Below are 55,897 nucleotides of genomic sequence, written 5' to 3'. Positions count from 1 at the left end.
AGGAAACTCTGTACTGGGACAGATTTTTGAAGACTTTTAGGGACCTACCAACGTATTTTAGCATCTGACGGGTTCAGCAGTGCCCCTGTTGCTAGCTTCTAACAGCTTTTATTAATCTCTTTAAAAATCTAGCCCTGAGCAACCTCCAAGAAAGTTAGTTGACTTTATAATTGCTGCTTGTTGTGGTCCTGATTCTGTACCTCTTCTTTGCACCAAGCAGCACCTCACTCCCTACCTGTAAAGAAGCCATCAGGAGGCTGACCTTTGTGCTCTGCGAGGGAGACAGGCAGAATCAGGCCATGTTTAGTGATACTTGAATGTTTATAGCTCATTTTTAGTTAGACAGTGCTTATTCTTGCCTGCTCATGCCAGCTATAGGTCTTGCAGAGGAACTCCACAACAAATGCCTTTGTGAAACTGTCTATCCAAATTTGATTTTGAATGTAAATTCAAGTTGCTGGGTTTTTTTTTAATTTTATTTTTTCTGCTTCTGTATTTTGAAGTATATTCAAATGCAGGAAGCTTAACTGTGTTTCACTCCTGCTGTAGCTTAATGGTGTCCTGCACTGATGTCCAGTCAATTAACATGTTGATGTTTCTTGGATGTTTCTCGGATGTTTCTCAGTTATTTCTTGATTCTTTTTTTCCTCAGTGATTTAAGAGCACACATGTGAGGCAGAACTGCAGGACTGAGCCATAATAGAATTTATATCATAACAACAAACACTTACAAAATCCTTCTCAAAATCTTCCATTTGAACTCGCAAAACCAGATACTCTAAGCCCTTCCATCTTCCTGTTTTGTAAGCCTTAAAATTGGGGTCTCCTGTTCTGTGCAAAAAGACTGTCTGTCTATGCAGAACATTTGTTCTCTGTTTACATATAAAATTAAAGCCTTTCACTTAAACATGCAATGTTAAGAAAGAAAATTACTTGGTACTTCCCTTCTTGTGTAGCTAATGCACCTGATGTTTTAGAAACATAGTTATAAATATCTTTTGACTGTAGAAACTAGCCAGCCAAAGTGATTACAATGATAATAAACAATCCAGTTATTTGTATGGACCTCCTGGCACAGTTCTCAGCTGGATGGTGGCCATGAAACAAGAACGAAGCCTCCGAAGGGCCCCAGGACGTCACCACTGCTGGACCAGTGACACAGCCTGACACAGAGATCATGAAGCATCACAGAAAGCTTAAAGCACTGAGTTTACCATGGCCTGCCTGGTGCAGGTAGCCCTGTGCCAGCTGTGCCCTAACACTTGTGATGAAGGACAGCATTTCTGCTGGTCTGAAGCATCGGCAGGAACAGAGTTAAGAAACAAAATGAACAAAAGATCAAGTCACCAGAGCAGGCACGTTCTCCACATATTGCTACAGGCCCTCAAGTATGAAAGATCTGGATTATGAACTCGGGTACCAGTTGGGAACTGTCTTAGAGCTGAAAAGTTTCCAGAGCAATAGGCAGCTCTATCAGTCCCACAACACGAGCTGGGCTGAAACCATTCTAAAAAAAAACAACCCCAAAAAACAATCAGAAAAGTGGCCAAGGGAACAAAAGAGAACATGGAAGAATTTAAACTTTGTTTTTTTCACTAGAGAAAATTGTGCCTTGGGAAGGTTTTTGAAGGACTCAGTGTATAGATAAGAGACTTGGACGAATATAACCTGCTTACATTTCCATAAGATGTTTGAGAAGGTCTTTAGTTAAAGCTTCTTAAGGAAATGAAATCACAATGAGATGAGATGAAGAGTCCATGGAGGTTAATTAACTGGTTAAAAGGCAGTGAAAAGTGGTCAGATTTCATGTTGAAAGTCACTCATGGAGTGCTATAAGTACCCTTGCTCTTCAGTATTTTCTGTAATTGTTGTGAAAAAGGGTGGCCAAGTTGAGGGAGAATCTTAAGTAAATGTAGCATGAAAAAATAAGTGATAAAAAGACAAAATTTAGTACCGATACATTTACAATATTACTTTGTGGAAAAAAAGCAATCCTAGCCTTATGTGCACCATACTGTCTAAACATGTCAGAAATAGGATCTTATTTGTAGTAGTTTAATGGCAACATTATGTCCAGTGTTTTTTAGTGGGTAGAAGGGCAATTCAATACTAGGAATCACTAAGAATTAACACAGCAAACCAGAAAACCACTTAGTACCATTACATAAATGTCTTAGGCACCTGCATCTTGAATGTAGCACAGTTCAAATCCCCAACCACATCCAGACAGCAGCACAAGACCAGCACAGAATGAACAAGAAAGGGAATCAGTGTTGTAGAAGAGTTTCCATATGAGGTATGATTTCCTTGGATTATGGCTTGGAAAAAATAGAAAGGAAAATTGAAAACAGATAGGATGGTGGGTTTGTAAAGGGACAGTTGAGTGGAGAAGGGAGCAGTTTGTCCTTTTTGGCAGAAGCAATGAGCTGGGGGACTGTTGCATGAAAGCACAGAACAGGAGTTAGCTCTTCATGGGGCAGACAGCACCTCCTGTGACTCCTGGGCTGAGAGGGCTGAAGATACTCCAGGTTTTACAGAGGTCCAGAAACCACCAGGAAAAATACAAGGGTGAAAATTAAAGTTATTAATTTTCTGACTGACTCTCCCAAAAAAATGACCTCAGAAGTGGTGATCAAACAGTTTGGGTGGGGGAAAACACCATAGCACATGGTGGTAGGTTAGGGGCTTGGAGCATCTGTCTGACTGGGGTCGGAAAATGTGTGCTGAGACAGCTGGGGCTCATCAACCTGGAGAAAGTGGCCCAGTGGATCTTCACAGTGTGCACAAACAGTCGATGGGAGCATAGCATGGGTGGAGCCAGGTTCTTCTTGGCAGTGCCTTGTGAGAGGACCTGAGCAGATGGGCACAAACTGTGACACAAGAAGTCTCCATCCAAATGCTACACCTGGGTCAAGGCAATCACAGATATGAGTATAGACTGGGAGAAGAGCTCATTGAGTGAGTCTCTAACTGGAAGTTTCTCATGGATAAAAAGCTGGATATGAGCCAGCAGTGTGCACTCACAGCCCAGAAGGTCAACTGCATCCTGAGCTGCATCAAAAGCAGTGTTGCCAGCAGGGCAAGGCAGGTGACACTATTCCTCTACTCTGCTCTCACGAGACACCACCTGGAGTACTGCATCCAGCTCTGGGGTCCCCAACATAAGGACATAGACATATTAGAGCATGTTCAGAGGAGGCCACAAAGATGATCTGAGTGAGGGCTGGAGCACCTCTGCTAGAATACAGAGTGAGAGATTTGGAATTGTTCAGCCCAGAGAAGAGAAGACTCCACAGAGACCTCACTATGGCCCTTCTAGTACCTAAATGGGGTTTATAAAAAGAGAGGGACAACAACATTTTACAAGGATATGCAGTGATAGGACAGAGGGGAATGGCTTTAAACTGAACAAGGACAGGTTTATAAATTAGCTATTAGGAAGAAATTTACTATGAGGGTGGTGAGGCACTAGCACAGGTTCCCCAGAGAAGCTGTGGATGTTCCTCCCTGGAAGTGTTCAAGGCCACGCTGGACCGAGCTCTGGGCAACTTGGTCTAGTGGGAGGTGTCCCTGCCCACGGCAGGGGATTGGAACTAGATGATCTTTAAGGTCCCCTTCCAACCCAAACTATTCTGTTATTCTGTGACCCCTGGGGACCCCCACGGCGCCCGGCATGGCCCAGATCCCCTGCTCGCGAGTTGGGAGGGCTGTACGATCCCAGTTCCCGCCAAGAGGCGCGGCCCAGCCCAGGCACAGCATCCCCAGCCTCGCCATGCCCGGGCGGGACCGGTCCAGGCTGCGGGGGCGCTGCGGAGCCGCGCCGGGCGGAGCCCGGCACAGCACAGCCCAGCCTAGCCCAGCCCAGCCTAGCCCAGCCCAGCCTAGCCTAGGCTAGCACAGCCCAGCGCAGCACAGCCGCGGCGTGCCGGGCCAGGCAGGGCCGTGCTGAGCTGAGCCTGGCCACGCCGTGGCCGCCATGGCCATCGCGCACATCGCCACCGAGTACGTCTTCTCTGGACTTCTGCTGAAGGAGCCGCCGGAGACCGCTACAAGGGGCTGCGGCTGGAGCTGGCGCTGGACAAGTCGTCACCTGCACGCCGTGGGCTGCCGCTGCTCTCATCTCCCTTGCCCTTCGCTCAGGAGGTTCCATCGGTAACCCCCCGGCAGCCCCTCTCCCGGCCCGCGGCAGACAAAGGGCTCGGCGGGCGGGGGGCGGCGGAGCGGAGCTCGGGGCGGGGGGACAGCGCTCCGGGGTTCCCGCCCGGGCAGGGCGAAGGGCGCCTTTGAGCCGCGGGGAGTAGAGCTGCCTTCCCGGGGAGCATCCGTGGCAGCAGGCGGTGCTCCGTGCGGCTCACCCAGGTGTGCTGGGCTTCCCAGCCAGCCCTCCCCGCGCTTCCCGGTGCCCTCCGCCTCCCTGGGGCATTCCCTGGCCGCTGCCGTGCTCCAGCACCTCCCGAGCAGGAGCCCTATCAGCCCAGCCACCGCATCTTCTCCCGTGGGGCGATGGCGAGCGGTGGAGCCGCGCTGCCCTTTGTTTCCGAGCGCAGTTCAGCCTGGAGCGGGAGCGGCGAGCCGGGATGTGCCCCTTGAACTGCCCGTCTACTGCCGTTCTCGGCCCTCGAGGTATTTTGCAGTCAGATCTCGAGGTCGTTCAGCAGCTGTCAGGGACAGGTGGCACGGAGAAGGGCTGTCGGACCTCTGCGTTTGCACTGCGGGGGCACAGCGGTACCGTGAGGCTGGTCACCGGCAGGACGGGCAGTGGGAGAGCTCTCCAAAGCTTTCCCTTGCTCTGCTGCGCTTCTGCAACTGTTCCAGTTCAACTTCTTGTGGGACTCGATAAATGAAGCTGTGCTTTACAGGGAAAGGGCCAAATTCCTAATTATTTTGCTTTTTTTTTTTTTTTCCACCCCTATTCCCAAGTTACAGAAGTACTTGTGCAGCAGCCCTTGGTGTGGGGAGTGGAACTAGATGATCTTTAAGGTCCTTTCCAACCCAAGCCTTTCTGTGATTCTGTAAGAATTACTCTGCATTTAAATAGCACTATATGAATGAAAATTTCAAAAGTGAATAAGCAGTACTGTCCATTTTGATACAGGTGTGAGTCACAGGACTTCCACCCTTTCAGAAATAGTTTGATTTGCTGCATGTATCTGTTGATTGGCATTCAGTGTTGTACAGCTGATCTAAACCGTCTATAGGATTGAGTCAAGTGAATATCAGAAGAATGGAAACTGGAATAGGGCTGCAAATTAGTGGTGAATCTGTGCATAGCATTAATCAGATACCAGACTCTAAAGAGATAAGATGCCTCAGACTGCTGTATTCACATCTAGCTACACACGTGTTGCAGTAGGTGTGGGTTTGACCCAGAGCACTGTGGCCCGCAATATCTGCACAAGGGAATAAAGGACAACCAGGCTGGGAATACTAAGACCAGATCTGAGCCCTCTGGCTCCTCTGGTCGTTCAGAAACTGGATGTATACAGCCGTATTCTGTACTCTAACTGGCTGCTTTTAGTTTTAAATCTGCTACTGATATGTGCACACTTTCTTCCTCTTAAGCAATGAAAAGAGGGTTTACACTTCCGTATACTAGTTTGTATATGGGCCCTTTAGTTCTTCTTTCTGCTTCTACTCTAAAAGTGCTGGATCCAGTTTGAAACAATGCCTGTGTGTCAGAGTTTCTTTTATTTCTTTCATATTCTTTCCTTACATAAAGAGTGAACACACAGTTGAACTGCATAGTTCAGTAAAATGTGCCTTTCTTTCAGATGAATTAAGTTCTCATCTTTCAATTATTTCAATATTCAACTACTTCAAATTGAATCTGTGACTGCAGTAGATTCTTAAAGCAGGAATTAAAATGTGTGCTACATCTTGCTTGTGCTTTATTTTGCTTATAATCCTGAGACCCTGTTAGAAGAAAACATGGGGTTAAAAACTGAACTCTTTTAGTTGAAAAATAAATATGAAAGTAAGTATGAGAAATACATCCAGCCTCTGGAGTGGGTGAAATTGCACCACGTGATTTCCATACAGAAAGTGATAGTATATTGGCCATGCTGCTGTTACGGCTGTTGCCTATTTCCCACACAGTCCTCCCAGCTTAGCAGGCTGGCTGCTTATGAGACATCCCAAAGCTGTTTCCATTAAGGCTTTTGGGGAAACAGAGAGGGTCTTGGGGTCTGGATATGCCCAGTTCTGTGAGTTCTGGTGTTCAGCCAGCGATAAAATAAGAGCAACAATTGGTTTCAAACACTTCCTGATGTAATCATGCTTTGAAAAAGCTCAGGAGTGCTAAACTGAGAGAAAATGTCAGGGTCCATTTTTAGGTCTGAAGAAGAGCGACTCAGAGGTGGATGTGAAAGTGTTTGGTGGAAACACCTGCCTCTGGGTACAAAAACTGAATACCCTTTCCAAAAATGAATGCTCAGCTCCTATTTCTGTTGGGATAATTGTATTCTTCCCACCTCAGATTCTCTTGGCATCTCATCCTGTCACCTTTCCCTCCCTCTCTTGCTTTCCTTTCCATTGCAGTGTGGTATCAGCTACCAGTAATTTTCTTCCCCCACCCAGTTGCTCTTAATTGTGAAAAGTGATTAAAATGTTTACAAAGGCCATGGAGGTTTTCTGAAGCCATGAAGTAACTTTTAGTTTTGATAGAAGTTTCAGGAAATAAATGAGATTCCAACTGAATTGCAGAAGATTTCTCTGCCAGGGGCATGGAAAACCCAGCTGCTACGCCCAGCCAGCGAACACTGAGGAAACTTCTGGGATTAGTGCCCATACCCTGCTTCAGCACCCTTCAGGGGCAGGAAGAGATCTAACCTGAGTTTACTTTTGGCTATATTTTAGAAACCCAGATTTGTGAGCATTGTAAGCTGGTTCTGGTAGTGCTTAGCTGTGATTGAGCCATTCTCTACTTGCCATGGGAATCTTTGCTGCTTGAAATCCTTTACCTGCTATCTCTTTGCAGCTAGGCCTTGTTTTATACAATTTTTTTTAATTTTATATATGCTGGAAATGTGAAAATGGAAATAACAGTAGAATTGTGAGTATTGTGTTGTACATGCTTATATTCCTTAAGTTATGGCTTGATATTATTTCCTTATATTATTTGGCAGTTCTTGGGTCAACATACTACAGATGAGCAGGTATTATTGTAACAGAAACCATCTAAATGAAGCTAAATCATGTTTTTAATAAGAATAGGTCTGAGTCGGGATTGAGATTCCAGTTTTTGAACTCTGTGTGTGTATATTGTGAGATGTGCTTTCTTACTGTAAACAACTTGGTTGAAACATAGATATTATTCCCAAGGCACTGTTTGGAGCAGGATACCATAGCCCTAAGCAGGTAGTCAGACGAGCAGACAAGAAATGGAAACAAGCTGCTTAATTTTGGCAGCTGTTTCTAAGTTAGTTTTGGGAAAAGTATCAGTGTCTGTCTTGGGTTGAAGCTGAAAGAAAAGCAGATGTGAGAGCTGTCCACTCAACATTTGCATCTTTTCCCATAGGAAGGCAATTGGGAATTGCTCATCTGTGCTTATCACCAAATGATGTTGTTTGACCTTTTGTGTACAACAGCTTTCAGGCACTGCTGTGCAGTGGGCAGTGTGTGCTGGCTGCTTTCACTGCAGCTTTGCATGGGAGGTGATGGCTGGGAAGGCATAAGAGGAGGGAGGGAGACAACTGGAGAGGGGAGAGGAAGGGAATTTTGTGGTGGCCACAAACATGTTTGATTTGGGTGTTGGTTGTGCATGGCTCATACATAGCTGGGATGAAGTAATCCTTGTGTTTTAGCATCTCTGTTTGTTTTATCATATAAGAAAACACCTTGGAAACCTTTTCCAGGACACATAAACCATCACATGTTGAGTAAAGACATCTAAGAAACTTGGTTATAGTCATCATGAAGGCTTGGGTAGTGCTACTGGCTTATCAGTTGTGGCAGGATGTTGGGTTAGGAAGTGCCTGGCCATGGACCAACCCACAGCATCTGCATGAATCTGTCAAAATGTCAAAATGAAGATTTGCTGCACTAAAAGCATCTCATATCCCACTGATGGTCTCTGGTGCACCCTATCCTGCTGGAGGGTGCTCAAAGTTGGGAAGGTGTAGCCTTGCCCTACCCTCTACACACCACAGGGTTAACATCCCCATTGACCACTTTGGGCTTTCCCGGTGGTGACAGTCCTTGCTTGCCCTGCTCAATTTCCACCTAATTTCTGGGCATTTTTTCCCACACTTTGTTTTTTTTTAGTTCACATTCCTGCAGTTGGCTGCCTGTGGGATTTGAGGTGCTTTGGCCAGCAGGAAATGGAGGGTGTCAGTGGGGAACTCTGGGCGCCGTATCCCAACAGCTTCTGTGGGTGCTACGATGGCAGCAGTGCCCATCTGCAGTAACCCTTATTGTGTGTCTAGCTGTCTCTCCACACAGGTTAATCATATTTCTCAAACAGTCATAAGAATAAAATGTATAAAAGGAGAAAATTAAGACACTAAATCACAACAAATACACAAGAAAAAACACTCTTAACTCTTAAATTAGGCTCCTTTCCTCTCCTGCTACCCCCTCACTGGCCCTCTCTGCTATGTCCCTTCCCCTTCATGTTCACAAGTTGGGGAGGCTTTTGGGAAATAATCCTATCTTGTGACTTCCGTAAGAGCTGGGGGTTAAGGCTGGGTTCAGTTTTAATTAGGCCAAAGACTATTTCTATGGCAGCTGCTGGTCGAGAGCTTGAAAAACACCTCCCAGTGCTGCGGAAGCAGGCTCTATGCTAATAGTTGATGTTTTCATACCTTGCATTTAATTCAGCAGGATGCTCCGAAACCCAGGGCCTTAATGACAGAACTGAGTCAACAAGTGTGTGAATAGCCTCAGTCTGGAGAAGCCAGACAGGCTGTGAACTTCTGTCATCAGATATGCAGACCCCAGAAGCATGTGCTGCTCTTTGGCATATAAGGGGTGCTCAGGACAGACTAGAAGTTCCAGCATCAGGCACAGGCCTGCCTGGGGAGCCAGGACAAATTTGTGAAAAAGCATTTACTTTAATCAAATTTAAATTGTCATTGGGTGGACATCTTCAACTGTTGGTAAGATTTTTTTCTGTTTAGCTCCTGCAGAGCCAGTTTTATGTTTCCTATGGGAATGATGGTAAGCTGCTTTTGGTGCCAGAGTAAATTTAAAAAGCATCACGGGCCTCTGATGTTGCTTGAGATTTGGGGTATCACCAGTGTTGGCAGTGAAGCTAGATGGTCATCGCCACCATCTTGAGAGGTTTCTCCTTCAGATGAAGGGAAAGTTTTTTCTTTTTCCTGAAGTCTCACTGGAGTGAATTTAATTCACAAGGTTTTTTTCCCCACGAATCAAAAAACCTATCACTTTGAAGGCAATCCTTGATAAACACCCAGATCTTTTATCACTGCATTATTTTGAGACTTCTCTGAAAGAAAACTGGCAGCCCCATGGAGAGGGGAAGATACTTGCTGGCTTCTCCGACCCACTCTGCTTACGCATTGCATCACATGAGCGTTACATTCTGCTACTGCTCCATTGCCAAAGTAAACCTTAGGGAACAAGTTTTTTTCTCCAGTGCACCCATTTGTGTCTCTCCATACTTCTTTCTTCAACGTGGTGTCTATTCTGTTTCACCCAACCTGCCACTTTTGGTCTGTGAGAAGTATCTATAATCTAATAGAATCATTCCTACTGGTTTGCTCTTAATGCGTGTGTGTACTCCCACACATAAATTTCATTCTTCTTTGGCATGCATTGAGATATCTTTTGTCAAATTTTAAAATATTTTTTAATGTTGATGTGGAGGATGTAACTTTGGATGGTGCCTGGCAGTCTGTACATTGTCTATGAGTGCCTTGATTTTCTTGTTTGGATTTTTCTTTAGTGGCTACTCAAGTGCATAATTCTTGCTAGATAAAATCAGATGTTTGGGTATCATGGCTAGTTCATTTTGCCTTTTGGAAAATTACAGCAATAATTAATGGCTAGGTTTTCCTCCAAGCTTATGCAAATCTTTTTTGCAGTGTATTAGGAAACAAATGATTACTTAAGGCTTAGTCCTGTCAACTACAACCATCTGATCCTGGTTCAGGAAAAATAATTCAGCATCTGATTAACATGGATTCTTGGAAGTACTCTATTGCAGAGAGTTAACTCTGTTAATTAGATGTGTAAGTCAGCAGAGAGACGATGAGCCACTGGAGAGGAAACCAGTCTGGCTTGCTGATTTTGCGCTCTCTTTGGTGAAGGATGCAGCCAGAGAATGCTGAGCCCTTGGCTCATCCTGCCTTGCACCCCGGCAAAGCAGTCAAATACTGAACAGGGACTGTCCTTCAGATTTGAGGTTTTTCCTTGGGATTCTAAGAGTTTATTTTTGTAGATAGTTTTCCTTTTTTCAGAAGACACCTAAGGGGCAGTAGAGTGGGAATCACAGATGTGTCTTGTATCCTGCTCATTTAGCATTGATAGCAAAATTTCCACCTCCACTGGGCAAAAGGAGCCAGAGTAGGTCCACTGCTTGCATATCAATTCTGAGAAGTCCTAGCTGGGGCTGCGACATTTTCTTTTAGGCACCTGATGGAGGATCCTTTCCAAATGAACTTGCAAAGTTAGGCAAAGTGGATGCAAAGGTGTTATCCCAGGGCAGAGGATCTCCACTTGTAGTCATGCTGGCTTTTACAGTGCTGTATAGGAGCTGCAGAGGAGCCAGCTGCAGAAGAAGAGGGTTATCCCAGTACAGATATGGAGGAAATAGCTGGAGGTTTGTTGGCAGAGCACCCACGAAGACGTGCCACGGCTGGGTGGGGCGATAGCTCGTCCTCAGTGTGTGCTGGCTGCAGTGACTCAGGCTTGTACTCTGCACTTGGTTGCATGCCTGCAAGTAATCCTTGCTGCCAGCGAGCAGCTCCATGTGGCAATCTTATCACACTTATAAAAGTGACATTTTATTACATTTGGCTGCACACCTGTTGCTGTCTTAGGTTTCTGCAGCTCTTTTGGGTGGTCTCTCTTTAGGATACCATAGTAAGTGGCATTTTTTTAATCCTCATTTGTTTGCAAAAGTATAAATCAGTTGCTCCCTCTCCAAAGCTGATTTAGGACCAGGGATTGCCAAGTATAATGATAAATTGGCCAAAGACTGTTTTGACAACTGCTTAAAAAATGCAGTCATTCGTTATTCCTCATCCTTCTTGCTGCGTATTTTATATCCATGTTGTTATTATGAACTTGTCTGCTGCTTTTCTCTTTCCCCATCTATTACATGTGGGAGCAAAAGATGGGAATGGCTTCATGTCACCAAGCTAGGACATTTTTCCTTTGATAGTAGAGGACTAATAGGCATTCATAAACTAGCTGTGTGCATGACTGTGCACAGTGTGTCTGTGGAAGGCATTTGGCCCTTTGCCTAATTTCTTCTCTAATGAAAACTACAGATTTTCTTTTTAACTTCCTCCAGAATAACCCAACTTTAAGTTAATTATCAGTATAGATCTATTGCTATTATTCCTTTGGAAGGGAGAAGGAAGGAAAAAAAGATGGAAAATTGTGACCATGTTCAGAGACATTTAATGAACTGTGTTGTGTGTATTATGCACAAAAACGTATTCTCTGTTTTAAAGTCTTAACATTACCACTATTACTGCAAAGTTGTAATTTACATTAACAAGTGTTTACAAACAAGACTGCATCTACTTAATTAAAAACCAGTACAACAGCTGGAGTGTCCCCAGCTTCTGCTTGATGTTGAACTCTATCTGCTTGGCTCCCAGGTCAAGTTGCCAAAGGTTTCCAACCTCCACGCTGAAACACCAGAGTTTAGAAGAGTGATGTTAACTGCTCCGCTGCAGCACTGGCATTGCTGGAGCTATTGTGGTATGAAGTTGTGCACATGATGTTATGGAGAACGAAGCTGACTGCCTTTTTCATCACTAATTTTGGAGAAGGGTGCTGTTTGCCATTGTCCTCAGTCCTGCCTTTTAAACACTCCATCACTTTCAGTGGTGTCTCACCCGTTAAGGAGAATGAACACATGGAATGTGTTTCTTGTTGTGGATACACAGACATGAATAAGACAAAGCAACACTCCATTGCTCTCCCTTTGAAAGGGTCACTTGTTTGCTGCTTTGCACTGGGCACAACCAGCAGCTGGAGACTGGTTAAATGATGAGAGCAGGGCATAAATGGTCCCTATCCAGTCAAGAGCAGACACTCTAATTGCCTACTTTTTTATTTTCTTTTTCTCCCCCCCTTTTTTCCTTTTTTTTTTTATTCTGGAGTGTATTATTTCTTGAGCTTCCACAACTAATGGAAATCCCAAAGCTTTGGGAGAGAGCAAGTGTTTGTTTGGTGCCAGCTCTACTAAGTCACATGAACTCTGCTCTCATAAACAGTAACTTGTTTTCCATAAAGGAGGCTTGTGACAGGTCAAACCATCATGATCAAACCATGCCCTTATGATACTACAGCTTAAGAAAGAATTATAATAGTGACTCATATGGAAAGGCTTTTATTCATAAAGCTCCTTGACTATGCTACACTGTAAAGAGGCTGTACAAGTTACAAGTGAGTGTGGTTGGCTCCTTTTCCAAAAGAAGTTCTTATTCTCTGAACTAGTGAAAAGACATGGCAAATGATACAATTTTATATTAAATATCAATTCCCATAAAGCACACAGCAATGCCGTTAGCGCAAACTTTGATGGATATATTGAGGGGAAAAAAAGGTAGCAATATTTTCCCCCTGTTAGTCTTTTGATATTTGTGAAAGTATTGGAAGTTGAACTCTTTGAAGAGTTGCTCGTGAAAGAGCCATCTCCACTTTGTGTAATCATTTGATGAAATGATTTCTTATTTGAACATTTATGAAAGTCTACTGGAAACGTGTGGGGGGGCGTTTACTTTCACTATCAAAGCTTCAGAAGGAAAATTGAACCCCCTCATCCTGTTTTGCTGGCTTAATCTGAGGAGCCACTGATACTTCATGTCCAGTAACCCTTCTTCCTTGTTGAGATATGCTGCAGGAAGTGTCACCTGGTGCCTGGACCTGGTCAGAACAGAATTTGACCCTAAGGCTGATGCTGGCTAAATAGCTGCTCTTGTTGTCAATTAATCCTCTGATCTTAATTTGAAGTTCTGAGCAGCTGGAGAGGTCCTGGAAATGAACAGGGATGACAGTGTTATGTGTGACCTTGGGCACAGCACATCACTGCACTGGTGAGGAGGGGTCTGGCATCCTTTGGAGATATCTGAGGCTACAGTTTCTCTGCCAGAAGTTACAGGAGGAAATCCTTGTTTTCACAGATATAACTTGAACCCCTCAAAATAATTTGCAGCCTCAGAGACAGGAGAAGTGGTAGCACCCTGGGCCAAACTTGCCCTTCCATTATTGCAAGGACTGCCAGGTTGCAAGAAAGGTGTTTGAAGTCTTATTTCAATAGACGTGTGACCTGTAGGTTTTGCTTTTGGGCACAATGGTATGTGATGGCAGCTGTTGCCTCAGGACACCAGCCTCATCTGGTCACACTTTGTATCTGCTCGTTCCCCTTTGGCCAGCCTCAGTTAAGTGCAAGTGAGACAGGTCTTCGAGGCCACATTGCTCGCAAAACTTATGGAAATAGGCCTGAAAGATAAGTGCTTCTAATGTTCTGTCTCAACCCTTAGGAGACATCAGAGTGTCCCTGTGGGAGTTATACCCTTTGGATGCAGTGGGAACTTAGTGACCGTCCTCCCTCAGAGCTGCTGTATTTTGTCCAGTTGCTTAACTTAATAACTTTGGATACCATAAAATCTGGAATGTATGCTTTTCTTCCTAAACTTTTCTTCTTTTTTTTTTAATCTTTTGAGGATGTGATAACCTTTGCTTTGTTTTGCCAGGTGCTCAGATAAGCTGTTTTGCACCCAGCTCTTTCTCCTGGCGACAAGCTGCTTATGTGGACTCCTACTGCTGGGCAGCTGTGCAGCAGAAGCAACCATCCCAGAACAACTTAGAAAACATACCCCTGTGGCTGCATAAAGTATGTATAGATCTCCATCTCCTAGAAAAGTTATTCCAACATAGAAATCTACCTTTGCCTCACTTTTCTTACTCCTCTGCTCTGCTGTAGTCCTTGGCTTTGACTTGACTCTCTATTTTTAGAACTTTTTTTTCCCCTTACTTCCAAAGATGGTAGTAGTGGAGAAGATATTTTCTGCTTTTAAATAAAGGGTCACCAGTTATCTGACACAAGAGTAATGTTAGGGTTGCTGTGTTGCCCTGGAGCCGAATGCTTTACCTGGCTTTAGCCAGGAACTATTTTAAAACTGGAACACAGGACACAACAACTGCCTTAATGCTAGTATCAAAAGCTTATTTTAGGAAAACAGGGTAGTAAAAACATTTTATATTTTTATTGTGTTACACTTGGCCAATTATGCATGGAGACAGACTTATGGCAGATAGGCATTGTGGGAGAGATGAAGTTAATCACTGGTACCAACAAGTCTAACTCCTGTCTGCAGTGTGCTCTTCTGCATATCTGCAGGCTGTGAGCTGGCTTTCAAACTGTGAGCTGGCTTTCACTGATTCAGGTAAATCAGCGTCGTACTGAATGCACAGAAAGAGACTTATTTTATGGGTAAAAAGTGCAGTGGGTACTAAGATACCTGAGCTGCCTCAAAGCAGTTAGCTGAGTTTGGCAGGAGTTACAAACAAAGTCAGGACCATACCAATGCCTGGAGCTGACTCAGCTCAAGAGGCAGCATTGGCTTGCTCAGGCAGTGCCAATGCCAATGTAAGAAGTGCTTTTGGGGCTCTGCAAATTTGTGTGCTGCCTTCCCCAGCCCTTTTATTACTTGCCCCAGCAAATGTTGAGTTTTATGTGACAGTCACCTGCTGACAGCTCTAAGTTTGCCAGCCATGACAAATAGCTTAGGCAGTCATACTGTTACAATGCAACCCATGTTATTTTGCTGAGTAATGCTGTCTCAGGAATTGTTGCAATTCCTTAGTGATAGCTTAGTGGTTTGTGATGTTTCCTTGTAAATACCTTGCAGACTGCCTGCAGGAAGTACATATGAACAGCAGAGTAAGAGGCTGTAGCAGAGGCTTGGCACCTCGTCTTAACCTCCTAGATCTATGATTAGCCACCCACCCTTCTAATTCAGGCATTGGGAGCTGCAGATGCTGTTTGGAGGGCAGTATTAATTAGTATCCTTCTTGTGGTTGTTCCTCAGCTTCCATGCTTTACAAGTTTACAGGGAAGGAGTGGTTACAGCTATTAACAGTGAACTTTGGTTCCCAGTGTGGTATCTGAAGGTGTCTGGTTGTTCTTTGCATCCAGGGCTGACAGGTGCTGCATGACATGGGATCACTTATACATGAAGACTGGGCTTGCTTGGGTTGTCTCCCAAATCTTACACTTCACGGTACATGCAAGCTCCTTGCTCTGCAGATTTTGACTAGATAATGAATTTAAAAATGGGCAGAGCAGAGCCTTTTGGGGAGCACAGTGATGTTAATGAGAAAAGGGAGCCTTCCTATGCTCAGGTCAGTGGAGACCTGACTCTGCAGTGCCAGGGCATGGGTGCACACAGAGGGACGGCAGGAATCGTTAGGCCCAGTTCTTCTTAAGACAACAAACTCTTTCTGATTTCTGGACAGCAGGGCTTTTATTTACAGAGCATCTCAGGTTCTTTCCAATACTCTGACTCAGTATCTCACTGTATTGGCATGCTGGAAAGGCTCCATAAAAAGTACTTAAGGAGGCATTATGCAGTTTTGGGAGAATGAGATTGTAGGCGCCAATTCCTGATTAAAATTGATGGATTTTCTTATGGTGTGCTCTCTGTGCTCTGTCAGAAGTGCTGTGAAAGGTTTGCTTCTCAGGGCAGTGCTCAGGGTGGTATAGAGAGTTCTTTAGTGAGGAAGCCAAATCATAACAACCTGCCCTGCTTCTGTTTTAAGCATCTGATTGCCTGGAAGGTTGAAGGTTCAAACCCAGGTTGAATTACAGAGAAGCTGAAAACTTCCCATTTTCCTCCTATTTCAGAGTACAAGTTTGCACTGGGATTTTTGGTTTCTTAAACAGTAAAATGTACGTTTGAGTTCTGGGCAATCCCCAAAGCTTGGTACCTTTACTGGTTGTCCTTTCTGCTCTGGGAGATCTCTCCCAATGATTGAATTTATCAGTTTGGAAACTTTTTGGAGTGGAGAGGAGGAGCGCACTGCAACTTTCTGGGTTCCTTGACTCTCTAGAGATCTGTGTGCTCCTAGAGGGTGCCCAGGACCTTTCTCCATGCAGGACAGGAGTTCTGAAATTTCCAGTGATCCTGGAATAACTCTTCATGCTGGATAACCCTGAGGAGAAAGCAAAATGAGTTGTGTACTCAAATGCACAATTCAGTAAACAAAATACCTGCAGGTAGATAAATATAAAGAAGAGACTGTGGTAGGTCGTGCCCATATTCTTGGTTTAACGCTAAGATTTCCTCCTCTTTGTCAGTGAAAGAACTGTCAGAATGATTATATGGTTGAGTCCTCTGACAAGACTCCTCTTCAGGTTTGTCATTGATGAAACCTACTGTGATCAGGCTTCACTCTTCTGTTGTCTCTGTTTTCTTCTGGGATTGTCCATTCAGGCTTAATTCCCTTAGGGGTTTCTTGTGTGTGTCGGAAGTGTCAAAACAGACATACTGGTTTCTAAAGATGAGTAGTAAATAGAGACAGACAGTGGTGAGGTGGGATAGAGGAGATATGTATTTGTTCCCCCTGTGCAGATAGTTTGCTTATTGTCTCCAAAGGTGAGTGTTGCACCTGACAATTTGTTTTAGTAAAACTTGTCTTGATCCTTAACTGGAATAGAGACAAGCTTTTGGCCATTGTGTGTGGGCAGTCTAGTGGAGGAGGAGACTGCACTATGAAGCCTTTTTAATCCATAGTACACAGAAAAATTTATAAAACTCACGCAGGAGAACAGTGAGCATCATCTTACTGGGTCTTGATAGCCACCAGACATGACGGCAACCAAGCAAGTTGAGGGGTAGTTGAACACTGAGCGATGACCTCTTTATAGCCCTGAAATCTGGATTGCTACGGTGGAGCTGCCTATGATCAAGAGTCTTCTAGGGATAGATCTTCATGGTCTTAAGCTCTGCCAGGGAGGTTTAGGTTGGATATTAGGAAGAAATTTTTTACAGAGAGAATAATCAGACATTGGAATGGGCTGCCCATGGAGGTGGTGGATTCACCATCCCTGGAGGTTTTTAAGATGAGACTGTATGTGGCACTTAGTGCCATGGTCTAGTAACCATGGCGGTGTTGGATCAAGAGTTGGATGTGATGATCTTGGTGGTCTTTTCCAACCCGGTTGATTCTATGATTCTATGATTTTTTTAATTACTCTATTTTCTAGTCTATTATTAGTTAATGACAAAGAGGAAGATAAAGTTAAGCAAAGTAGAGGTAAAGGGAATAGAGAGTTGTTCAGAAGGCGGCAATTTGTACTGTGCAGGCAAACAGTTCATGTGACTGACAGCAGAGAGAAGAGGTCTTCACACATGGCACAGCTAGGAGAGGTCAGTCATCTGGCTCAGGTCTCTCTCAAAGTGCAGGGCAAGTGCTGTGGGACCTGCTGAAAGCATTGCATACATAGAGAGGGTCTGTTGTGAAACTTAAGTTGTCAAAAACCCTTACTTTTTGTAAAAGAAGATTTACCATGAACCTTGTTCTTTGAATTACTTGTCTGTGAATACACCAAAAAACCCCTCGAGATTATTATATTCATGGTATAGTTATAATCATGATTGTTCTAGTTAGTGTTTGTACAGCTTCTCAGTTGACTGAGGACTCCTCATGTTTCACCTATAAACCCTACCCAGAGAGATTAAGGGCTGTCAGAGTAATGAAGTCTGAATGCAGATGTGTTTATGAACAATTCTTTGAGAGTGCAGTGTTAGAGCTACTTCAATCTGTTGCAGTCATGCACTTTACTCATGAGAGAAGCAGCAATCTGTTGATGTAAAAGAGTGAGTTGATACTTCAATGGGAAATGAGACAGTGGTTTAATAAGATTCGGTGGGAAGATAAACTTCATTATTTAGTGCGTGGAGGATAGAATCAGACAGAACTGTAGGGGGATCCTCCTGTTGAGTCATGAGGTTCAGAAAGGACCCCCTTGTGTTCTAAACTCCTCAGAGAGGAGTTCAGACTTAGTGGCTAGATTCAGACTTAGTCCCAGACTTTGGCAACAGTTTATTTCTAAAGGATTGTGTGTGCACAGTCAATCCTTTATATCACTTAGCTAAGATTTCAAGGTTTAGTGTGGTTTTGATCACTTACTGACAATGTGTTATGGCAAGGAATCTCCCAGCCTTGAGGAGTAACCTTGAGAGGTATCCATACTCAAGGTATGCAGCCTGCAGCTGTTCACAAAGCTCAGCAGGCTCTGGGCTGCTCACTGGTATAGAGTTTGATAGTTGACTTTTAGTCAATCTGTATACCAGCAAGAGGTCTGGGTCACCATTCCAGACAGCCCTTGACTACCAAGTTGCCATCTGTCCACCAAAGTCCAGAATAAGCTGGATGCAGCCATCACAGCCTACACTGTTGAGTATGGCTTGAGCTAATTGAAACTGGTGAAATACAGTTTTTCGGCTATATCAAAACAGAAAGTGTTTAACAGGTGGGATATGGTGTGGTTTGAGATTCACTAGTAGGTTTGAAGACAGGATAGGATCTCAATCAGAATGATGAGTCATTTATAGCTGTTTCTTCTGAACACCAGTGAGACACTCCCATTGCTGCAAACAGGAATAGGTTTGTATCCAGAGGGAGTTTAATACCTTTGCTTCTGGATATATGTAATTGCCATCATTGGCCTGTTTGGAGAAGCCTTTGCTTAGGCTCTTCCCAGTGACAGACAGAAATCTGGAACTGAAGAGGGAGGCAGACACTTCACCATGTTCATATATTTTAATGAGAAATATTGTAATGTCAGGTGAGGGAAGACACTTCAGTGCTTCCTTCTTTGTCAAATACTGTCTGCAAATTAATTTTCTCAAACCTGTTATCCAGACCTGTGCAGCTTAAAGCTTTGTGGTATTGTACTTGTGCTATTGTTAGTTTTTGACTGTGGTCAGATATGGTAGAAGTTAGAACGCTTGCAATCAGCCTGTATGGTGTTTACCAAGAGGAAATAAGGACTGAAGATGCAGTAAAATTAGAAAACTGTAGTTTTCTGAATGCCATTAAAGTGGTTTTCATCTTCTGTCCAACATCTTTATCCAGACCTTGGCAAGCCTTCTGCAGACTCGGTCCTTGAAAATGCTTTTTATGTCAGTCCACCAACACCCGCTTTATTTTTTCTGGATGATAAAAGTGTATTTGAGGTTATAAAAAAGTTATTTAAATGCCCTTTTAACTTATTTGCTGCATATATACTGTGTTTTAGAACAGTTGAAGCTGGCGATGTTATGTAACAGGCTGTTTTGTGTTTTAGTCTGATTTTTTCTTTCACCTTCAGGAGAGTGTGGTGCCCAATGCATCTTTAAAAGACAGTTTTGTGATTCCAACATCTTATGTGCTTAAGCAAACAGATTACTGGAACACTTCTTCTATACCCATGCATATGTTCTGGCTGAACAGTGAGCTGGTTACTAACAAATTTACTTAAACTGCCTATAACGTACACTCAGCTCAAAGGCCTGTGAAATGAACTGCAGCAGTACAGAATAAGGGGCAGCAAACCTCTTTGCTTCCTAGTGTTCTGCTTCCTTGGGAACCTGCTGTCCCACCCAGTGTGCTGTCAGACTAAGGGTCAAGCAAGGCAGGAGAACCTGCTTCCATCATCTTTAGCTTTCAGGAGCTCAGCAATACTTACCAGAAAACACACAGGGGACTACCGGTCAAGTCCCTGGTGTGTGTGCCACTCATTTTGTCTGTCTCATACTGAATGTTAATCAAACAATAGCTGTATCTGGTACCTTCCAGAATCTCAGATTAGCTTAGTTGAAGCTTTGCTACTCCGTTTTTGAGCGCCAAACTCGATGGGCTCTTCCCTGTCCTTTTCTCCTTGCAGCTGGGTGGCAGTGAAGACTGAACATCCAAGTTGAAGATGTGTTGTAGCCCTCAATGTACTTTCACTAATGAAGTTCAGAAAGGAGCATTTTGAGCCATTTGATGTTTTATCTATTCTAATGTGTCTGTTGTAATCTGCTTTCAGAGGACCTTTCTTCAGTTATGCAGTCTCATACCATTGTGAACTTTCTGTTGAAAAGGAACTTGATAACTACACAGCAAAGGAAAAACTGAGTTTTACTTCTAGGCCAGTATCTTTCTTTGGCATATCTTTGACCACACAGTACTTGGTTGGTGGCACTTCCCATTTAACTTCAATCCTGCAAACTACCCAGGACTGAAGTAGCTTTTTCTCCTTGTGTATTTGGTGCCTTGGAAGCAAATAAACCTTAAAACCGTAAACCATAAAAGAAAAGTGGGTGGCATATGGTCATCTGTGCATGAATACCATGGAGTCCTCTTCTTAAAATGGCAAGTCATTATGTGTGACTGTAAAATGTAGTCAGACGAGCTGGATAATCTGAGTCTGTTGCTCTGAAACCTAGGACTCATGCCAGATAACTTTGCATTTTCACTTCTGCCTGTTGGTTCTAGGCCTTAATTTTTAATGATTCAAAACAATTTGCTAGTTATCTAAGCCTACTGTTAACAAATAGAACAAGCGTATCTTTCATTTTCAAAAAAGCCAGAATCCGAGAAGGATGGAGTCGTGCGTCAAGTGCTGTGGAAGGGCTGACAAATACAGGCTTTTGTTTCCAAACAAAAAGAGCTGGACTAATGGTCACGCTGCTGCTCTGGTTTTGAGACCATTCAGAACAGAGCTGCATAGTGTTTTCTCATGCTGCCATAAGCTACAGCTTTGGGAGTGATGAGAACCTGGCAACGGGAAGCCCAGCAAATGCATGGCAAATGTGCCTTTGCCCCAGTGGTGCCATGCTTCTAGGTGAGGAGGCTTCTAGGTGAGGTGGTGAAGGAGTTGGGGAGAGGAGGATGTGCAAGAGAAGATGGCAGAGGCAGGTTTTCTTAAGGCAACAGCCCAATGAGGTAGGGGAGATGGGGGGACTGGAGGACATCTAGGGCAGAACAAGAGGGCTGATGCCAATTTGCTACACAAGTGCAGAGTGTACCCACAGTCTTTCAAGGTATAAAGGAAGAGATGGAGACTGAGACAATGGAGGTTTGGGGCTGTGACTTCAGTGTGTCAACTATCTTGCCTCTTGCCACATGTCTTGTAGGACTTGGGGTAAAGAAGTCTCAAGGATTAATGGGATACCACCAGTGGCATTTTCACTTCTGAGGATCAGAAAGGAAATTCATAAATCTCCTATGCCTGTAAAATTTTAAGTGAGTGAGGTGGTATAAACTAATGTAAGGGGCTTTGGTTGCTCCTTATCAAGTCACATGTTTCTTCATTGTTTCTTTCCCTACCTGGTACCAGTGGAAGGGAGCTCAGAGGTGTATGACGCAGAAGTAAGTGTAGTTAAACAGGCTTTGCAGCAATTTCTACATAATACTGAATTCAGAGAACTGACAGAGCCTGGAAATGTAACCGTAAAGCTGTGGGTAGGCCAAGGCATCCAGGACTCAGACCTCTGAGACCTGGTGGTATTGCCCACAGGGATAAATAAGGAGAGCAGATTCTTGTGCTGTTGGGTTGATGAGATGTTTATAAAAACGTGCTGGACATGCCAGAGCTTTACATCTCAATTGGAAAGGCTAGACCTGGAAAAAAAGAAAATGATCTGAGGTTATCTGCTGTGTGCGAAGAGGGAAGAGAGGTGGTAGTGGGGGCAGAGCTCTGGACAGTTTTTATGGGCTGCTGAGGGTAGGAGAAGTCAGTTTTTATTTATGATCTAATACATCACATGCATTCCTACTATCAATAATAACACAGGATTTTGCTTTAATGGTAGATTATATTAGAAGTAACTTTCCTGAATAAAATGTTCAGTAACATAAAATTACCTATTTTGTGCATGCAAAACTTTAATCTTTCTTCATTAATGCAAATACAAGTTAACACAGTAATATTAGGTACAGATTCTCATCTTGTTAAATACCTACAAACGTGAATGGAGCTTTTCCACTGGCACTGATTAATGACTTCAGTCCAAGTTTCCTCTAAAATTCTCCACTGACTTTTTCAATGACTGTGCGTGTGCACATGGCTGTAACACTTAAGATGCCTTACATCTGTTTCACATTTATTCACCAGAACTAATTTAAAATTCCTTTGGAACTGATGCTAGATTTGAGTTCAGTGTGCTTGTTATAAAAAGTTGAATGTAATGAATTAGAGTTTGGCCAAATTTGCAGTACATTTCATTAACTAACTGCTCGTCTAACCAGATCTTACATCATGTCTCTGTAAGGGTAATGTTATGTATGATTGTACACCTTGAATTTAATGTCACAGTAGATAGAAAATACCATCTTTCCAGCATCTGGAGGTAACTAGAGTTAAAATCTCATGATAAAAACCTCCTACTTGCTTATGAGTAGAAGGAAGATGGAAAGACTTAAAACTGTTGTATTTTATACCTGCTTCAGCCCTTTCCCTAAGCAGTGGGGACTGTGTAAAGGCTGACTTCTCAGTGCTGCATTAACACCAGATGATTCTGATGCTGTATGTTGGTTTCCATTTAGGAGTTACCTGAAAATAAATACTCTGAAATATTGCAGCCAAACTTACATCCTTTACAGTTATTGTACATCATGCACTCTAAACAGACGTGTTTGCAGGCAGATGCAGAGCTATTATGGGTCTATTCATTAACCTCCTGGCAGCTAATGGAAAGCAGGAGAGATTTTGCTGGTGTTTGGAGCATTCTAATTGCTATGAACAGTAATGACATGTCTGGGAGGGGGTGTGACACTATCCTCTTCTTCCAGTCAGCCTCTCTGATAGCTGCTTTGCTTTGCTGTTTGTTGTTGCCCAGGTTAGTGCTGTGTTTCTCAATGTCAGCTTGAGCAGTGCAGTTCTGAATATGTTTGTGTGTTTGTTTGTTGTGGTTTTTTGTTTGTCTGCTTTTTGTAGGGGGGAGCTCTAAGTAGCAGCAAGGTCACTGGAGCTGTCTAGAAAGAGATTTTGCTTCACTGCATATCCCAAAACCCACAAAAGTGGGTTTTACTAGAAGGATTTAAATAAAATGTAAGGGAATTTAGTAGGCTTACAGGGAACTTAATACTTATAGGGAATGATTGGCTGACTTATTTTGTATACAGGTGAAGCTTAATGAGGATTTTTTTCTCCCTTCAGTTCTTCCCATACATCCTTCTACTCGTCGCTATCCTGCTGTATCTACCATGTTTGTTCTGGCGCTTCACTGCAGCACCTCACCTTTCCTCAGACCTGAAATTTATTATGGAAGAACTTGACAAAGCCTATAACAGGGCAATCAAAGCTGCTAACAGCATTCGCAGTGGAGACCCCAGGGATCCTACTGACTTGGTTCCAGCTGTTAATGAGAACTTGACACAGAGGTAAGATGTTGAGGCTTGGCTTTCTTTGCTCTTTTCCTCAAGTTTTTAACAGATGTGACATCTGTAGTCTCTTAGAAATTTATTGCAAAGGTTTAAATGGTGACCTGACATACTTAAATTTGGTTAAAAAAAAAGGAGATACCTGAAATGATTACTGTGGGCACTTGGAGCTGGAGCTTATAACTTTTTTTTTTCAAAGAAAACATGTAATGAGCTTTTCGGATTACTAACTACCTGAAATGTTCTGATTTCTTTAGTAAGAACTGAGGACTGCAGCATCCCTGTTTTACCCACCACAGTGTAAGAAAACAGGGATGCTGCAGTCTTCAGTTCTTAATGTTCTTGCACACTACAAAAACAATAAAAACTAAACACCAAAAGCAGCCTCTCCCCTCTCTGATCAAATTGGTGCTCTGTTCTGATCAGATGCAGTTTCTGCTTCCTTCTACATCAGGGTACCTGTTTCTCTCTGCGTATGGAGGTATACTAGGGACTTAGGTCCATTCTTTAAAGTGTGGAGTTAGATCTTAACAAGTGAGAAGCCTTCCAGTGTTCTATCATTGAACAAGTGATTGGGGAGTCTGATTTTCCTCATTGATTTGCTTACTAGACTTGTTTTGTATTGGAAAAGAACAAAAATATTTTTTTGCCATGAAGTCTATACTCTTTTTCAGTTTTCTAATGTTTGAGCTCTTTTGTCTCTTAAGTGACTTTTCTGTATTAGAGTGACAATATTCTTCATTTATTTGCTATTCTGTTGGTCTTCTACTGACCTGAATAAAACTACCCTTGATTTACCCCAAAAGAGGATGTGGACCTGTTGGAGCAGGTCCAGAGAGGGTCACCAAGATGATTAGAGGGCTGGAACACCTCTCCTATAAAGACAAGCTGAGAAAGCTGGGGTTGTTCTACCTGGAGAAAAGAAGGGTCTGGAGAGAGCACATTGCAACCTTCCAGTACCTAGAGGGAATCTACAAAAATGCTGGAGAGGGAGTTTTTAGAAGGGTGTGTAGTGACAAGATAAGGCGGAATGGCTTTAAACGGAAAGAAGGCAGGTTTAGATTAGATATTGGGAAAAAATTCTGTGAGAAACCTGTGAAAAACCCCGTGAGAGTGGTGAGGCTGGCACATGTTGCCCAGAGAAGTTGTGGATGCCCCATCTCTGGAAGTGCTCAAGGCCATGTTGGATGAGGCTTCAAGCAACCTGGTGTAATGGAAGGTGTCCCTGACCATGGCAAGGGGGTGAGGCTTGGTTGGAAGTGTATGATTTCTAAAGAACTCTTCCAACCCAAACCATTCTGTGATTCTATTATTTTAAGAGGGATTTCAATCTTGTATTTATTTTAGATTACTAGATTTTATTGATGTTTGAGGTAGGTGAATGCTGCAGCATCTGCTCTGTATGATTTGGTGTTTTTTTCTCTCTTTTCCAGTTTGTGGGAAATATCTGAAAGCTACTTCAAATACCCGATTGTGGAGCAGTACCTGAAGACGAAGAAGAATTCCAAATGTTTAATAATTAAATATATTACCTGCCGTTTACTCACACTAGTAATTATTTTCATTGCATGCCTCTACCTGGGCTACTACATTAGTCTCTCCTCTTTGAGTGATGAGTTTCTCTGCACTATCAAAACTGGGATCTTAAAGAATGACACAACTGTTCCAGAAGTGGTTCAGTGCAAGCTTATTACTGTTGGTGTTTTCAAGGTACTCAGCTATATTAACCTGATAGTCTATCTGCTAGTGATGCCACTGGTAGTGTATGCAATGTTTGTCCCATGGAGGTGGAATTCAGGTATTCTCAAAGTGTATGAAATCCTGCCAACTTTTGATGTTCTGAAACTTAAGTCAAAGTGTTTTGATGACTTAAGCCTTTACCTCCTCTTTCTTGAGGAAAATGTGAGTGAACTTAAATCATTTAAATGCCTCAAAGTGCTGGAGAACATTGCAGTTTCTGAGAAGTTTGATATCATGCAGCTTTTGGTAAACCTTGGTACTATTAAGACTGATACCATAGATGGGAAGCCAGGGACAGCTGAGCTGGAGAAACCTGAGGAAACAACTACAGAAGAGCTGGAAAAAGATGCAACAGAGCTACAAGGTAAGCCGATCTAGGTATGTATTCCTACCAAAAACATTTTAAAATATTCTGTAAGACAATGGACCCACCTAGTCCTTGCTATATTGTCTGCAGTATAACTGCTGTAACCTCACATCTGTGCCAGAAGATTGTGGTGTTGCAAGTCAGTGACACAGGCTAGACCCTGAAGTGTCTGTTAAGTTGTTGGTCCTTGCTAACGCATCTACTCGAGCACCAAGAGGCTTCAGCTGTCTGAATGTGAACTTCTTACAACCCCCTGCACAGTAGAAGAGCACTAGATTGGTCTACAGTAGGTTGTGCTTGAAGAAGCTCCAGTAAGAAAGTTGGTGGTTTCAGGACTTTTTTTTTTCCAGAAATTAGCTCTGAAGTGTAGTAACTGCTGCTTCTGCTTGTCATTCAGGCTTTGGCAGAAGTCTTAGGCAAATGTAAAAATAAGTCTGATGCTCAGAAATGCTGCTGGCAGAGGAAGAGATGACAAAAGAAGGGAAGTGGGACTGTGGCCAGTGAACACGCTCCTGTTCTGTCTTGCACAGAGAGCAAGGAATACTGCATGTAAAGTGATTTTTGCCAAAATGGTCAGAGTCAATCTGAATTGGTGCAAAGATTTTCTGAATATCCCACCAGTTCACGGAGACGATAGGCTCTGAGCAATCACTCCTATATAAGATATAGTCTAGGATTCTGTCCTAAAAAGTGTGGCATATCTTAGTTGTGATTCCAGTTCCATCCTCAAGTGCAGAATTAGAGAAGCCAAATATCCAGGGAGAGGCATAAACCAAAAGGTTTTACAAAGTCCTTCAGTCCTTGAAGTGATAATGCCTTAAAATGTTTGGCAGCTGACCTGAGTAGGTGAGCATAATGCTGGGGGCAAATTAAAGAGCTGTTTCAAAGGCAGGAAAAAATCTATTTTCTCTTGAGAAAGTCTACCTTGTACTTAATAAAAAAGAAGCAGCAGTACTCGGGTGCTGACTGTTCCTCTGTACTTAGGTCAAGAAGTTCTGGTAGACTGAGATCTGGTAGGCTGAGATCTGGAGGAGAAGTCAATTTATATAAGCAGAATTATTTTTGAACCAGAAGAAGCATTTCTGGCAACCAGCTTTAGTACAGCAGTTGGGAGTAATTCTGACAGTGTATAGTTTTTCTTGTAAATGTGTCCCTTTATGACAGGTGGGTGGGTTTTGGTAGGAGAATGTAAGAGCCCAAGGTGGAGGTCTCTGCTCAAGGAACTGAAAAAGTTAATAGAAAATCCTACTCATTTTTAGCTGAAAGCAGAACTTTTGAGGACATTTTCATCTCACAAAAAACACTTGTAAGACTTTTGTCCAGAACAGAACAAACTCGTGCTTGTAGCTCTTAAAATGCATTGCAGAAAGAAGTTCCTGTTTCATGACCAGCTAGTGCAGCCTTCTCCTGCCTGGGGGCAGCTGCAGGCTTCACCACCCATCATCAAGGCTTCACCCACGGCTCATCAGATTTTCTTCTGTGGCATCAGAATGTTTTAATTAGTAATCAACAAAACAGTGTTAACAAAAGAGTGGTAGATGCTGTCTGGGCTAGAGATGTGCAGGGCATCCTGCAGCTGGGTGCCACATCTGAACAGCCAGGGGCAGCTGAAAGGAGCACTGGACAGCCAGCACTGGAGGATGAGCTTGGTGGCAGTTCCTTTGTACACAAGAAGATATGGTTTTAAAGCTCATTCACTTCTAAAGTTTTACTTTCTCTGTAGTTTTGACAGACCATAATGCAAGTGGCAATGTGAATCCGAGAGAAGACAAAAGACTTCGCCAGAGACTTATAGATTCTTCATGCTGATGCTTCCCTGCTGCAGGAGCTCTGTTCTGTGGGAAGGCTCCTCCTCTGCCACTGCTGTGCTCAACACAAGGTGCTGCTCTTTGAATGCGACCGTCTCCATCGCCTGACAGTTCCCCAGAGGCCAAACCGGTTTACAGACTACTTGATATATATTCAGGAGTCATGTGCCTGAAAAAGCAGGTTGTAGACTTTCATTATTTATTAAAAAAGACCCTAAGCAAACCACGCCCAAGGAGCAACAAGAATAAAAGATTTCTCTCCTGAGTGACAAGTGACGTGTATTGAATGCAGTCGAAGCTGGCAGCTGGAAAAAGCTCTCACCACACTGTACAGGGATGGCAAACATAACCCTGCATGTAACAAAAAGAGATGGCCACATTGCATCCTGAAGTGTTGGCCTGCTGGGAGTGGCCATCTCAGTTCTGGGGTTTAAGTAAGGTAACTTTGGGCTCTCTGCCCTGGAAAAGGGGTTTGGGAGATGGGGTTTTTTAGTGAGTCTAGTTAATCTGTACCAGGTGGTGGCTGGCCACTGATATTGGTTGTGTCTTCATGGAAAAAATAGAGGTTGCTCTGCAGCCTGTGATGTCTTGGTTAGTCATACCAACATTCATGTCTGGCATTAAGTACATGACACTGATGGAAAAGAAACTACAAACAGGCTTAGAATAAGGGAGTACTGTAAGCATTAGGGATTTTGAATTTTCCATGCGTTAATAAATTAATAATGTCTTAACACCTTTTTTTACAAAATGTACTGGTATGTAAGCTAAACATTAGTTTAATTTCTCTCTCTTAGTTGTTTTGGTCTTAGTGTCTAACAAATCTGCCTTGGCGTTTCGGACTGAAGATCAGTGAAGTTGGTTCCATTTTTGTAATGCTTTGTTGAAGTTGTTTTGTAGTGTTTTTATGCGTGGAAGCTTTTTCGACATGTTTGTAGTATCAAATGCAATATTAGTTTTGCTGTTTTCCAAGCCATGCTTGAGAAGACAGACTTACTTGTATTACAGTAGCATCTGAATGCCTCAGCAGAGCCAAACACCTGATAGCCATGGTGAGGTAGATGTAAATACGATGAAAGGTGGTTCTCCTCGCACACCATGTGACTGTATTAAAGATAAGATGCTGAAGTGGATTGGAACAGACAAGGGGGAGTGTTTTTAAACTGGAAAACTCTCCTGGTTTGTTATTGGACTCTTTGGAGAGAGCAGTATTCAGTTTTAATGTTGTCCCTCGGGCCCAGGACCTCAACCTTCAATGAGTATTAAAATGACCTTTGGCTTGAAATTTTAGATACGAGATAAGCTGGGTGGAGGGTGAAGCACTGCAGTAGCAAGTGTGTATGTTTCACAAATGTTATATGCTGATTTGTTTTTCTGTATTGTCCATTTGCCTTTCACCTCTTCCAAGTTGTCTTTTTAACCTACCCAGAAGTAGGACTTCTTTTATAGCTAGATAGGATGTTCCAGTTCCTCTGTGTCACCCACTCTTGTGATTTTGTGTGCTAGCATTCTGCATGTGGCTGTGGATGAGGGAAAAGCAGAAGTGACTGGTGTTACCATTTTTGCACAAAACTCTTTAAAAGAGAGTGCACCTACTTGAATTCAGCAGCTGTTGTTGAACAAGTGGATCCAAAAGTGCTGCCATACTATACTTTGGGCTAGCATTACAAGAACTTTTCAGTTATTATATGGCTTTTAGCTAAGACAAGCCTTATTTTAAAATAAATCTTTAAAGCCATAGTATTATGCTACCTCTGCACAGGAGAGCAGCACAGCTGCAATCCTAATGTCTATTGCATTACCAGCAAGAAACAGGGCTTGTGTTGGATAGTGGTGGTCCAGACTGCTGAATTTTTTTGCCATACTTCTGACAGCAAACCTACAACCCCTCTGACCTTTTCTAGATTCTTTGTGGCTGTGCTGATGTGTTGCTGATGGTCCTTCACATATGGGCAATGCAAGTGCACGTTGTGCATTGTGTGTTTCGGACAAGGAGCTATAGTGCAATAATAAGATTTTGTGATGTGGATGTATTTGAACTGTTTGATGTAAGTAGAGTTCTCAGTCTTTAAAATTCAAAGCTCCTGAAAGCCATCTGTTCATGTTTCAAGTTGGATATGTACCTAACTTTTTACTAATTCCCCTTTTGTATTTAAAAATATGACTTGCTGCAGTGAATCTTTTGTTGTCTTCTAAAGTGCTCAATAAAATATGTATAAATTCTCCTTGGTTATTGGTCCTTCAGCCAGCTTTATACCCCCGGGCGAGCTCTGAGCCGTGATCTTCTGCAGTCATTGGGCTGCATGACATTTCTGCTCTGACGCGCTGCTTTTCCATGCAGTTGCACTCCCCCAGGAGCTACTCCAAGGCAAGTACATCTGTGGGAAAGGCAAAATCAATCTCTTCAGCTGTCGGAATCCTTCTTTACCAGCGGCCCCGGCTCATGGAAATTCTGTGCTGTTTATACATTAGCTGCGTATGTGCCAGCTCTGCTATCTTCCAGGACAGGTCAAATCTGAGCTGGTTTAAAGGTCTGGCAGGAAGTTTTCAGCCTATTTCACAGCATGACACTTATATAGAATAGAAGAGCATAGAATGGGGGTAAGAGATGACCTGTAAATAACAAGCTGGCTTAATGTACCTACAGTATTTTTCCAAAGACCTTTTTTCCCCTCAGAGAGACAGAGAAATACTGAAGTTTCCCCTTGGCTGGTATTTCCTCTTGGCCAAGGGAATAAAAGTTTGATGTGAAACTGCTTTCTAGGGTTTGTAACTACTTAGAGTAACTAAGAGTAGTTACAAGGAAGTGATTATATGGTACAGAGGACAGGAATGGATGTCTTAGCCCAGGGAATTCAGTATCCAAAGCAACAGGCACCTGTACACTGAATACAAGCACTGATGAGATGGCAGCATGTGTGTTCCCTCTGCCTTCCTCCCAAAACATAGTAGGAAATAGAAAATCAGTACCAGGAGACCAAAAGCCACAAATCCTACACAGCATAGAAAGATGTGCCACTTCCCAAGCGCATATGTAGGGTACTGCCCTGCTGCTGGGGACAGATCTGCTTGGGTGGTGTCACTAACTCCAGCCAGAGCAAGTTTTGTACATAAGAGACTTTATTTAATTATTAATTAGAAGACCATTATCTGAAAAGCTTGTATTATAAGCTGGTCACTCATTGGTGACAATAACACTTCCAGAAGATGTTTGTGACTCCCCCAGTGAACAGCTCAGGCTGCTTTCTCTTCATCACAGGAGTTGTACACAGCAGGACAGGCGGAATGGCCAGCCCGCAGTGCTCCTCTGCAAACTGCTGCCAGGGCCTATTTCTTCCACAGAACTGTTCAATTTGAGCTCTTTTGGCAGTTTGCCTGTCTCAGAGGAAGCTTTCCAGTGAACCTGCTGGAGCTGATAATGTGGCACTGACCTCTGGCCATTCAGATAGAAGAAAGAAATATGTGTCCCACTCAGAACTGGTCAGGAGATCCCAGTCTCACATAAAGGCCCAAGAAAATGGAAGACAGTGGGACAGGAGAGTGTTCTAGTATGGATTTGGGATAAGAAAAGAGGGGTTGGTGGCATATGCCCCCCTTCTTGCTGGGCTGCTCCAGCAGCTCCCAAGTACCCCTCCTTTTCATTGCTGTTGGTCAGTGCATAAGGGCATTCTGCCTTCTGACGCTCAAAACTCCAGCTCTTACTGTTCCACATCTATCAGATCCTGTTCCCACGTACTATAACTCATATTCCAGCAAAAATGTTTACTTTTGTCTATTTACCTTCCTTGACCTAATTCTTCATTTCTAGCAGAGTACCCTTGCATGTGTTACCAGAGCTGCCATTCACTTTGAAGACCAGGTACATCCAGGAGAGCAGGAGGTCTTCTCGCCTCCTCAGCCAGGCTGCTGGCAGGAGGATGGAAATCTCCTCCCACTCAGCTCAAGCCCACCCTCCTCCGAGCTCTGTGATCCAAAGGAGATGGTCCAACCCCACACTGTGCAAGCTATCCAGAAATACCCACAAAGAGTCATGGAAAAAGCCCAATGGAAGCTCCCAGGGTCAGGACTCTGCTATGTTGCTGGTGTGCCCTTCTCTGTTTCACATCATTCTGATTTAGTTTGTATTTAAACATTCCCCAGTATTAGCTGTCTAAACAGCTCACCTATGGGTGGTTGTTACTAGAGAACAGGCTGTCATAGATTTGGCAGCTTGGTACCTGTTCCTCCCAACTTCACCCTTGCTCCACAATCCCCAACATCCACTGACAGCAAAGGAAGCAGCTGCACAGGAATGTCAGGATTTGGTATGCTATATCTGGTTTTTGTAAAAGGTATCTGTGAAATGATGCAATTTCTGAGGTTAAAAGTAATGTTTAAAATAAAGCTATTTGGATGGATCATGAACTCAGGTAATTAAAAAAAAAAGTCATCAAAAAGAGCAAAAGAACTTTTGACACAATTCCCATTAATACTTTACTAAAATCTTTGCTAGGATGTGTGTGTAACATTAGAATAGTCCTGCTTGGTACTTCTTGAATTACAAGGCAGAATTCATTCCCACACACTATAACTAATAACAGTGCAATACTTGGTTTAGTTCTCCTAGTAGAGTTGAAAGTACTAGGATGTTTTCCAGTTTCAATACTGAAAACCGTATTTTTGTGTCCAACTACTACTCTTCAGAGTTTTCAACTGCATCTGTAGCAAATTGCAAGTAAGTAGAAGTTTCGTTGTGCTGACTCAGTCTGTGTCCATATTCATACTTTCAAACAACTGTAAATTTACTTATCTGCAAAATTCAAACCAAAGAGATGGAGTTTTCTATAAAAGATATAACCGTTATTTTTATTATCATCCCAGAAAGAAAACAAGGTTTCATGTTTTAGAAAGAACTTGCAGTTTCAGGCAGTACTTCAGAATATTAGACCCTCTAGTCTAATGCATCAAGCAGTTGTAACACAGAAATTATACCAAATTTGGTGCCGCTGGAAAAAAAAACCCAAACCATTTCATAGAAGTGAAAATTGAATGCAAGCCACCATTTACAGAGGAATATCATATAGAGAATGCCTTGCAAACTGCTCTCCATTTTCTTCACCAACTTCCACAGTCTCTCTTGCATAGTGAATCAGAAATCATTTAGTTCTTCTTGATGTTGCAGGGCTCATGAATGCATCATCCTGCAGTTGGCAAACAGATATGCATTACTAGGACTAGCATGCATTCCAAGTCATAAAAAGCAAAGTCACCTTTAGGTTAAACTAGAAAGTCTGGTCACGATATTTCATGCTTCCTGACAGACCTGGTTTTGTTGGTTTTGATATGAAAGACATTATCTATTGATTTAAATGTCCAGGTCACAAATGTGCAGAGAATAAAAACCAAGGTTTTGTCAATATGATCCGAACAGCTACTCTGGAATGAGAAACAATTTATATTTCAGTTGTTATTACTATGAGCAGCACATACCTCAGTAAAATTACGTCCATATAAATATCACACATCATAATTTACTGAGATTCGCATGAATCAAAAATACTGTTTCTTTTTGCATGTTCAGGCAAACATGTAGTTTTGTATTTCAGATAGAAGAAGAAATAGCACAGTAGGGAGAAGGGACAATAACGTAACGTTTTCTCTGAAGTGGTCAACCTCTGACATCGTTAAGGAATGCATCCTGACCATGCATGGCAGTCTGTGAAAACAAACTGCACAGTGCTTGACAGTATAATGTGTATTCTATTCAGTGCAAAGCTGTGTGTAAAGTCCTACTTGTTTAATTATTGACGGAACCATTTCCTACCAGTTCAAAGATGTACTGCAAGAACAGACATCTTAGACTTGAAAAGACAATGTTTTAATTTTTTTTAAAAAGTGTGTTTACATGATTTGCAACAAGAAACAATAAAGTGCCCTAGAAAATAGCCATTTTAGATGGAAAAAAAGAAAATCTTGCTTCTTACAAGAATAAAATACATAAACAAATGAAAGGATACAGCCAAGCATTAAAGGAGATTATGATTACTTTATCTCCCAGGCAATTGCAGGCACACGTTTCAGCAATGACAATTCACTGATTAAGAACTGAAGGGAAAAAAGACTGGATTACTTTCCTGAGGTCCCTTCTAGCCTTATTTTTGACAATTATGAATATAGTCTAATTAAAGTTGGTTGCAATAATCTAGACCTGTTAGTGAAAAAAACAGGTAAATTAGAGTAAATTCAATTTTACTCTAAAATGCTTTACTCAAATAGCTGTAAGCTATAGAAACTTACATGAAATAAAACTAAAATAATACTACTATATACCATACCTCATCTGACTCAAAATCAACTCCTCTAGATGTTTGGCTTTGTGAACCTCTTTTACTAAGTGAAGATGTAGTTGACAACCTTGACAAGGAGAAAAAAAACCACAGCATCAACATGTTCTCAATTACCAGAAATTCCAATAACTTTCCCTTCAACTTAGAGCTGGACCACCAGTACACAGACTAAGAATAAATAGAAATAAGTAGAACAATAAAAATTCTCAAACTAACATATTCATTCTAAAGTTCTGATCGAGATTACCTGAATCAGTAGACTAGTTCTTTTGTTACAGAAAGATAACCCACTTTAACAAGTAAAAATTTATATATATTCTCTAAGTAGTGTTTCTTATGACTTTCTTAAAAATCTGTTTTTTCAGGTAGTGGATCAAATCCCTGGACTCTGCTGATTGCCAGTCAGAAATAAGGCACTCATGGTAGTATTCATGAAGCAGACATACTGACCTTTGATTTCCTTTGGAAGAAGGAACAAAAGAAGTGTCTTCTGGATCAGAGTCAACATCTATAATATCCTGAAAAAAAATAATTATAAAGCTTTTCCACAGAATGTATTTTTAGAGATAGGGTGCATAATGCTTCAGTACTATAGCACAGAACCTTTGGGTTTTTTCCCAACTACACACCTACTTAGCTACAATAGTATACACTTGACAGGGCTCCAGGCTAGAACTGGACAAATTTGCAAATATAGCACAAGTTTGCTTTTCAGATCTTTGATCTTGCAGAACCCCCAAAGTACTCATGTATATACACTTACGTATCTTAGACTATGGCCACAAATACAAGTTTTTCTCAGACAAACACCATACAGGTGATATAAAAGGTCTACAAATTAACATGCAGAAACCTACTGCTGGAACTGATAGCTTGGGAATATCTGCTCATTTAGGCTAATGTCTTGACCTTGTATTTATTTTTCAAATCAATGGCAAAAGGCAGCACAACTTCACTCATACAAGAAGATGCTTACCTCAGAGTAAGCCTGAGATGAATTCAAGGAGGGGTTTGATTTCAGAGGTCTAAAGGCTAGAATAAAACATGGAGTATTTTTAAAATGCTCACACAATTAAGTACAAACAACATTACATCATTCTTTTTATTTGAGACCTGCTTAGCATGCATTGTCTCTGCAAAATACCCTGTAAAACAAACAAGCAAAACCAAGAAATAATTAAGCCTTTGCTGGAGCCTGACAACCCAGGGATATAACCCTCTGTGCAGCTGCAGGTGTTTCCCAGTCTGGCTGAAAAACCATCAGGACCTTTGGTTCAGAAGAGAAAAATATTAGTATAATTGATATTCCTGTATGTCTAGCAGTTTAGACATCAAGATATCTGCTAAAATTTATTTCTCTGCACCATTTTAGGTCATTTGCTGACCAATTTAAAATCGGGTCAATTTGCTGATTAATTTAAAACTTGCTCTACCTTTGAGCATTTTGTTTGGGATTCATGTATAGATTTGTGAGCAATATCTTTTTCTTTAATACTCAGATTACCTATGCTGTTTCCTCAGAGCCTGTCCTCCATAGCAAGCAAGAGCTACTCTTACATATGCAGATGGCTTATATTGCAGATAAATTTTTCTTCCCTAGTAAAAACTGTTATTTCTAATACTCACTACAAGGTAAGACTAAACAGATTTGCATTAAAGCTTACGACCTTGTAAACATCAGCCAAGTTTAAAAATTTTTTATCCCCTGAGGAATAGTCTTCATAAAATAATGCTATTAAGTCATATTCTTTCTATGCTTATTTCTTCAGGAAATGCATACAGTAATATGTTCCCTGTTTCCAGTTCTAGCCATAAGTTCCTGACACATTTCATTTCACACCATGACAGAAGAATAGTGATATTCTATTTTCCCTTTCTTTTTGCTTTCTCTCATCACTGTTATTTTATTTCATTAGAGCTGAAAGAATCTCTCACAGCTGAATTGGACTAATAGAAATAAAAGCAATTAAGGCACTTCATCATTAAACAAACACCTGGAGAGAGCAGATTAGAGTAATGGACAGATCAAAAGCCTACCATCAATGATGGACATATTCTTGGCAGGCACAGATACAGGCTTGTAGATTCTGCTGCTAGAAGCTGACTCTTGGCTAGTGCTTCCTGTAGAGATAACAAACAAAATGGAAATCTGTTCAGTTGGGTTTTTTTCCCCTTTAGTCTATCATTATTGAGTGGGGAGTCACATTAAAAAAATCTACATTCCTCTTAACTCCTCACTTTCTTCCTGGAATCAAAGGCCCTCCCTACATGCAGAAGAACTGCTCTGGGTCAAGTGTTCAAAGTCCACAGATACAGCCTCTAACACACAGGGCCCTGCTCTGATGGGATCACAACAGTTGGAGCACAGGCTTATAGAACTAGTTTAAAAGCATCAGCCAAATCAGGCCCAAGATGACAGTCTTCGTTTCAACTCACCCTGCTCTGAGATGTGTTAGTGAGATAACTCAAAGCAGTATATTGCTGCAAGACCCCATCTTTTCTATTTTATATATATATATATATATATAACAGAAGTATATCTATAAAGGAAGTACCACTATCCCCGTAAAGTGCACAGGCACATAGCCAAGAAGCTAGTCAACTCACTTTTCTTAGGAAACACTCCCCATTTTCTCAGTCACTAGAAACATTGAAGTCTCTTTTAAATTACATTATAATAGAGACAAGCTGTACCTCCTCCCCATACTGACCAAATGCATTACCATCAGCAGTAACAAAGGTTTATCCATGCACTTCATTGTACAGACATTCCAAATAATGCACCTTTTTAAGAGGCTACTATGTTTTCACAGCTGGGAAGCAAGATATTTTTCTTCTAAGCACAGTGTGAAAAAGTTACAACTTAAGCTTTGTAAGGCAGTCAACTGTATGTAATAGGATACCCCAAGTATTTGAGAAGAATTTTTTTTCCAGTAGGAGTCCTTAAGCAGTAAATTTCCACTTGATGGAAGCATCAGAAGATAGTCACGTTTTAAAGAAAAAAAAGTCAGTAACTGCAGTATAAAGCGTGAGGTTTTTCTTACCTCTTCCCCTGCGAGATGAACCTCTTGCTGTTGAACTTTGTCCTTTTGCACCTCTTGCCCTACCTCTTGCCCGACCCCTTCCTCGGCTCAGTGTTGCAGAAAGGCCTTCGCTTGGATCACCAATGCCTATCATCTCCATATCCATGGAATCTTCATCACTGGAGGCCGCAACAAGAACTGCATCCTCAGATCTGTTGGCTTTAGCCCTGGCCATTGCCTTACATGGAACAGTAAGTATTACATGAAAAAGAATCTTAAATGATGAAATGCACCCTAGTTGTAATATACAGTTCTAAACCACTGAGGTTTAGAAGACCCAAATCCTCAGCATTGTGGAAGGAAAGGATGTCTGTGAAAAAGCAGGGACAGTACTTAGTCTATTAATTAGATGTGTACATATAGAGTAGTTAGCTAAGTTCTGATAACAGAATGAAGCTAGTAAATATGATACATTATCGGTGGAGTTTGGTGAACAGGTTATCTTGCGTCAGCTACATACACCTGGTCAGAGGAAGCACCCTCTGGGCTCCACTGACTTGTCAGTGGGTGCTTAAGACAACTAGTTCCTGTGAATATATCCCAGATCAGGAGAAGTGAATCTCACTCCAGGTGTTCTTTTTCTCAAAATTTCATTTCAGTCCCACATAGCTTGTAAAGACAAAGGAGCCCTAATGCTGTCAGTAGTTGGCAATTCTCTTTGGAAAAACATAAGCAATCTAGATATGAGTCTGTGGGAGATCTAAGACTCTAAGATTTAAGATTGCTGATAAGGATGCAGTACCTAAAGGCTTACCAATCCGACTACCAATTTGTTCCAGTAACAACACTCAATACAGTCCATCCACATGTCCACTGGTAGTGTGATCACAAGTAGCTTAAGCTGACACATCTTTGAGGGTCACCTGCCTGGTCTAACCTCAGTTAAAACCAAGAACAAATGAACATTCAGGTTCACAAATTTGTACAAGAAAAGAGATCTCAAAAGCCAAACTGAGCAATAGCTCAGGCACATATTATATTTTAAAAGGAGTTACTAAGCTTCCAAGGCAGACACACTTATTGGCAAGGACAAAGTTGAAGTATTGCTGAAGGATTGCTAAGTGACTTCCTTTATACATGGAAGTCACCATGCCATTTTTCAGCTTATGTTCAAAATTCAAAGGAATTACCTCGCGGACTTCCTTATCCTCTTCTTCAGCATTCTTTTTTCTGCTCTCCCTAAATTTTCGCACCTGAATGAAAAAAGAGTTCCCATCAAAATAACAGTTCATGTCATACAATAATCAAAACACAATAAGTGAGAAGTTTTGATCACTGAATTATTAAGTCAAGCTCATGTCAGAAAAGAAGAGTTCAAAAATAATTGAACAGTTTGATTAGAGCCCTTTCATGCCGTCCTATAGTTTAAGAGTCGCACATTCTATTAATAACTGAAGCTACATCACGGGGGGAGAAAAAGGCTTGAGACATAATGAAAAGTAGGAGATGCTATATTCAAGAGAAGGAGAGTATACATAATTTTGACAATAAGGAACATTGAAAAATGAATAACAGGAAAAAAGGGGTAGAGATGAAGAAGCAGGATAGAAAACAACTGTATTTAGAAGAGATGAATGTCGCAGTATGTGTACAACTATGGAAGCTCAACTTGACAAGTATGGAAAAAGATATGAGGTGGGAGGGAAAAAAATATTAGTTCTAAAGACAAAAAACAACAACAATAAGAAAAAAACAAATAGGGGCACAGAAAACCTGCAAGCACTGATTTTTTTATGGTCTCTTTCAACCCCTCATGAATTAAAACAATCAGCATGAAAATGGGTAGATGAAACCTTCCTTCCTCCACCAAATTTTTCTTTACACAGTGAAAAGATAAGCTGCAAAACAACTTGTCATACAATTCTTGAATAGTACAGCTGAATACATGGGCTCATGTGGAAAGTCAGCAAGTTGACAGAAACATCTAATAAGAGTTGCTTGACACACATAAACCGGGCTTGTCTCTGGAATACCCTGAGCTGCAAGCAGGTGAAGCCAGTAGAGCACCTGAAGGGTAAGTTTCCTTTATGTTTGCCCTATTCTTGTACTCTTCCCAAAGCGAAAATGAAAAAGCTCATATGAGATTATATCTACTTTCTCACGGTAGTGGTAAATATATAGTCCCACGTATATTAGAGCAACAGATCTTTTCTATGCATGCATGTGCAACCTAAACCCCATTTTCAATACAAGCTTTAAAACCATGTATTTGAAGCTTCATCACCATATTTACTAATTAGAGAAAAAGAACAGAGGCAAGTGTTACACATGCTCCACAGACAGGCAAATCTATTAAACCAGGTTTGAACACTGATTTTTCTGTTGTCTTGACCTCTCTTGAGGAATTAACAACAGAATATTACCTCCTCATCTATTTTTTCTTCCTCTGCATCAGTGCGACGCTCCCTAAGAAACTTCTGTGTTTTTTCTAGTTGAAATTTCACCAATTCTTCTATGGCATCTTTTTCCTCTTTGTCCACAAACTCCTGCACTGCTTCTCCCATTCCTCTTTCAGTCAGAAGTGAAAGCTGTACTTTCTTTAGAATTGGGGAAAATATTTTGTTAAGAAGCATATGCCATTAAAGAAAGCAAGTAATATTCCTGCTGTTTCAGATAAGTATTACATTAAGTTGGTTGCAAAAACAGTAATGTGCATTGAATATTTCAATCAGAGAAAACCACAGCAATAAACAAACATGTTACTTGTCCTAATACAGTTACAACTCTCTTGCTACTAGCACGTCACCCTTACTTAAAATAGTACTTTCCAGACTCCTCAAAGAAAAAAGCTTCACAAATAGTAAAGAAACTACATTGCTAGTCATATCTAAAACAAAAAATTCTATGAAACAATGCTGCCCAACAGAATAAACTTTACAGCTATTATAAAATAAGACATTTATAAAAAAATAAGATAAGCATGTCAAAAGCATTGGATTTATGCTGTCCTGACAGCTAGCATGTGTCCAAGTTAGGCCAGATGATATAACTCGGGGGATCTTTACCTCAAGAATCCTTGCTCTAAAGACCTTCTGTGAAGCATGTTCTGAAGTAGCTTCTGCAAGTTATGCTTGATCATCTTGATCAAGCATTTGGGCACTTGATTCACTATTTTTTTACCTCTGAGGTGTTTCTGCCAGTGTGTTGGGTAAGGGAAATATATCAGATTTAATGTCAGGGTGGGCAGAACGCAAACTGTTGGGGTCTCTCTTCTCCCTGCTCTGCTCTAAATATAATGTGAAATTGCACTACATCTGAGGGCACAAATATACTGCAAAGTAACAAGTTACTCCAAGTCAGCTGGTAATGGTAAATGCTACAGTCTCACATTGGCCCTATAGTAAATTAAGGTAGCTTCTCCCTCAGAGCATGCTGCCTCACATTTTCCTCCTTACCTAAATATATGACACATCATTTAGTAAAGGGCAGACACTGCAGGTTCCTGTGAAGAATTACCATAATGTTCTCAAACCAGCATGTGTTCACATACCTGTACAACCTACACACAACAATTACTTGTTAATCTAAGACACATACTTCATGTGGTAATTCACACACAGTTATATGGGAAATAAATTCACTTCTCAGTCAATGTCAGAGTGTTTTCAGGGTGCACTACTACTTCCACTAAGAAAGCCAAGGGAAAAAAAAGATAAAAATATTATACTATATTAAAAAATCATAAAAGATAGAAAAATACCTTCTCCGCTGTCTGGAAATACTGCTTTACAAGGTCTTCCACCCTCAGTGTTATCCCCTCAGCAGGTCTGCTAACCAATTTTCCAAAGTTAAGATCAATGTCTAGAATACAAAAGCCCAGTAAACCAAGATCAATATGGTATAATTTTAAAAATCCTAACAAAAAGTAGTTTTTTCACTAAACGATGTTTTGAACTTTACAGAACTGACCGTGTTCATAAAAACTGTCAATGAAATTGGAGTACTTACAATGCACTAATGTGAACTATTAACAGTGCTTTAGCACATTATATTCTTGCACAAGCTGCATCTTCATTAGTGACCATTACAAATCCAGTATTTGGGCAACATCTGTTAACCACTTATAAAAAATTCTAGGCACAGTGAGAAACGCTGCAATAGTAACAGTTATTATTTTTTTTGCACAAATGCTTGAATAGAGACATACCTGGAACAGACAAGCCAAGAGCACCTCATACACATGATTAATCAGGGCAAACAAAATGCTGTCATACATTTGAACCTTTTTTTTTAAAATATAAAAACATCTCTCAAGCCCATTCCCTCCATTACTATTTTAGGGATAAACAAATGAACTCCTAAAGCAATAAAATTAAAAGACAAAGGGGAAAAGCACTACACTCATCTGTTTTCCTGCAGAGTGATCTAAACCAACCATCTCATTCTAAGAAGTCTCAGGAGTGAGCTGATTAATGCCTTTCATGGTAATTATCACAGAATCAGAGTAATTCAGTCTGGTATGGGGCTATATGTATTACTGTAGGCAACTCAATAAGGTTTGAAGCCAAAATAAGAAGGAACTGTTTATGAATAACTGTCAGCAGATGCTGTGATAAGTATCAGAATGTTAGCCAAACCCAGAAATAGAACAGAAGTACTTGCGCAATATATACGCTTAAATGAGACAATGTATTTTTACTCCTCCTATAACACATTAGAAGGTAGACACCAAGCTTTTGCAAGTGCTGGACAACAAATTAAAGAAGAAGGAAAACCAAGGCAAGCCAGTTATTCCTTTCCTCATAATTACCATTTTTCGCTTTTTGTTCACGATGCCTGAAAAAGTGTATGATGTCTTTTGGGTTAGCCACCCTATGCATGTACTTCTGGCTAAAACGATGGACACTGAATGGTTCAAAGCCACCTGCATAATCAACCTAAGAGAGAAAAGGAAAAATTTAAATATGAAACAAACAGAAATGAAGAAGCCACACAAATCCAGCTGAGGAAAAATTAAAGTAAAAAATAAGTCAATCTAAATTGAATGCCTTACTCTGCCGAATAGTTAATGGCTAATAATAGCTAATAATAATATCAACTGAATAGCTAATAACAGCTCAGATTCATAACTTGATTCTAATTTGTTTCACTTACTAGCCTTTGGGGAAGTTTCCATAAATTAGGTTAGGAACACATGCAGGATAATATGACTTAAGAAAGACTTATATATTACGTGTTTACACAAAAAGCCTGACTTTGCTTTGAATCTTTTCAAAGTGACCTTTCAAAACAAAGCAACATAAACGGAACAATTTCTTACTCGTAATCTTATGAGAGGCTTCTCTGGCTGCCGTGGATTTCCCAAGCGTTCTCTTTCTGCGTTGTCCAGCATCAATTCAACCTGTGAAGGAGAATCAGAAATTCAGTTCCACTTTCTCTTACAGATGCCCAAATGTTTCAAGTTTAATTTAAAATACATCCAGTTGCAAGAGGAGCTATAAAAATAAATAATTATAGGATCTGCTCTCATTCCTGAACACATATGTATAAGTATCCAGCCAAAAGCCATAAAATGACTGAGAAAAACATCACAACGGAAGGCTCATTCTTCAGATATAGTGCAGTCCAGCAGTATCTACTTTACTTTGTAGCCATTATGCTTTGCTAAATTTCTAGTTCCAAGGAAAAAGCAGGAAGAGACTTATACAAACCTAAGAAGCAAGAGCAATTAATTAACCTACTTAGTTACTTCTGCCACTTCACAGTGCGCAGCCGAGCTTTCAGGGTTTAGGTCGACGTATTTATGCAGGTTCCAAAGCACACATTCAACACTGCCCCACTCTTAGGGGGCAAGTTTTTGTACAAAGATGATATGGACACCCATAAAGCAGTTCCAGCCTACTTTAATAGGTCATCCCAGTCAAGGAATCTGGAAGCCAAGGCTGCAGAGTGAATGGCATGTAATTACCTTTCTATGGAAACACTGCCTAAGTTCATCTCAAATAATATAGGGCAAGACAAAATATTTCTCATCTTCTAGTCTCAAAATCAGTCACAGATCCCATCCCCTGTCTGTACACTGTTACCTATAAACTATTAGCATTACAAGTTACCTTTTCCGTGCAGAATGCTTGTATTGCCTGAGTAACATTAGGATTGTCAGGATTAAAAAGATCTGGATGATCAGCTAGAACAATATCCTCTATGTGGAAAGTTCGCACTGTCTCTAGAGCAATCTTCTGCATTTTCATATTTTTCCCTTTAACATGCAGCAAACCAATGTGTCTAGAAGGAGAAAGGTAACTTACTAAAAGATAAACTTAAGAGAACTATGGTATAAAGATTTGTTTTAAATTCATGTCTACTTTTCAGGGGCAAAATTTTAAAAGCTATTGGAAGTTCATGGATCCGTATTTCAGAGTTGGACCTGTCAAACTTCAGTTTTATTTTATTTAGATTGTGCTTGTTCCATACACAAGCACATGTACTCATTTGCTTGTATTCCAATTTATCAGGGTGTAACTCCTCTTAGGTAATTTCTATTTGCTTCAAATGTTAAATAGTAAGCAAAGCAAAAATTCTACTAGGCACTGATTCCATCTACTTTATTATATCACACTCTGAAGCTAATCCACTCCATAATATAAGTCCTTTCATACTTAATACAAGTGTTTTTCTGTTCTCATCACAATACGTGAGAGACATAAGACAAGTGATAAAGAAGAACAAAAAGAAAAGCTCACGCACTTCTTCACAGCTTCTCCAGGGGACAGAGATGTCACCACTGAACTTCCTGGCTGACAAACATAAAAACGTTGTTGTTCATTTTGGAATGGAGCTATTTTACACTCATGTTCGTGACCCCACACAACAAGATTAATAAAGTCATCTAAAAACTGCTCTGGAATGTAGTTGGTAGCTCCATGTTTGCTCCTGTTCAAGAGAAGAGAAAAATAATGGGTGGGCAAGGGGGAGTGAAGGAGGAGAAAAATATCAGTGTGATTTAAAGCAATACAGAAACTCCAGCAATAATATCTGACATACATGTGAGGTCCTCTTCACATTTATTCCTTACACAATTGTTTAATGGTTGGTTAAACAAAAAGGCAACTTATATAGCTCACTGTTTTACACAGCTCACTGTCTTCTGCTCCACTGCTTTTATTTGGATCTCTCTTTTCTTCTTATGTGGCTTGCAAGACTTTATTTTTTTTCTATATGAATGCTTTTATAGCACCTCATGGTCATTGTTTTTGTTTGGTTCTTTGTTTTGTTTTTAAATGGTGGGGTAAAACCCGCTGTAATAAACAGACATGAAATAAACAGATTGCCACCCCCAATCCCGTTCCAGAAGGCACAGGACGTGAAGGAGGAATGCAGTGAGTTCCTTCAGCCTACTGGACAGAGATCAGGACACAGGGTTATCTGAGCTATATTTGTTTACGTCTGCCTCACCACTACTTGAACATAAGGATTGCCCTCTTTCTCAGGAAAAATTAGAAGAAAAGATTTGGAAAAGAACTCTGCCTGCTCATACTAACACTGCTGGGAGAAGTGTGTAGACAGACAGAATATCTGTAAAGCATAGCAGTGCAAGGTAAGATAGATTGTTGAATTATAGTTTAAACAAGTATAGAAAATACAATATGAAGTTTAATGTTCTTTCACTTCTAACAAGCAGACAAGACTTAATTATATGCATATTACAGTACAAACCCCCACTGCCCCTAACTATAAAAGTTTGGGAAGAGATTTCCCAACATTACTAATTCATTTATTTCAACCCTTTTCCTTTATGATTCTTCTGCAGAAAGAGTTGTAAAAGAAAGGTTTCTTTTGGGAAAATCTTAAGAAACCAGCTACTCACTAGATGCACCAACTAAACCGCATCTGGCTTTCTCACCTATCCTTTGTGAGACAGTTTAATGAAGTAACACAGTAAGTTTAAAAGTCACTGTAATTCATTCAATACTGTTACCTATTTTGATGAATCACAAACAAGTTAAACCAACTATCTTCATCTTCCTTTGGCCTCAGCATGGTTACTTGTTTATTGACAAACATACGATACAACCTCTCATCTGGAATAGCTCCTGGAGTGGGCAAACCAAAAAAAGCTAAATCATTTTTGTGTGGTAAACCAACTCTCTATTGTATAGCATTTTGATTAATACCTCTATTAAAAACAGCACAGAAAAAAAAAATATAGCAGCCTTTCAATACCTAAAGAGGACTTACAAGAAAGCTGCAGAGGTACTTCTTACCAGGGAAAGCAGTGATTGGACAAGGGGGAATGGCTTTAAACTGTAAGAGGATAGATTTAGGTTAGAGTTTAGGAAGAAGTTCTTTACTGTAATGGTGGTGAGGCACTGAAACAGGTTGTCTAGAGAAGTTGTGGATGCCCCATGCCTGGAAGTGTTCAAGGTCAGTTTGTATGGGGCTTTGATCAAACTGGTCAAACAGAATGTGTCCCTGCCCATGGCGTTGGACCTAGATGATCTTTAATGTCCCTTCCAACCCAAACCATTCTGTGATTCCATGATTCTATGATTTTCATGACCTTGGAAGTCTGAGGCATGATTATGAACAGATCAAAATATAAAATGGCTATTTTACTAGATAGACCTCTAAAAAGAAGACATTTTAACATGAAATCTGCCTTAAAGCCACCGCTTAAAGTAGTTTCACAAAGTACATCCGGTTTAAGACCTTTTGCTAATTGTCTGTGCCAAACAACTGACTATGGGCAGAATTAAAAATAACAGAAAGGCTGTTTTCGTTTCTTATCGGCAGACTAAGAAGCATGTTTTGTTGTAATATGGAATTTAAAAACAGATACTTAGTAGAGATGGAGTTCTTAAACATACTTCAAAATGCTATACAAAACAAGAAATAAACCATGAGTTCTACAAAGTCTGTGCTTTCTCACAGAGCATGAAAAAGTCTGCTGAACTTCTGAAGTGTTTGTTGCCGATTATTTCCCTGATGTTTTTAACAAGTAAAAAAACTCAAACCATTCATAGTCAGGGTTCATGATGCATTTCAGTAAAATCTCATATGGAGTTTACTTATTCTGTTTAACAAAGAATGCTCTCTAAATCAGAAAAAGTCAAGAAAGTACATATAATCCCAGTACAATCTCAAAGAAACATCTCACAAACATTTTCATGCAGCAACATGTGTACTTTAGAAAGTTGTTGCATTTCCCAGCAACCATTCTGGGTACTGAAAACTTATATTGTGGTATTAGAACCTTCACTACTAACCTTTGCAAAGTATCTCATTAAACACAAGAAATCATGGTCAACTAGGACTTAACTTTTAGCTATAAAAGTTGCTTAGACATAAGTGTTTAAGCACTCATGCCTAGACATAAAATAAGGGAAAAAATTAAGATATTAATACTTAGCTTCTCTAGACAGAAAGCAGTCAAAAATAACCGTTCTTAATAAGAGTAGAGGGGAATCCGGTGGAGAAAACAGAAAGGGACAAAGCTGAAGCTGAAAACCTAGCACTGAATACCTTTGAAGTATGAACTCCTCATAAGTTTCTTTAAAGAAACTGAGGTTACCTGTGACAGATATTACCTGTGAACCACTTCAGACAGGCATGAAAGACATTAGGTTTCTGCTCAGACAGTTTGTTTTTGAATAAAACCAAAATAGCACGCGAACATAACAGTGTTTAAGTTTTACCTAAACAGGATGAAGTAAGCTTAGTACACAGCTGAGAGAATTTAAGAGTGTGATTACTCTGACTAAATACACAGATGCTATTTATGGCTAACTTAAGCAGGGTTCATTTAAGACCAAAAAAAGTACAAAAATCAAAGTATCGAAGGATTTATTCTAAATGAAAAAAAGCAAAGAAAAAACCTGTCAGCCAGTGACAACACAGCAGGAGGAGAAAACCGACACTGCCACAGAATTGATATGCTTTAATTTAGAATTACTTAGACCTTCATGTTTGTTGTAGCCTTTTAAGTTTGTTACAGCTTTATTTAGACCTACTGAGCTTCAGTAACACACGAACAGTCTGACAGACTAATACTCACCCAAGCCATACAGAGCAATTTTTGTTCTACCCTTACGTAATAAAATGGGACTAATATCTATTTTCTCCACAGAAGTTGAACGTCCAAAGTGATTCAGCAATCCTGCACAGCTTAAAATATCCAATGCACACAGGGCATCTGCCTGCAAAAAATATTAAGAAACAAATACAAAAACTTTGAACAAAACATTTAGTCTTTAATATCTAAGTGAAAGTCTCAAAAGGGAGAGAGAGTATCTTTCCTTAAGTAACTTTTGCAGCTGAAACACCCCACCACATATATGAGCTTTTTTTTAAGTATTCATGGGTACAGAAGCAAATCCCTTTTCCTTACAAGTCCTACTTAATTTGAACAATGTGAAATTAAACATTAAATCATTCAGAAAAACAAAAAAATAAAAAAAACCCCAAACAGACAGTCTCTAAACTACTACCAAAATTATCTGGTTAAGCTAACTACCTCATAATAACTCCAAAGTTAAACTTTTGCTAAAACCCTAATCTCCATGATACACTGCTATTTGATATAAAATGCAAAATTATTAATTCAACACACAGACTTTAATGCTTTCTAAATGTCCATTTCCTGCTTACTTTTAGTAGCTTATTTTTAAGCTAGCATTTCATCACTATTGGATTATCTTCCCTGAAAATGCAAGATGCATATCAATTGCATATGCACAAGTCAAAATACCAAAATTCTCTTCCTGTAAGAAAAAAAGCTTTCAGTTTCTACAGATAGAATGTTTTAGAAACCTTCTGAAAGACTGTCACTGTGAACCTGTTCTCAATGACAGAAACCTACATAAATTAAGAAATTAAATGTAGTTCATATGAGTCTCTTCTTTCCATTTGCTTTTTTAATGTCACGCTTACCCTTTACTTGTTGTCATTTATTAACATTCCTAAAGTTATACAAAATATTTACACAAAGATTGGAGCAACTGACTAAAACTAGGTAATGTCCAAGAACTGTATTTCTATACAAGTCTCTATTTCTATAATATTTTTATAATGTAACAGCATAGTACAATTATGATAATAATTACCCCTGTGGGATCATCATGATTGCCATGAATACTGAAAACTGGAATAGAAATGTTGAGATTTTCATCCTGATAATTCACCCATGGAAATCTGAACAAGAAGAGGAAAGGAAGTTAAACTACATCTGCAAATTTGTGGATGATCAATATTCTCTTCAAATTAACACCATCACAGATAGATCACAGCAGCTGCACGAATGAGTACAAAGGGGCTGTGAATAAGCTTCAACTGCACAGCATAAGAAGATTCCCACTCATGGACTGGAATGGCACTTCCAGCTGGGAATAGGGTAGCAAAAAGGACCTATTCTTTTAGAACAAGTCTATGAAAAGAACTGTACAACATGGTGTGTGGTAGCAGCAGACTAAGCTGTATAACCCTTGCTTATACACAAAGAACTCTGTTGATTTTACCACAGCAATTCATCTAAATTGGTTTACTTGTATCGTACTTGCAAGATAGAAACTGTAGATTACATAAAGGTATCAAGTGTCACAGCACATACAAAAGTTTCTCAAAATACTGTACACATTCCTTTATAGACTTAGGTAAGTGAAGTTATCCTGTAGACAAAGAGAGGCCTAAAACTGCAAGGTTCTAGTCACAGAGAATATAAATTAAAAATCACAACACGTTCACCCAATATGCAAACCAAGCCTTACATGATAATTTATAGGAACATACTTACTTGCTGTAATGAAAATTAACTGCCTGATCGCTCAAAATTTCAAACTGAACAGGACGATCACCCATGCAGTATTTTCTTAGCGACTCCAAACAAGAGTGTACTGTTTTTCTGGAAGGTTTGTTGTCATGAAAAAGGTCCCCACCTAATAAAATAAAGTCCACCTGTATGTAACAAAAAGCTTTATTATTTTAATACAACACTTCGTATTACCTTGAAAGACTTCTAATAAAATTGTTTAGATTATTTCTTCTAGGGAGTTCCACATATTTCCTCGTATCTGAGGAAGTATACTCCTAGGTAAAAGGACACAAAATTTGTGTCTGCTAAGTAGCAGACACAAAATTTAACTTCCTCATGAAAAAAAAAGTAATTAAATTACTATTTAAAACAAAATCAAACCCCAAAAGATCCATTTATCAAGACCCATAGGACAAAAAAAACTGACAGCATTAAAAAAAAGTATCACTGAAGGTGAAGTATTTTAATAAGGGTCGCCAAATTGGCTCCTGAACATTTTTTTGACAGGCATGAAGAGATACATTATTTTTTCATCGCTGCGGTAGCTAGTGGGAATAAATCAGTAGCTATCACCACATTATTTTGAGAAGGTACTAGTTGTGGTTTTCACATATATTGTATATATTTAGCTTTTGAAAAAGCATTAGGATAAAACCTCATCAAAATTACAAATAATTTGAACAATAAACATTAATTCCTTAAAAACTGAATCACAGAATTGTTAGGTTGGAAAACACCCCTAAGATCATCGAGTTCAAATGTTAACCCAGCACTGCCAACTCCACCACTAAACCATGTCCCTAAATGCCCCATCCACACATCTTTTAAATACCTTCAGAGATGTTGACTCCACCACTTCCCTGGGAAGCCTGTTCCATTGCTTGACAACCCTTTCAGGGAAGAAACCTCTCCTAATATCCGGACTAAATCTCTTCTGTCACAAATTGAGCATTTGCTCTTGCCCTATTGCTTGTTCCTTAGGAGACTGACCTCCCTCTGCCTACAACATCCTTTCAGGTAGTTGTTGTGAGTAATAAGGTCCCCCTTGAGCCTCCTTTTCTCCAAAACAAATACCCCAGCTCCCTCAACCACTCCTCATCAGTTGTCCTGCTGGCCATACTAGTGCTGCTGATACAGGCCAGGATGCCATTGGCCTTCCTGGCCTCCTGGGCACACTACTGGCTCATGTCAATCAAACTGGGCCCTAGGGATGCAGCCTTACACCCGTTATGCCAGGCTACCTGGGAAGGTGTGGCAGTCACAGAGGAGATGCGTCTGCTGCACCAGGCTGGAATATGTTGCCGTTGCCTCCTGTCCCTTAATTCAGTGAGTTCATCCAGTAGGAGAGAGGACAGGAAATCTTCTGTATCATGTGTCCTGTCTGCCTTTCAGGCTGATCACAGGGAAGGCATAGTGTGATTCCAGTAGTGTTTCTCTCACACCCACACCCGCTCCCTGATACTCCTCCACCTCCTCACCCTCTCCCGGTGCTCTGTCCCTAAGTGGAATTCCCCTAGCCAGGTGCACCTCCCACAGCTGTGCTCACTGTTGTCAGTCAGCACTGGTGGAACAGCAGAGCCCACCCTGCAGCTGATGCTGGAGTGGCATTCAGTTCCCACTGAAGCTCTATCTGGGCAGCTGTGTCAGTTGTGGTGGATGCAGCGCTGAGAGAGGTCACGGCTTTCTGTCAGATGGATACCACAGCTCCATGGGTGGAGCAGGCAGGGCTTCAGCACCCTTCCTGCATGAAATGTTATGCCACAGCATGTCTGCCTGTCATGTTTGTGGCGCTCCTGTTTGCTGCTGGTCCCCTGGGCTTCTTTTACAGGTGGGGAGGTACTTGGCTGCCACTGCTCCTGGCCCTGCTTGGGTCCCATCAGTTGCTGTTGTTTGAGACGCAGGCTCCTGGCAGCAGCTCTCAGCTCCTCATAAGGTTGCCCTGGTTCGGGAAACCCCTCTCTGCACCACTCTAGAGGATTCTGCTGCTGACTGTGCCGGCACCAGGGCTGGTCATCTCAGCAACTCAACACTCTAACAAACACTTCAAAAGCTTCTAACATTTTCTCTACTTTCTGATTTGAAGACTGTGTATCATCAACCTCACTCTCCCCTACTATTGTCCCTCCTTGAATTGACAAACCCTCTGTAAATACCAGTGAAACTGGTGCAGGCAATCCAAAAACACAGTTAATGCAACCAGGGTCATAATTTAACACGAATGCTCTCTCAAAAGAACAGGCACTCCTTTCACTAAAACACAAACGAAACTGGTTGCAATGAATAGCTTGAATGCTCTCTAAGAAGAATAGGCATTCCTTTTACTAAAACAGAAATGAAACTGTTTGCAATAAATAGCTTAGTCATTTGATTTGATATTATTACAGATTGTACTAGGACTAAGCTTTACAGCTTTTGGCAGATACAAATGTATTTTTAACAGCCTCACTCCTTCTCTTTCCAAAAAGTAGCACTTACTTCATTTTTTTGAGCATGGTCCAGAATTTCATTAAAAGTTACAAACGTATCATTTCCACGAACTGGATCTTTCTCCAAATAGCCAAGATGAATATCAGTAGCAACAAGTATTTTAAAGGTGTCTTCATCATCCCTACATAAGACAGAAAAACTTATGTCACAGAGCAACACACATAGGGAATTTCAACACAGTCTTTGTTAAGGTAAGCTGGTCTGTCCAAAGTCACAAAATACACATGAGATCTGCCATAAAACTCTGTCAAATGTTCTTAAAATATTTTGCTACTTTTACTGCAAATGTTACATCACCAAACCAACCAGTTGCTAGGTTAATCCCAGTCATTCTACTCTAGTAAAGGGCTGCAACCACCTTTCTGCAGTACCTAATGAAAAACTAAGGAATCCTCTGTATATTTCCTGCCTTTAAAAATACTTGTTGAACAAACATTCAACTGGTAATCTGCGTGTATATGACGGCAAGCATGATGATCATAAGGACCTGAGGGAAAACACACAGATGATGATCCGAGCTCTCCTTAACTCATCCCAAACATACAAAACACTCGCTGTCTGATGTGACAGGACGGCACGGCGCCGCAGACAACGGGAACTTACTGTGAGTTGACGGTGCTCATCTTCGTGCCAAGGCTGTTCAGGTCAGGGAGTCAGCTTCTCTCGTCATAGGCGGTGTGTGAAACGAAAGAGACAAGAGAGACACTGGGTTAGCACGGAGGCACAGCGAACGATCCCTCACGCGTCTGGATCAGTCCCCGCTCCCGCCGCTGCCTCGGCCCAGCACGTCACGTCCGCCGCCGCGCCCCGGAAGCGCCTCTGGGCCCCGCCCCGGAGCGCCCGGCTGTGCTGGGGCCGCAGGTACCGCGGGTGAAGCTGGACCGGGCCGGGGGGTGCTCGGCGCGGATGGGAGACCCGTGGGACGGGATTAGAGCGGAGTCTGGCTGCCTGCAGCCCGCCGGCACGGCCGGGGCAGAGGGGAGACATGGGCGGTGCCGGCCCGGCCCAGCCGGCGGGGAGCGGCGGAGCGTCCTGCTGTGGCGTGACGGCCCGTCCGGGGGGGTGCGGAGCGGAGCAGAGGAGGGCCGGGGCCGCGGGCTGGGCCGGGGCCAGACAGGCGCCGCGGGGCCTCGCAGAGACTCTGCCCTACTATCCGGACTGCTCCGGCCTCTTTGTTAAGAAAACGGGCAGCGTTCCGGGGCGCTCTGCAAACCCTCGCGCTGCTTCTCGCTACCCGTCCCAAAGTGGTGCCGTTTCGGGACCGGGGTAACACTGTCCTTCTCCAGCGTGGATATTGTCTGGGAGTTCTGGCAGAGCTGACAAGGGCCGGGCTAGTGGAGGAACTTTGAGTTTGCTCTTTAATTTTCGTATTTGTCCATGTCCACATCATCCATCTGTATTGTGCAACAACAAGATTGTACATCTGCTATTCACAGATGCTGACTGAAAATGAATAAAGAAGAGCAAGTCGATGAGGACGACGATGATAGTGAGTTGTTTGAAGACTTCACAGAGCATTTTAACCAGCTTGAACTGCTGGAGACTCATAGGCATTTGATTCCTGTGGGAACTCAGAGCTGTTGGTCAGGACAATCCGATGATGACGATGACGAGCAAGAAAGAAGTGAGGAATGGTATGAAATGCAAGAAAAGAAATTGGAAAAAAATCCAGAGACATTGCTACTCTGGGCAGCTGAAAACAATCGGGTAAGGCACTTGTTCTGTTCATATGTAGCACTTAGAAGAATGTTATTTTAATCACATATCTTACAACTCATCCACAAACAAAAATTTACCTACACTTTCCTGTCTTTCTCTGAGCTGTTTTGATCTGGTTTTGCAAGCCACTGCATGTAAAACATCTCCCTTTGTAGCCCACGCACACTGAAAAGTCTCTGGATCCATTAGCTTTCACAAAGCAAGCTTTGATTTCAGTTGAAAGTTCAAGTAACAGCACTTTTCTTTAACTTATATAAACGGAAAGCATGCCAGGCTCTTTCTTCCTGGCAAATAAGCCTTTTAACTGGAGTGGAGAGGATGTATCTGAAATTTTATTGTTTCAGAAGCTCCATATGCAGATAACAGGTGACTGTTTTTGTATATTTTTATGGAAAAGAAATCCAACTTTGTTTTTGAAGGGAGGGAGAGACAACCAAGATTCCTGTTATGTTATTATACCCTCGTGTACACTTATTTTCATTAGTTGCCTTTCTTACACACAAAAGCTCCCCTCTGCAGTTCTGTGGAGGTACTTATGTCTTCACAGTGAATGGGGAGAAGGTGTAAGGTTAAGGTACTCTTAAGGTGTTACAACTAATATTCATGTTTTAGCTCTTTGAAGACAGAACAACCCACGGAAAACAAACAAACAAAAACCCCACAAAATCCCCCAACCCTAGTAACAACAGCTGGTTTCATTTTAAAATCTGTTGTTGCACTTAAGCGTTTTTTGACACTGACAGAAATTGGTTTTCCACTAAACTTCCAGACAGGAAAAGCCATACATCCTGTTTCACGGAATCACATGAAATTACCTGTTTTATTTAAACAGCTGAGTACAGTAAAGAGGCTCCTGACTGAAAAGCTGGCTCCAGTAAATGCTCGTGATGAAGACCAGTACACTCCTCTCCACCGAGCTGCCTACAGGGGGCACTTGGACGTTGCACACGAATTGGTGGCACAGGGGGCTGACATTCATGCGCAGACTGTGGACGGCTGGACACCCCTTCACAGCGCCTGCAAGTGGAACAACACAAGAGTGGCCGCGTTCCTGCTGCAGCAAGGCGCAGACATCAACGCACAGACAAATGGTTTGCTGACCCCACTGCATATTGCTGCAGGAAACAAAAACAGCAGAGAAACCCTTGAACTCTTGCTGATGAATCGTTACGTGAAACCAGACCTGAAAAACAGCTTGGATGAAACTGCCCTTGACATTGCTAGGAGGACTGATATGTATCACTACCTTTTTGAAATAGTAGAAGACTGCATAAATGCCGTGTCCCCTTAAAAGCTGTGATTAAGCTTATGAATGTGGGGTTTGCTGCCACTTTCTTGTTTGTGTTCTGCATGCTCATCAGTGGTGGTCTGTCTCTTTGCAACAAGGTAAATGTAATGTAATGTAAGATACTTGATTGTTCTCCCAGGCAAAATGTCACTTCTTGCAATTCAGCTCAATTGTCTCACTCATACTTTGAAGTGTTACTACTGTTACTGAAGGTATTCACAAAGTCTCAGTAGTTTCTGTGTGTTGCCATTTAATTAGTGCAAATTTGGAGGGGCCTGTCTAATTGGTCTGTAGTGTCCTAGCAGTAAAGAAAACTGGAATATTTACTTGATATGAAAGAATTCTGGCTCAGTTAGGCAGAGTTTATTGCAACTCACTTTAAAATGAATTTTTTGAGAAATTTTAACTTTTTTAAAACTGCATGAAAGCTCAGAATGAATGTAACTTATTTGGGTGATACACAAAATATTTAATGATCTTGGTATAAGGCTTATTATAAAATAAAATATTCAACCTCAAGTACTTTGTCATATGTTTAATTGAAAGCTCATTTATCAATGCAAGTGCCTGTTCATAAATACTAAGTATTATCCACAGGGTGAGAAAGAAGTTTTGGTTTATTTTTCCTGTTACTTTTCAAGGAAACGACTTTCTATCAAGATCCTGTTTACTTTTCCCTTGCAAAATTAAATTGCTTAAAGATTTAAGGTCAGGGACATGACATTGGTGGGAACAAATGAGCCTCAACTCTGTGAGGATAAACAGCAAGCATACTGTTTTGTCTGACTGGTTACAGCTGATTTAGTTACAGGTAATTTAGTGTTTCTCTTCCACTTTTGAGTTAGTACATTGTTACAGTTTTATAATTTGTTACTTTTTCCTAGTAAATTTTCCCACACCAACAGCTCCTTGCCAGCAAGCTAGGACTCTTCGAGCCCTGGACTTAACGACTGCTTCATTGAAATCCTAAATAACCTCGGCACACCAGCTGAATTGGTAAAGGAGAACCCCCATCCTGCTGTAGCCTCAGCTGGGCGTAGGGGCAGCTTTTTTTTTATATTGGTTTTTTTTTTTCCTTTGGAGGTGGGACTTGGCTTTTGCCTGGACTCGGAGAGGGTGTGTGAAAAGAAGGGTCCGGGGTTCGTTTTTCTTTCGGCCGGGTCGTTTTTTGGCTTCTGGCCCCGAGGGAGGTCCCAGTTCGCATCTGAGTCCTCACGCTCTGCTCTGCTCTGCCCACTGCCTGGACTTGCCTGGAATTCATCGGAAATTCCAGCGCCATCTGCGGAGTAGTCTTTGGGGGGAAGGGCCGCCCTTCCCCTCCTCTTTCCCCGTGTTGGCAGCAGCCGGCACCCATTGACGAGGAAGGGGATCCCCAGCCAGAGCCAGCCTTTGGCAGCGTGAGTCCACAGGAGGAGCCACCCTTTCCCTTCTCCCTTCCCGTGCCTTGGACCGACCCGGCCGCCCCCGCGCGCCGGGACCAACGGGCGCGGCGGCCGCCGGAGCCCAGCAGCGCCCCCTGCCGGCCACCGGTGAGGCACTGGAGCCCCCTCCCGATGCGCCAGCGCCCCCTGCTGGGGATGGTTATCACTGCGCCGAGGGGCAAAAAGTACTGAGTTGTTTTCGGTGGGAGTTTGGTTGCGGGATTATTGCTTGTTTGTTTGTATATATATATATTTTTTTTTCTTTAGTAAATAGCTGTTATTTTCTTTTCCACACCTTTTCGACTGGAGCCTCTTAATTTCAAAGTTATAATTACTCAGAAGGAGGAGCTTGGTTTTTC

At 41.5% G+C, this 55,897-nt stretch overlaps 3 protein-coding genes across 6 annotated transcripts; 2 read left to right on the top strand and 1 right to left on the bottom strand.

Annotated features, from left to right (window-relative positions):
• Nucleotides 1-3,976: 3,976 nt before the first annotated feature.
• Nucleotides 3,977-29,688, top strand: PANX1 (pannexin 1). The gene is given in 7 exon segments (XM_032678624.1): nt 3,977-4,040; nt 4,043-4,152; nt 5,575; nt 13,893-14,032; nt 23,330-23,553; nt 24,987-25,657; nt 27,384-29,688. Coding segments are annotated over 7 exon segments (1,296 nt in total). The 3' UTR covers nt 27,470-29,688.
• A 2,597-nt stretch (nt 29,689-32,285) lies between these two features.
• MRE11 (MRE11 homolog, double strand break repair nuclease) lies at nt 32,286-51,904 on the bottom strand. 3 transcript variants are annotated; one of them, XM_032678618.1, is made up of 19 exons: nt 51,714-51,904; nt 51,099-51,231; nt 48,606-48,766; nt 47,920-48,007; nt 46,872-47,013; nt 44,796-44,910; nt 43,565-43,750; nt 42,931-43,102; nt 42,138-42,218; nt 41,628-41,754; nt 40,578-40,678; nt 39,241-39,414; nt 38,008-38,070; nt 36,839-37,055; nt 35,832-35,915; nt 34,771-34,826; nt 34,245-34,312; nt 33,783-33,861; nt 32,286-32,648 (listed from the first exon to the last, which is right to left on the bottom strand). In XM_032678618.1, exons 1-19 carry the CDS (start codon nt 51,731-51,733, stop codon nt 32,604-32,606), a joined length of 2,112 nt encoding a protein of 703 aa, XP_032534509.1. In that variant the 5' UTR covers nt 51,734-51,904; the 3' UTR covers nt 32,286-32,603. The 3 variants fall into 3 exon arrangements, with proteins under 3 accessions (XP_032534509.1, XP_032534510.1, XP_032534511.1); XM_032678619.1 differs by having other exon boundaries at nt 48,606-48,747; XM_032678620.1 differs by lacking the exon at nt 51,099-51,231.
• ANKRD49 (ankyrin repeat domain 49) lies at nt 51,885-54,636 on the top strand. 2 transcript variants are annotated; one of them, XM_032678621.1, is made up of 3 exons: nt 51,885-51,971; nt 52,547-52,817; nt 53,662-54,636. In XM_032678621.1, exons 2-3 carry the CDS (start codon nt 52,560-52,562, stop codon nt 54,118-54,120), a joined length of 717 nt encoding a protein of 238 aa, XP_032534512.1. In that variant the 5' UTR covers nt 51,885-51,971; nt 52,547-52,559; the 3' UTR covers nt 54,121-54,636. The 2 variants fall into 2 exon arrangements, with proteins under 2 accessions (XP_032534512.1, XP_032534513.1); XM_032678622.1 differs by lacking the exon at nt 51,885-51,971 and adding an exon at nt 52,416-52,440.
• Nucleotides 54,637-55,897: the final 1,261 nt, after the last annotated feature.

Source organism: Chiroxiphia lanceolata, chromosome 2, assembly GCF_009829145.1.
Source record: "Chiroxiphia lanceolata isolate bChiLan1 chromosome 2, bChiLan1.pri, whole genome shotgun sequence".
NCBI classification, from domain to species: Eukaryota; Metazoa; Chordata; class Aves; order Passeriformes; family Pipridae; genus Chiroxiphia; species Chiroxiphia lanceolata.
Note: the sequence above shows the minus strand (reverse complement) of the source record. Positions and strands in the feature narration are given on the sequence as shown.

Excerpts from the sequence above, each read along its gene's own strand:
- ANKRD49 (XM_032678621.1), top strand. The coding sequence starts at position 52,560 with ATGAATAAAGAAGAGCAAGTCGATGAGGACGACGATGATAGTGAGTTG. Across the intron at positions 52,818-53,661 it reads GGGCAGCTGAAAACAATCGG|CTGAGTACAGTAAAGAGGCT; the intron begins GTAAGGCACTTG and ends TTATTTAAACAG.
- MRE11 (XM_032678618.1), bottom strand. The coding sequence starts at position 51,733 with ATGAGCACCGTCAACTCACA. Across the intron at positions 42,219-42,930 it reads AAGCATTCTGCACGGAAAAG|GTTGAATTGATGCTGGACAA; the intron begins GTAACTTGTAAT and ends TCTCCTTCACAG. Across the intron at positions 41,755-42,137 it reads AGCCTCTCATAAGATTACGA|GTTGATTATGCAGGTGGCTT; the intron begins GTAAGAAATTGT and ends TTTCTCTCTTAG.